At 42.4% G+C, this 60948-nt stretch overlaps 1 protein-coding gene across 1 annotated transcript; it reads left to right on the top strand.

Moving 5' to 3' along the window:
- The first annotated feature begins 22142 nt into the window (after positions 1–22142).
- On the top strand, positions 22143–40290 carry ETNPPL (ethanolamine-phosphate phospho-lyase). The gene is made up of 13 exons (XM_032333122.1): positions 22143–22460; positions 25211–25329; positions 25585–25744; positions 27773–27847; positions 30265–30355; positions 31413–31529; positions 33405–33487; positions 34093–34318; positions 35224–35378; positions 35766–35855; positions 36526–36656; positions 37793–37860; positions 38951–40290. The coding sequence occupies exons 1-13, from the start codon at positions 22405–22407 to the stop codon at positions 39080–39082; spliced, it is 1503 nt and encodes a 500-aa protein (XP_032189013.1). The 5' UTR covers positions 22143–22404; the 3' UTR covers positions 39083–40290.
- Positions 40291–60948: the final 20658 nt, after the last annotated feature.

Below are 60948 nucleotides of genomic sequence, written 5' to 3'. Positions count from 1 at the left end.
AGAAAGTAGGAATACTGAAATGGTCAGATTGTAGAAGACATAGTTATTGACCCTACCTGTGACTGAAATGTTGGTAGACGCATAAAGCATCAAATATCTTAAGCATGTTGGGCTTCAATAACCATGGAGTTTCCTGAACTATTCTGCTCCATTCAGAAAATAAAAACAAACACACCCAAAAGCAAGTGACAGTGGGAAAACTGGGTAAAGGTGTTTGACAAGAGAATTTGTCCCTGGATAAATGTTAGCCTCATATTTTGCATTATTTGCTGTTTTAAACTTACTATCCATAATTCACTATGCATAGCTTACTACCATATTAGCTGTCACTTCTCTTCTTTAATTCATCTATTTTGGTGCTGCTCTGAGAATGCCACCACAATAAAGGTAACTTCCCTACTTTCAGAGCTAAAGGATTTATTAATTTTGGAAGATTCTTTCCTCCCTAGCTCATTAACTTTCCCAAAATACAAGAAAGGGAAGAAGCCTAATTATATTATTCTCTTAACAGAAAAAGAGGGGGAGAAATATAAAACATTAAAAAGGGAAAATTAAGATATAGGACTTAATGAAATTCTCTAAGTACTCCTGATAAAAATTGAAATGGAATGAAGTTTCCTTAACCTGATACAGTAAACATCTTTTTTTTTTTTTTAAGATTTTATTTATTTATTTGACAGAGATCACAGGTGGGCAGAGAGGCAAACAGAGGGGGGAGGGGGAAGCAGGCTCTCTGCTGAGCAGAGAGCCTGATGCGGGGCTTGATTCCAGGATGCTGAGATCATGACCTGAGCCAAAGACAGCGGCTTAACCCACTGAGCCACCCAGGCGCCCAACATCTTTCTCTTTTTAAAAACCACTTAATTAAGGATATGATTGACATACAAAAAGCTGCATATAATTCATGTTTACAATCTGAGGAGTTTGGAGATACATATATACTCATGAAGCCATCACCACAATCTACAAACGTCTTTCTTAACAGCAAAAAGTTAGAAATATTCCCTTTAAAATCAAGACAGGAAATGGGTATTTAATATCACCATTTTATTAAATACTGTATTGAAAGTGTCAGCCAATGCAATTAGAAAAGAAAAAAATAATGTGAAAGGGTTGAAAAGAAAGAAACAAAACTGCCTGTATTCATTTTCTATGACCAAATGTAACAAATCACCAAAATCTGAAACAATACAAATATATTATCTTGCAGTTCCATATTTCAGAAATCCTAAGAGGATCTCACTAGGGTAAAATCAAGTTGCTGGCAGGGCAGCATTCCTCTCTGAGGACTCTAGGGGAGAATCAATATCCTTGCCTTTTCCAGCTTCTAGTGGCTGCCTGCATTCCTTGGCTCTTTCTTCTGTCTTCAAAACCAGCAACATCAAACCAGGTCCTCCTGACTTTGCCACCTCTCTGGTTCTTCCACTTCTGCCTCCCTCTCCTTCTTTGAAGAACACTTTACATTCATCTTACTTGGATAATCTGGGAGAATCTCGTTAGTCAGCTAATTGGCAAACTTAACTTTTCTGCCACTTTAATTCTTTTTCGGCATATAGCATACCATATTCATCGTTTCCAGGAACTAAGACATGAATATCCTTGCGGGGGTCATTATTCTGCCTACCATTCTGCCATTTTTCACAGGTTATTCAATTGTGCATGTAGATAAACCCAAAGAAGCTACAAATTATCAGATTTTGTAGTATTGATATCTTCTAAAAATTATAAATAGTTAACATAGCGTTGATATTTTTAGATAAAGCAAGAGTCCTATTCACATCCTGTGTTTCACATGCTATACTACTAAGAATACTTGAAATTTTTCGCATTATGCTAATACTTAAATATGCATTGACTCCTATTTATCTTCAGAATATTATGGTGTGTGGTTTTTGCTGTTTTTACTGATACAAACTCGAAAGCTCTTTCTGATTGTATTGTTTAGTTTTAAGCTATTTGAAGATTTCCTGAGAGAGCATGTACAGGATACTACGATTCCATTCTGTCACACTGACTCCTCATAACACTGAAAAACAACTAGTGCTCTCCTTCTACAAATAAAAAAAAGAGCTGAGACTCAGAGAAGTTGGATCACTGGTTATCCAGTCAATAAGTGACTGAGCAAGGACTTCTCTGCAGGACAAACGTTACAGCTGTGGAGAACTCTACCACCTTACAGCTTCACTGCTCTGCCCTCCAGGAGGCACTCGGTGCCTCTACCATTTCCTCCAACTCTGAGATGACAAGACTCCTTATGTGATGAATGACAATAATCTTCCATTAATAAGTAATTATAATTACACCAAGTCAGTTAATAATAATAAAAAATTAATTCCACTGGTAAGTACTCTTTACACCCTTAGCTATTCTTTTCTTCTCAGAACAAAAGCTCTGCCTGTCTGTTATCATAGAGGCAAGTTTGCAGATAAGAAGGTTTCAGTCTGTACCGGGAACACGAACCATTTGTTCTTAAAAACTAAATGCTCTTTCTTGAATTTTAGTGACAATTTTACTGTCCCACAAGTTTCTGTATAGCCCCTGTACATAGGCCTAAGCACTAGTCATAAAAGGAAAGGTAATGTGGGATCTATGTGGTTTTCTTCTTGTGTCCCCAGCTCTACTGAGGTATAATTGACAAATAAAAAGTGTATACATTGCACGTGCACAATATGTTCTGGTGTGTGCACAGATTGTGAAATGATCGTGACCATCAAGCTGATTAATATATCCATCACCTCACTTAGTTGCTATTTCATGTTTGTGAAAGTGGTGAAAATACTTAAGATCTACTCTCTGAGCACATTTCAAGTATACAAACCCATGGCCTTTCTGGGCCTTCCTGTACCAGTATCATTGAAATAAAATACATTTTGTTCCACCAAAAACAATTTCAAGTCTACAGTATACAATTTCAAATCTACAATATAGTACAGTATAGTATACAGTATAGTATTGGCTATAGTATAGTATATATATACTGTGTATATATACAGTATAGTATAGTGGTCACCATGCTGTACATGAGGTCTCCAGAGCTTATTCATTCTGCAGAACTGAAACTTTGTGCCCTTTGACCAACATCTCCCCATTTCTCCTAACACCCAACCCCTAGCAACCACCATTCTACTCTCACCTGTTTTAGATTCCACATAGAGTGAAATCATGTTGTATTTGTCTTTCTGTATCTGGCTTCTTTCACTTAACCTGACATCTGTGTTCAACCATGTTGTCCAAATGGCAGGGTTTCTTTCCTTTTTAAGGCTGAATAATATTCCACGATATATAATTTTTTCTTCATCTATTCATCCACTGACAACACTTAGGTTATTTCCATATCTTGGCTACTGTGAATAATACCATGGTAGTTTTCTTCTACTACCATGTATTTAAAAATAGTGAGTGTCATCACCTCCCAAGACACTCAACAAGTTTCCTTGCATAAAGATAGTGAACTACTAACAGGAGAGAGATATGAGACTCTCAAGAATGAACAATTAGTGGGAAGGGCACCAAAAGACAGCTGTATAGGGGTGCCTGGGTGGCTCAGTGGGTTAAGCCTCTGCCTTCAGCTCAGGTCATGATCTCAGGGTCCTGGGATTGAGCCCCACATTGGGCGCTTTGCTCAGCAGCCTGTTCCCCCTCTCTGCCTGCCTCTCTGTCTACTTATGATCTCTCTCTCTCTCTCTCTCTCTCAAATAAATAAATAAATAATCTAAAATAAATAAATAAATAATCTGAAAAAAAAGAAAGACAGCTGTATTAAGAGTCCTTTACATAGAGGCATTTTGTAACATTTTCACCCATGTTGTTATCAGTGTAGTTCCACCTCTGAACAATCTAGAACTCCAAGTGTCTTTCTCAGGCACCTCCACAGGTCAGAACATTTATATAACTCTGATGCTTCGTGCTCCAAGTCTGGCACAATGAGGCATATTATAATATTAACAAAGACAAAGAGATTATTAATACCTAGCTTAGGAAAATGGGCTTTTCATGACCAGTCTCTTCCTGTTCAAGTTCAACAGTGCAGAACTTGATTGACACTCAGTAAAAGTAAACTCAGAAAAATATTATCACAGATAACTGCAGCACTATTTCTTCTGTCATATGACTCCCTAGCAACTCTGCATATAGTTGTATTCTCTTAAAGATACTGACTCTTAAGATACTTGACTAAAATCTATTTAGCTCCAAATTACAGCAAGAAGTCAGTAAATAGCGATGGTAATGCTTCCTCTGCAGAGGGGATGACCCTTCCTCATATGCCCTTGAGCTGCTTTCTAATACCAGTGATAGGTTTGCAATGAACCAAGAAAATGCTCTTATTCAAGGTCCTTTGAGACCGGTGGCGTGAATTTAAGCAATCCACTAACATGTCCAAACTTAACTAGTTCCTTGGCTTTATATAAAATGGGCATGATGTGATCAAACTCTAATCAATTAGTTCTGCTCAACAAACTTGCAGAGGGCTGCAGACCAGCTCTGAAAATAAGACACAGAAAAATTCATGATCTATGCAGCTGATCCACATTCCAAAATATACAAGGATAATATTAAGATAGAAAACAATTGGGGCACCTGGGTGGCTCAGTGGGTTAAAGCCCCTGCTTTTGGCTCAGGTCATGATCCCGGAGTCCTGGAATCGAGCCCCGCATCGGGCTCTCTGCTCAGCAGGGAGCCTGCTTCCCTCTCTCTCTACCTGCCTCTCTGCCGACTTGTGATCTCTGTCGGTCAAATAAATAAATAAAATCTTAAAGAAAACAATAAAGAACAAGTTTCACTATATGATTAAGGTGATAGTTTTATACTGAGGGTTTTGGAGGGGGTTTGGGGGTTGGGTGAGCCTGATGGTGGGTATTAAGGAGGGCACGTATTGCATGAAGCACTGGGTGTGGTGCATAAACAATCTTGGAATACTGAAAAAAATTAAATTTAAAAAAGGTGCTAGTTTTGTTATATTTGCTATACTCAGAGAATATTTAGTCATTCACACTAAAATCACAAATTTGAGAAGTAAGAATCAGATAATGAAAAGGGATGCCTAGGAAGAAGCTGACAATCAGAATAAATTTAGCTAATGCTGAAAATATTCTGAGTTAAAACACATAACTGCAATCCATGTATCATGTGAGGCTGGTCATCGCAATAAGAGTTTCCATCACATAGCCTTCCCTCGTTCACAGCACTTTCCTGTAGAGTATTTCTGAAGAATAATTACTTTTGGAATTCATCTTCCACTTGCCTTCTAAGGTGCTGAGGGCGCCTTCACATATAAAATGGAAACAAGTAGAGCCTACCTGGGCAAAGAGACATAGCGTCAGTAAAATGTAAATAGGAATTGTTAGCAGTGGATTTCAGGACACTAATGAACGCAACGTTCCGACATTCAGAAATCCAAATCTGATTCTTCAATTAGGGCCCACCTTAATGCCCTCATCTTGACCTAATCATCGGCAAGGATTATTTCCAAATAAAATCACATTTACAGGCACCAGGGAATTAGGAATGCAACATCCTTTAGGGGGACAGAATTCATCCCCTAACAGAAGGATAGAACAGAAGAGATAAGTTGAATACAAGTAGAGCAGGTATCAGCCTGGGAACTTGGCTTTTCCAGCTTGAGAATCATGGTAGCCGGAAGACTACTGTGAAAGCCGGAGTAATGTTCTGGGAGTGACACGGATACCCTAAAAATAAAGGGTTTGGCATACAGCACATTGTTTCTGCCAGATAATTTTTAAAAAGAGCGGGTTTCGTAGTAAAGACACTTTAGTTTTGGTATTCTACAAGGCTGTTTATTAAGAACAGATTCTTGGGGCGCCCAGGTGGCTCAATGGGTTAAGCACCTGACTCTTGATCTTGGCTGGCGACTTGATCTCTGGTTGTGTGCTCAGGCCCTGTTATGGGCTACATGCTGGTGTGGAGCATACTTAAAACAAAAAAGAAAAAGAAGAAGAAGAACAGATTCTTAGGTAACTGACATAGGAATTTACTTTTTCAGACTTCACCAAAGTCTACAAGCTAACAACTGGAACAAAGAGATAAATAACTCAGGGGCGCCTGGGTGGCTCAGTGGGTTAAAGCCTCTGCCTTTGGCTCAGGTCATGATTCCAGGCTCCTGGGATCGAGCCCCGCATCGAGCCCCGCATCGGGCTCTCTGCTCAGCAGGGAGCCTGCTTCCTCCTCTCTCTCTCTCTGCCTGCCTCTCTGCCTACTTGTGACCTCTGTCTGTCAAATAAATAAAATCCTTAAAAAAAAAAAAAGAGATAAATAACTCATAACTTTGCATAGCAATCATGAAAGACAGTTTTTCAGCTATGAAAAGTCTGTGTGTAAACCCAGTTTGGTTTCTGAGCCCACTTATGTAGCATTTTTTCCATAAGAGTAATATATAAAAATGGATTTTTCTCTTCCAAGTTTCTCATATGTATTAAATTTTTGAATGCAAAAAAAAGGATCACATAAGAGGCAAATAAAAGGCAAAATAGTAAAAATCATGTATTATTTTAATATTTTGCACTTTTTTTTAATGAGCCTCCTAAACCTATATTTTTTAATGAAGTTATATTATAACTTTTTTCATCAATTAACTTCAGTGTAAATTACCCTTAAATTAGGGGTATTCTGCAATGAACTAAATAATTTTGTATTTCAAAATATTTAGAGTCTCATTGATAACAAGAGCACTGGGCTTACTATTATGGAATGACTGGTCTGCACAAAAGATCAAGATATATTTATATAAAGTGTAATAGTGTATTTGGTACATGGAGGCAAATGGAGTGGTCTTTACTCCTTCAGTAAACCTGTCCAACCCCTCATTTGATTTAAGATTTCAAAGCAGTTAGACTTCTAAATGTGAAACTGAAATTTTCCCAGAATTTCTCTATTTTTCTTTAGCAGTCCCCCAATCTTTCTTCCTGTATTAACAGGTCCCAGATTAAGAAAAATTAAATCCAATTTTGAGTTTTTAAATCCAATTCTACCTTATTCATACCTGACTTCCCATCAACATTATGGCTAATCAATAAAGTTTATTTCAACCTAATGCAGAATTCTAAGGGATAAAGGCATTTTTTTCCCCAGCACATCTCACCAATAGGGGGCAGACCCTGAATGCCCAGAAAAGTGAGGTGTCCTTAAGTGCCCTTGAACTAGTTTCCTCATAAACTCACAGATGAATGAAGAATTACTGCTTCCAAGTCTTTCTGATTATGTTAGTGACCCCAATCTAATTCACTTATCTGAAATATAATTCCTATATAAACACATCTTCTCTCAGATAATGTCCTCTTGTTTTAAGAAAACAGTACCAAAAAGCAAGCAAATAAGCAAACTAAATGTTTCTACAAGTCCCAAATCCAAATAACAGAAAAATTAGTACAAAACTTTAGGTACAAAACTAGCAGGTTTTCCCAGTTAATCCAAGGATAGATGTGTATTTGATGAAATCCAAAAATCTGTGTCCTAATTAAAGATTTATATTTCAATTCAAAATCAACTCTAAACAAAATATTTGCGCCCCAAAAGCCCAAGTATTTGAAAGCCAATGGAAAGAATTTGTCTGAATGTTAATGAATTCATTGGTTTTTAAAAATTAAATGAATTATGTAAGTTCTTTTAAAAATAGTAATAGTACATTTTAAAGTCATTTTTACTAGCAAACTCTAACAATTCAATTAACATAACATTATTTTCAGAAAGTGAAATTTGTTTAATATTTTTCTCTGTATTTCTGGATCTAGCTTCCCCACCCACACACTTTTTTCTAAATCAAAAACACTGTAGCAACAACATATATAAGCCTCCAGAATAAGATGAACATAACGAGTCCTGCCCTCAAGCTATTTGCAATCTATATAAACAAAATCAACCCACTGGAATGCCCTGTCAGCATAAAATAAACGCTATAACGATGGCACAAAGAAAGTGTTGTGGGGGAAACCAAGAAGAAATACTAAGTAGTTGTTGAACCCATGGGTCTTAAGCAGAAGAAAAGTGCTTTCATATTACTGTCATGGTTTTCAAGTCCTGAATCAGGCTTTTCTTAGCAAGTGTGGACATTCGCAAGAGTTTCACAGAGATTATGGTACACTTGCCAATCAGTTTGTTTCTACATATAAATTTTTATATAAAAATTATATATAAGAAAGGGATAAAGGTACAAACCTCCAGTTATAAAATAATTAAGGTACTTGGGTGCCTGGGTGTCTCAGTGGGTTAAGCCACTGCCATCAGCTCGGGTCATGATCCCAGGGTCCTGGGATCGAGCCCTACATCGGGCTCTCTGCTCCGCAGGGAGCCTGCTTACCCCTTTCTCTCTGCCTGCCTCTCTGCCTACTTGTGATCTCTCTCTGTCAAATAAATAAATAAAATATTTTTTAAAAATTAAGGTACACACTTCTAGTTATTAAAAAAAGTAAGTCATGGGGATGTAATGTACAACATGGTGAGGGTTTGGACAACCCTCATTTGCCGATTCTATGCAGCAACTTCAGGGGAATCCCAATAAAACTGGAGGCTCCTTGGAGGCCAGTTCACAACAGGAAGTGTAGTAAGAATCTTTTTTTCCCCCTCCCTTTCTTTGTTTTATTTTGTATTTTTTTATTTAAAAATCTTTTTAATTATTATGTTCAGTTAGCCAACATATAGTACATCATTAGTTTTTGATGTGGCGTTGAATGATTCATTAGTTGCATATAACACCCAGTGCTCATCACAACACGTGCCCCCCTTAATACCCATCAGCCAGTTACCCCATCCCCCCACCCTCCTTTTGTAACCCTCAGTTTGTTTCCCGGAGTTCAGAGTCTAAGAGAGTAGGTCATAAGTGTCTTTCTCATAAGAAAAAAAAAAAAATTTCGTAATGCCATATGGTGTTAGATGTTGTGTCAGATTTATTGTGGTGATCATTCTGCAGTATATACAAATATTGAATCATTATTCCATGCACTTGAAACTAACATAATGTTATATGTCAATTATACCTCAATTTTACAAATGCAGTTATTTGAATGTAATTCAAATATTAATTCATAAAGAATCATGTAATACAAAAATAACTCTGCATAGTCAGGTCAAAAAAACGAAGGGAAAAAGGAAAATGTCTTCTCTGACACAGTCCCACTACAGGGTCACTGTGTGCCTTGGGCAAGTCACTCTATCTCTCTGGGCCTCACTTTTGCCATACATAATGTCAAAGAGTTGAATAAAGATGGGGATAACTCATATGGAAGAAAATAAAATTTCTGCCTCATAGTATATAGAAAAGTAACTTCCACGCGGATTAATGACCTACATGTAAAATAGTAAAACTCCTACACTTTAAAAGAAACAAAGCTACAGAAGTAGTATAGTAATGTTAGCATGCTATGTGGTGCTAGTGTACGGTGCTACTGTAGGACAGGAGAGGAGTACAATCACACAAGGGACTCCCACACAGCAGTTAAAACTAAGTCACTAGTTCTACATGGGAAAACATGGCTAAATCTCAAAAACACAATGCTGAGGAAAAGCAGAAATTTACAGAATTATATGTATTGGAGGATGGCATTGACATATAGTTGAACACAAAGCCGTACTCCATTGTTATGGATGAGGAATAAAGCAAAGTATAAAAACTGGGCTGTAAAGACAGTCTTGGAGTTCAGGATAGGATTTCCTTCCGGGAGTGAGAGAAAGGAATTGGGGGAAGTGGGTCTGGAACAAAGGAAGCTTCAGCTATTTGTTAACATTTAATATAATAAGGAGAGAAAGAGAGGAGGAAGGAAGGATGGAAGGAAGGAAAGAAGGAAGAAAAAGACAGAAGAAGAAAGAGATGGCAATACATCACTGTCACTGTCCCACCAGAGCAGGGACCTGTCCAGCAATGGACTATACTCCTAGGGCTGGTCCATGAAACCAGGGGTGGCTCTGAGCCCTAGTGAACCCCAAGACCAGAACAATTTGAAGGAGGTTTCCCAGCAAATGGAACATCCAGTAGTTCTGCTGAAGCTGACGAACACTCCAGGACAAGGGTAGTTAGACTAAGGCGGACAGCATGTACTTTCTCCTTCAACCTCAACTAATTATTAGCTGTATTTGCTGAGTTACAAAAGAGAAAGTGGATCGAGAATTCAGAAAAAAACAGACATTTACAAATAAAGGAAAGTGCCTTTTCATTCATTTCTGAGCTTGAAACCAAGGATCTATAGTATGTTGTCATATACGAAGTCCCTTCTACACTCTCCAAAGTCATCCAGATTAAAGCACAATGGTAGTTTAACTTGACATCATAATCCCCCCCCCAAAATCTTTGTCTTTCTCCCTCAGATCACTCACTGTGGCTAATAATTAGCAAAATTTGACTAATAAGCATTTTATAGCCTTTCTTATATCTAGGACCTTGCCCAAATGTCTCAACACTAAAGGGAAAGGACGAGGTGCCTAAGATCACCTGCATTGCCCAGAAGGGAAGAAAAACAAGCTCTAGGCAAGCCTGAGTACTTATTTCTAGAAACATTCAGATCAACTTCTCACAAAATAACATATCTTTCTAATATTTCCCTTAAAAATCATTTCACATTGATTATGTCAGCTGAATTTTACAGACTCAAAAAAACAAGCTCAGGAAAGTGAATGATGGCTCTAAGTACCCCCTGGAAAGTGGGGCACGGGGACCAGACTCCAGCCTCAGGCAGAGGATTTCAAATGTCTGACGAGATCTTTCACCAAGCTGCAGCTGTGTGCCGGCGACTCAGGAGTAGGACATAGCACATAGCGCTACTATCAGAGGATTCAGAACCATTGAACTCAAGATCACGACCCTGTGCAGGGAGACGTCTTTTCATGGCTGGGGAATACAAGCAGCCACTCACGTTCAGTCCTTCCCAGTAATTCACCACTCTTGGATTGAATTATTCCCTCAGCTAGGGGTGGGAAAGAGTCTAGTTTGGAGCCTGAAATTTCACTAAAGTATCCTAGAAAGTAAGCAGTAAGAACCAGGACTTGCAGAGCACTGACCTATGTCAGGATGATATCAATAATTTACCCACTTTCCTCCCAGAATCGGCTGCTCTATTTCAACTGAGGAAACCAAAGAGAAAAATTAAACGATTTGACTGTGATCACATGCGTAAGCTCAGAGCCAGGACTTGAACCCAGATGCCCTCCTGGTCATCAAAGCCCTAACTGTCCCACCAAGCTGTGCTCAACCTTGGGAGGGTCCCTCAAAATCAGCACTAAATAGTTATTCTCCACAGAGACAAGTGGCTGGAAAGCTTACTTTTCCAGAACCTGCTTTTTCTTTCTTTTAAAGCTTGTATGTTTGTATTTATTTATTTGTTTGTTTGTTTATTTTAAAGATTTATTTATTTATTTAGGAGAGAGAGCACAGAGGGAGAATGAGGGAGAGAAGCAGACTCCCTGCTGGACAAAGATCTCAGTGTGGGGCTTGATCCCAGGACTCCAGGATGATAACCCGAGCCGAAGGCAGACGCTTAACTGACTGAGCCATCCAGGTGCCCCTTTATATATATTTATAAAGATTTATTTATTCATTTGAGAGAGAGAGAGAGAGCAGGTGAGGAGCAGTGGGGGAGAAAGAAGCAGAGAAGCAGACTCCCCACCGATCATGGACTCCCACATGGGGCTTGACCTTACAACTCTGAGATCATGACCTGAGCAGAAATCAAGAGTAGAATGCTTGACAACTGAGCCACCCAAGCACCTCTATTTTATTTTTTTATAGTAGTTTCAGGGGTAGAACGCAGTGATTCATCAGTTGCATACAACACCCAGTGCTCATTACAACAAGTGCTCTCCTTGATGCCATCACCCAGTTATCCCCTCCCACTGCCTCCTACCCCTTCAGCAACCCTCAGTTTGTTCCTAGAGTGAAGTCTCTTGTGTTTTGCCTTCCTCTCTGTTTTCCTCTTGTTTTATTTTTCCTTCCCTCCCCCTATATTCATCTGTTTTATCTCCTAAAGTCTTAATTTCACATATCAGTGAAATCATATGGTATTTGTCTTTCTCCGATTGACTTACTTCACTTAGCGTAATACCTTCTAGTTCCATCTACATTGTAAATGGCAAGACTTCATTCTTTTTGATGGTTGAATAATATTCCATTGTATAATACATACATTTTCTTTCCGCATTCATAGCAAGGTAAAGAGAAAATCCTGAAAGCAGCTCAGGACAAGAGGCCCTTACAAGGGTAGACACATAACACTGGCAGCACACCTGTGCACAGAGACCTGGCAGGCAGAAGGGACTGGCATGACATATTCAACATGCTAAATGGGGAAAGCATGCACCCAAGAATACTTAATCCAGCAAGCCTGTCATTCAGAATAGGAGAGATAAAGAGTTTCCAGGACAAACAAAAACTAAAGGAATTTGTGATCACTAAACCAGCCCTGCAGCAAATATTAAAGGGGATTCTTTGAGCAGAGAGAGCCCCAAAATAACACAGACCAGAAAGGAACAGAGACAATTTATAGGAACAGTGACTTTACAAAACCTGCTTTTTAAACCCCTTTATTTAGTATGGCATTCAAAATTCTGGCATGTAGATGTATCCCTCAAATAACAATATAAAGTCATTAACTACCAACCTAAAGCAATACTAAGAAAATGAAAGTACATGGGAGAAAACTGAGGAGCATTAAGTCAGCACATCCTCTGGCAGGGAGAGGCTGAACAGTGGCCATTCAATTTACAAGGAGATTGTTGAAATTCAAGGAAAGACAGAAGTCTTTCTGTCTTCTCCCCCTCATTCTTAAGTATATTTCTTAGAACTGATGGCATTTTTTTTTTTGCATCTAAAATGTTATATATCAACAGCATTTTAAATCCTTGTAGCCAGAAGTCTTTACATAGGACAGAGTAAGTGGAGAGAGGTTTAAGGCTTCTATGAACCATCCCTGATGTTTGCAGTCATTTGGTTCTCTTTTAATTAACTCTTCTGGGGGAAAGAGGTGTTGTAGCATAGGAATTCCTAGATGTTTATTTCTATAAAATTAACAGCAAAAAGTAGCAATTAATATTCTACTAAGACCAGACATTTTATATATGTAATAATAATAATAACAAGAGTAGTGGTTAACACTTACTAAATGGCTATAATGGCAGGCACTATACTGAATGCTTTGCTGTATTATCTCATCTGATCCTCGCAACGACCTAATATTTGCCCTATTTTCCATAAGAGGAGGTTGAATAACTCGCCCAGATCTCATAGAGCCAACAAATGGTGGAATCAAGCAATCTGACTCTGGGCCCTGAACGTGTGATAGGCCATTGAGTTTGAGCATCCCCAGGGCACCTGGGTGGCTCAGTCCATTAAGTGTCTGACTCTTGATTCCAGCTCAGGTCTTGATCTCAGGGCCATGAGTTGAAGCCCTACGGTGGGCTTCAAAGATGGAGCCTACTTATTAAAAAGAGAGATATGATCATTGGGATGCCCCCATAATCCTGTATCCTGGAAGATCCTTTTTATGGCTCACAAATTGCACCTCAAACAGGTTAAGCAGCTGAAACAGAGCTCAGCTTCAAATTCAGGTCAGTCGATCTCCAAAACCCCTGTTCCTCTACCCCAGTTTCCCTAAAAAAAAAATGAGGTGTGAGAGATGGAGAGAAGAAAAGACAGGTCTGGGGAATAAGCTCTACAGACACCTCCCAGGTGTCAGCGGGGTTTCTCCTGCTCCTCATAATCTAGACAACCATCACTACAAACCCCTCTGTGCATCTTGGGAGGGGAGCATCCGGGGTGCTGCTCTGTCCCAGCCACTTTGGTCTCCAGGGTCCTGTCTCAGCTGACTGCTGTTCCCATTCTCCACTCGAGCCAGCTCCGGGATCCAGCCCCATCCCCACGAGTTCCACAGTGGTCCCAGGAGTGTGTACCAGACAGCCCCGTACTTCTGTTCAAAAATAAAAAAGTTCTCAGACCTTTCCTTCCACCCAAGCCCCAGCTCCCATCAGGAGGCTCGTCTGTCTCTTCTTCACCCCTGCCCTCTCTCCGTGAGCCCCTGTCTCTGCGGCAAGGACTCCTTCCCCTTTTTCACACACAGTCATGCAGTCTCAGTCTCTTATTTAAGACCCTCTCCTGAGGCCTGTTATTTCATATGTAGAAACCTTCTCAAGGTGTTTTCTTGCCTTCCCAGAGGAGGCACAACTCTGGCTTTGACAGTGGCCATGCGGCTACCGAACCCACCACAGGTCTTTATCACCGGGAAAGCTGGGTTGCGGGGTAACGTCAAGGCTACAGAAACTGCCCGTCAGGAAAACGTCAGGCTACTTCACCTTTTCCAAGCTTATACCAAACATCCAACATCAACTTGACACTGCTTTATCTCCACTGCTTAAATCAAACATACATCTTACATAACCTTGGCTGTGACTGGCCTGTTTCCGTCTCCCTCAGCCTCCGAGGCAAGTCAGGAAGAAAGGAATCTTGTTGGCCAGGCACTTGGCAGCCACGTGGCTCACAGGCCTGCCAGTTCCCAGGGAGGCTAATCCTGGCAGCTGGCCTGGAAGCCTGGGTGCCCCTGGGTCCCACGCCTTTCCTTGCAGGGTCACCCCATTTGTGACTCAAGACACTTACTGATGTTTCTGGACCTTTTTTTCACATAGAACGAGCTAACACATCTGCCAAATGCTGCCGTGATGGCCTTAAGGACTGTTTCTTGGTGGGACTGCAACTAGCCCAACACAGACTTTCTCCAGGAAATGCAACTGATGCTATCAGACTCCCACGCTGGCAGGAGACATGTTAACCCTCTGTCAGCAGACTAGATTGGCAGTGTGAAAAAGCAAATAAACACAGGATCCCTAAGGAAGGAGCTCTGAGGAGAAGGTAGGTAACTATGGCATACCAGGTAGCACTCCAGGTGGCTGGACAGAATGACAGGGCCATGCGATTTAGATCTTGACCTCACTCTACCCCAAAGCAGCTCTGTGGCCTGGAGCCCAGCCTATGACCTGAGTCTCCATTCCCTTCTCTGAAAATGGAGATAGTAATTTGTTAGCTGTAACCGCCATTACACCGGTAAGACATAGGATCTTTACTTTAAAAGTATTTATTGAGTACCTACTACGTGCTGGGCCCTGGACTAGACACAAGGGATAGAGTGGGAAAAGGTCAGACCTAGGCTCCGGCCAGTGGAACTTTCATTTGAGGAGGGAAATATAGACCTTCCTTCAACACACAGTGATACAACTCATTTATTCATTAGTTATGACTGTGACAAACACACCTGAGGGAAAGTATGGGATTTCCTGAGGAAATACCTAACAGAGAGAAGCTGGCTGGAGATGATTTCCAAAGGGGGAATATAGGGGTGGAGTGGTGGCTGACAGCGAGCAACCCTCGCATGGAGGCAGAGGCCTGAGGGAAGGGGAAGAAGTGGGAGCAGCCTGGGGCCTCAGGAGGGTTTCCCACTGGAGGACCCGGATGAGGCAGCTCCAGGAAGCCAGTGCACCCAGGCTTGAAAGAGCAAGAGGCTGGAAGAGACCAGGAGGCTGGAAGACACAGGGCCTGCAGGCCTTGCTCATGATCATGGATTGTAGTCCTAAAACCAGCGGGATTATTAAGAAGTGTTTGTAGGAGAGTGGGAAGACCGAAATTTCCTAGCCAATTAGGCTGTTTTGAGGACAGGGCCCCGGAGGAGGACCCAAGCAGAAGCCTGCTGGAGTAATTAAGAGGCTGTCAGTATAATTACAATAAGAGACAGTGACACTGGGGCGCCTGGGTGACTCAGTGGGTTAAAGCCTCTGCCTCAGCTTGGGTCATGATCCCAGGGTCCTGGGATTGAGCCCTGCATCGGGCTCTCTGCTCAGTGGGGAGCCTGCTCCCCCCACCCCACCCCCGCCCGCCCCGACCCCGCCTGCTGCTCTACCTACTTATGATCTCTCTCTGTCAAATTAATAAATAAAATCTTAAAAAATATTTTCAACATTCAGATTGCCTATATCAGTGTTTTTTAAAAAGTGTTCCTTGAAATAAGAGTTTTTTGAGTACCGGTAGATATCCCACTGCCAAGAGAGGCGAGAATCCGTCACTCTCTGACTGCAAAAGCTTCCAGGGGCAGCTGGAACGGAGAGCAATGGAATGGAACATTGGTTTCCTTCTGCATTCTGGAAGCATCCCGCAGAGCAATGCACCGCCCCAGCCCAGAAGTAGCTGAACTTGGGACTTTGTTACTTACCCCCAACTACTGCCAGCTCTTTGGAGGAAAATAACAAGACTTCACATGGATTATGTCCTTGGAAAACTCTTCTTGGTCCTGGCATAGTTGCATATTACCCAGTTGGAGTAAGAAGGAACCCATGTGCAGTCCATGCAGTTACCCCTTTATCAATTTGCCCAAGAAAAATTTGTGTTTGTTTATGAGGAAGCACACAGGAAAATGTGACTCAACAAGGCAGTTAGAATCTGGAGCTTATATACCATCTTTTCTTCTTTTTAAGCTTTTGTTTATTATCTGAGAGAGAGAGAGAACAAGAGCATGAGCAGGGGAAAGGGAGAGTTGTGAGCATTGATCCCAGGACCCTGGGATCATGACCTGAGCCGAAGGCAGAGGCTTTAACCCACTGAGTCACCCAGGCGCCCCTGTCTATCAATTTCTGATTGCACTTCACAAGTACTGAAGGATATTCCAAAGATAGTAATAATGAAAAACAACAGCTAACTTAAGATGACTGATACTTATCTGGCTGAGCCACCCAGGCACCCATACCGTCTCTTTATATATATATAAAATATATATATATGATTTATTTATTTATTTGAGAGAGAGAGAGAGGTAGGGTGGAGGGGCAGAGGGAGAGGGAGAAAGTCTTAAGTGACTCTTCACTGAGCACGGAGCCCAGTCCCACAACCCTGAGACTGCAACCTGAGTCAAAACCAAGAGTCAGTCACTTAACCCACTGCGCCACCCAGCTGTCCCAGAGCTTATACATCTTCTTAATGGGATAAAGGAAAGGGGAGAAAGAGTACTTATGGGAAAACAAAAGACATTTAGGGAAGCTAAATGGGCCCCTAGGAGAATAAATGGAGAGTATGGGAGTTTTGTGACTGGGTCTGTTCAGAAGTTCTCGTATCCAGGTGGTAAGATTGTGTCCCTGGCTGTGAAGAGGAAGAGATGATTTATGACACTTGAGTTTCTGCTGTGGGGTTTGGGGGGCGGGGACTCTGCTGTTGGACAGATAAAGGAGTTCAGGGAAAGAGCCCCTTCCTGCTCCATTGATTCTCAAATGCCCACAGCTCAAAATAACTTTTATGCCACAGTGGCATATTCTGGACCCCTTCATTGCTAGAAACAAACTCACTAGAAAGAAACAGAGGCCATATTCTAGATCTCTGTCTGCATCTAGGGCATCATGAAGTCCAAGTTCCAGTACCAGCCTCTTGAGTGCTTACATGGCTTCCAGGCTGCTACAGTTCCAGTAAATGTAAGACGAGCCTCACGTGTTTAAAATATCACCATACTCCATCACTGCACACACTCTCAGAAGGCTCCTCCTGTTAGACTCAATCACAGGTCTGGAACATTCCTGTGGACTTAGTTTAGGGGGAACCTCAGGATGGAAAGAGGAGAGGAATAGGTTTGTACGAGCCCAATACACTGTCGGTGTACTGTAGGAACACACACACACGCACACACGCACACATCGTTAGATGGCTCCATTTAAGAGGTGTTCAAGTCCCAGGGATGGAAGGCCCTGTCAGGTTCTTCCTGCTGTGAACTAGGAGCTGAGTGCACAATTGTACACACATGCTGACATCAGTGGGGGCTCTCAGGGGAAGTTAAGACATGTGACCCGCGGTTCTCATGCAAGGTCTTTCGGGGCAAAAGAGACCCTCTATGGATATGGTGTGTCATGTCAGAAAAACATCACACCCAGCACTTGTCCCAGATGATGTATGACTCCAGGAAAGGGCAAGGTAGGGCAGGGCAGGGCAGGACAGAGTAACAGGAAACAGTGAGGAACCAGTCAAATGTTCACATTCCATCTTGAGTATTGTATAATAAGCTGGAGGGCCTCAACTTTTGGGGACATAGAGTTCACGCACCTTGGCTTGTTTCTGACAAGAAAATTGGAACCTGCCATTTAGACTCTTCTCATCAGACTACTGGGTGAAATTCTGATGGTCCCAAGCTCATGCATGCTGAGTCTTCTCATATCAGTCACTCAGAGTATGGTTTGGCCAGGCCTAGATGGTTGACTGATCTGTGTGTGGTCTTCAGGTCAGAACTCACTCAATAGTGTGATCCAATCGATAGGATCAAGACCAAAACTGAACAGTGTCTACTTCTGGGAGGAAAGGACCTCCAGCACCCACTCCTCCCAGACAGTCATATGACAGAGAGGTACACAAGAAAACATACCCCAAATATACCTGAGAATTTGTTTTTTGACAAAACTTTGTAGAGGGTGAACTGTTGACTTTTATCTATCTTTATTTTGGTGCTATAATATGTCTACTCTTTATTTGAAAACTGATGAGGGAGCAGGAGGCTGGCTGAAGACAAAGCAAAAGCTGGCACCTTGCACCCCCTCTCCACCTGCTCCCCTCGGTAATGTGTGTAGCATTCCTCAGGCACCCCTGACTGCCATAAACGAGAAACAAATAGTTAACTTGCAGAGATCACAATTCTGAGTCTTGCTTGGTTTGCAATTGTCCTAGAGATCTGCAGAAAAAGAAGTTACCTTATCAATAGCACAAGTTCCAGAGGCAAATAGCTCAGTTCCTCAAGCCCTAAATAAAGTTAAATTTCTTCTAAACCCAAATCTCACTAACAAAGACGCTTAATAGCAGAAATGTGAATGGCTTGCAAAAAGACAACACTGATCAAGCCACAAGACCTCCGCAAGGCCTCCGGTATCCCCGCACCTTGTAGGCCCTCTTTAGCATATGAAAACTCCATTGAAACCTCCCTTCCTCTCACCTTCCCCCAGCCGCTAGGTACAGAACCTGCCATCTCTCACAACCCGGGGCAGCAGCTCTTCCCGCCCGCGGGTCCTGTCCCCGTACTTTAAAAAACCACCATTTTGCACCAAAGATGTCTCAAGAATTCTTTCTTGGTCATCGGCTCCGGACCTCAGCCCACCAAACCTCACCCATGTTCTAGAACTTCATCAAAAACTATCCCTGGTACTTTGTTGATACTATAATTTTAATGTAATATTACAGTATTCCACATTGTGAAATAAGTAAGACAATGGGGAAATAACTTTTTTGCAACAGTAACTTGTTTTCCCATGAAAGATAGTGAATCTGAGCATCTCTCTCCTAAGGAAATGGTTAAAATATAAGTTGGCCATCAACCAGCAAATAGAGGCAACAGTTTTGAGGGCTATATTGCCAGTAAGTAATTTCATCTTCAAAACAAGGTATTAAGTCTTTAAATATCTTTCCTGTTTCAGTCAGTCAGTCCATCAGTCGACAAATATTTATCAATCTACCATAGGTCAAGCGTAGTGATAGTGCTGAGGTACAGTGATGAACAAGGCAGATAAAAACCAAAAAGGGGATTGAGACAGAGGAACAGAGATGTTTTTAATTAACTGAAAATTACATGAGGCAGTGTAGTCAAGAATGACCTCTCTGATGCATTCTTGAAGTCATAAAGGACAAGGAATATGGGGTTGGAGGGCAGGGGAGACTGAGCCTGGAGAGGAAAGCTGGAAGTCACTGCTGGGTTTTAGGAAGGGAAAGGACAGGATCTGATTGAGTCTGTACAGGGTGGGAGGGGGAAACAAGGAAATTCATCTGCATAAGCGTTGGAGGAAATGCAGAAGGCTTCCAAAGGGTGGTCGCAGATAGATTTAGCATGTATTTTGAAGTGGAGTCAACAGGGCTTAAAAATAATTTAACTTAACTCTAGAAGAATCCCATTCAATAGAAAAGTAATGCAAGCCATATATGAAATTTTAAATTTGCTAGAAGATACATTTAAAAAAGAGGTGAAATTAATTTTAATGATATATTTTGCTTAATTCAATGTATCTAGAATATTTTTCCAACAAGTAAGCAATATAACACTTAATGAGAAATGTTAAAGGGTTTTTTTTTTTTTTGTATAAGGTCATCAAAATACAGTGTATATTTTACGCTGAGAGCACATTTCATTCAGACTAGCACATTTTAAGTCCTCAAAAATCACTGGTGGCTAGTGGCCCTATGCTGGCCAGTGCACAAGCCACCGAGGGTGTGTCCATTCAGTCTAGTTCACTATTCTCTCCTGCAACTGAAACATTCAGGGACATAGAGTGAGCATTTGATATATTTTGAATGAGCCCATGAATGCCTGGTTGCGGGGGAGGGCCCTATTGAAGGCAGTCTCTTGGGGGTGGGGATCAAAGCTTCCATTTTGGACTCATTCAGGCTGAGGTATCTATGAAACATCGAAGTAGAGAAGTCAAGAAACGAAGTAGATATGAGAGTCTGGGACCAAGAAGATCTGGGTGGAGATGTAAATGTGGCACTTTGATGGGTCCTCAGTCCAAAGGAGTCATGGTGGATTACCCTGGGAAAGAGCACAGAGAAAAGAAATTGCCCAAGACCTTACCCTCATAGATACGAACATGTCAATGTTGAGTGACAGAAGAAAATGAGGGAAGTGTGGTGGTGCCAAGAAATCAAAAGAGTAAATGCTTTGAGGAGAAAGGAGAGGTCAACTGCTGAGAGGTCAGGTATTTAAAAAAAAAAAAAAAAAAGAATAGGATCATTGAGACCTTAACAATGATCCTGCCACATTGTTTGTGGACTTTATAATACTTTAAAGCCTTCTTTATAATACTTTGGTGGAAGAGAAATTTTTATTTATTTGTTTGTTTGTTTATTTTAGTACAAAGAAATTTGGCCGCTAAAAGGTCAAGAAACCCAACCAATTTATGGAAGAACCAGATCTAGGCCCTAAGACTCTTGGTCCAGCATTATTTACAGAACATATTTTAAAGTACTGGGAATAATAAGAAACCATGGAGATTTATAGAAAAAGCATGGCTTATCTGTGATTTCACCAGGTCTAGGTGTTTTGAGAATAAATGTACATTTGGCATCATCTTTCAAGTATGGAAGTTGACCAAGATTATGTGATTGGGATTTCTTGCAAGTTTCCTAAGTGCCTTCTGCCCTTCATTTAAATCACCCAGGATTCTTACCACACTGTTCCTCACAAAACTCGGTTTGTCAACTTACCTTAGGCAATGCAGTAATACTGCTTCTGCATTGCCTTAATGTAAATTTATAACTTCATTCAGGTTTGTCTGCAAACATTTTTCAAGTGTGTTGTTATAGTTAAATTTCTTCGCTTCCTTTCAAAACACAGAAAGAATGAAATGATCTAGTTTAAACTCTATGGCTAAGTAGTTGCAGGACCTTGAATAGGACTACCTTTTCTGTGCCTCACTGCTCTTATCTACGGAACAGGGGAGTTCAATCAGAGGATGTTTAGTTCTTAAAATAACACGACTTAATGGTATAGTGAATTAGGATTAACTCTGCCGAGATATTGAACCTCCAATTTAATCCGTATATGAAGATCATCCCGAAGGAAGTCAAGAAACCTAGGAATGAATTCCAAGGGCACCACCAGGTAGACATGTAATCACGGGACAAGGAATAACCTCACTTTCCCTATATGTTAATGGCATGATAAATCTGATCATCTCTCAGGGTTGTCTCAAGGACTGAACCAGGTAAGGTATATGTTTATATTCTCTATAGTAGTAGAGAAATTAGAAGTGCAATTAAAGTGGATCTTTGGAAACACATTGAAATACATTATCACTCCCAGCAAGTACTGAGCTGAGTCCCCTGTTACTTTTCTTCAGGGCATGTGACTTGTTACTTTTGCTGAGTTACAGGTTATGGTAGTGAAATACGCTCAAAGTGAGAAAGGAGACGACTGTCGAGTCTGGGTTAACTCAGACCTTTACAAGAACATAATGGGATACACCAAAAAGAAACGAGAAAGGAGGAGGTAAGGAAGGAATTCGCGGGCAGAGGCGAAAGGCGAAGGCAAGGCCAAATTAAGGAAATTGAAAGCGAGTCCGAAGCAGCAGCAAGGATTAGGAGGGCAAATGGGAAGCGCAGGGCAAGGACGGGAGCCAGTTAGACCAGGGTCAGGGGTGGTGGCGATTGAGTGGCTAGTCCGGCGACTTGCCAAAGCAGGCACCGGGCGGAGGAGGGGAACGGGAGGGTGGGGCTTGGCGAAGGGCGAAGGCAGGGCAAGACTTAAAAGGGGGGTGACCCCAGCTAGTTGATGCCACCGGTGACTTCCGACGCCCAGGGCAAAGGGACCCCCAGGAGGGATCAGGCGGAAAAGGCCCGCCGCGGAGGCAGCCCGCGGGCTTGCGAGGGAGGCGCACACACGCGACCGGGAGCCACGGGGAGCGCCCGGAGGCCGCGCCACCATGTGCGAGCTGTACAGCAAGCAGGACACCCTGGAGCTGAGGAGGAAGCACATCGGGTGAGGGCTCCAAAGCCGCGAGGAGAGGCGCAGAGCGGGGAAAGAACTAGCGCAAGGGGCGCGGAGCCGCAGCCGGGGAGGTAGCCGGGAGCCGGACGGCGACAGGGCTGAGGCCGGCGGGGTGCGCCCGAGAGGCCACCGCCCAGCCGTGCCGCACCTGCGCACGCGCGCCGCCGCCCTCCCACCCCCACCCCAACCCCCGCGCCCGCCCCGGGTGCCTGCAGCCCCTCCGCCTGCGCGGTCCCCGCGCTCCGCAGCCGGCGGGCGCGTGGGGGCTGCGGGCGGCCGGAAGAGTTGACCCGCGAGAGTTAATGCCCCCAGGAGGGGCACTCCAGTCCAGGGATGGGCGCTGCGAGGGAAGCTGGGTAGCTCTCCGCCAAATCCCAGCAACTCGAACGTTCCCCCAAATTCGGAACTGAAAAAATAATTTCGATACTGGCTATGAACAGAAACGAATTCTGACAGCTTTTGCTAAAAGTGAACTTTTTCTTCTTGCATGTTTGGTTAGATAAAGGGTTAATCCGGGCAGTTTAAAAACAAACAAACAAACAAAAACCCTTACAACCTCCTTCTGAAGGGTAAAATGCCACTTACCCACCTTGGTCTCCCAAGCAGTGCCCTCAGTACAATGAAAAGGTGCAGTGATCTCTCCAGTCTGCTTTTCCTTCGCCGGTGTTCTAAACGCGGTATAAACTCCGTAGAAGACTGGTGAGTGCACGGTACTGAACGCGGAGTCTGGCCTGGGCTCTGGCCCTAGTAGTGGGTCTCCTTACCTGCGTGACCTCTGTCAGATTACTTCACGGGAGCCAGCAAGGGAGATTAATAAGCGTTAATAATAACAATCTGGTTTTTAAAAAGGCACCTGTAAATATCAGTGATGACTGTGGCCACTGTCAAGTCAAAGGCCGGCAGTAGTCCCACGTAATTAACAAGCAGTTAATTACGGGTGAACGGGAGAGGACTGGGACATAAGAAAGAAAAGAACTGGTATCCTCTTCTGAGAAACACTAGGCGGCTGCTCCTACTCCTCTCCTGGTCTCAACCCGGGAAGTTTCTAGATGGCCTTTTAGGAGACTGGCTGAACGCTCTCACCTCCGTGCAGGGAAAGCCAAAATGGTCCAATTCCTCCCTCCCCACCCAGTCACCCTTTGTCCTTTTCTAATCACCACTCCATTCTGTTAGTTTTCAATCCTGCAATGTAGTTAGAGTCCAGTGCAAACCCAGTGATTTCCACTGTGAACTGAAGAAATTCTGTGAAGGGAGGAATGTAAGCAGGGACAGCCTGAAAGAATTTTACCTGAAGTCTGAGTGGAGAGGTGGAAAATACTCTTAGCAAGAGAAGGTGAAGTCTGCAGTTCACAGCCCACATTCATGACACAGGTTTGCTTTGGCTTTTAACTCAGGTATAAGCTAACAGCTGAGATTGAACCAATAAGAAATTCTCATTAAATATTGTTTCCCATTTTAACTGATGATGCTTAATCTGAGGCAATTTTAAGTTAAGATTACCTATACACAATAATTAAAATACCTCCTAAACACTTGCGTATCAATTTAATATATAAACATCTAGTTACCCTCCAAAATACCTGCAACGCATGTCGCATATTTTTGTTTGTGCATGCAAAAGAAAAATAATATATTCCAGGGAAGCCTGGGTGGCTTACTGGGTTAAGCACCTGCTTTGGCTCAGGTCATGATCCCAGGGTCCTGGCACAGATTCCCTCACGGAGCTCCTTGCTCAGCAGGGAGCTTGATTCTCCCCCTGCTTGTGCTCTTTCTCTCTCTGTCAAATAAATAAATAAAATCTTTAAGTATAGTAATAATAAGAATCTATTACATTTTAGTTTCTACATGTCCGTAGGGCCAACATCAGAAAACTTTGTAATGGTTCTATGTTGCTAAGATTTATACTCCAGACATTCATCCAAATAACCAAAAATATGGATGACCTTTTATTTTGCTCAAAATAATGGATTAAGAGGTTAAAAGAATAATTGGATTTCATTATTTAAGAATTGAAAATCTCTTTGGTACAGGACAAATACTCCTCAAAAGACTTGGAAATGGTGTCCTATGAAAATCTTTTTTATAGTATTTATTACCAATTTATTTATAGCTCTCGGTACTATTCATTTCTTTATCGATTTGATTACAAAGGAAGCAAGAGAAAGCAAGCAAACACTGTTTTGGGCTGTGGTATAGAATGGTCTACTTTCAAATTCTGTTTTTTCCATTTCCTGGCTGTAATCTTGAACAAGTTTTTTGATTTTTCTGTGCCTCAGTTTCCTCACCTATAAAAATGAAAATGATAATAACCCCTGTTTCATAAGATTATTGGGAGGATTAAATGAAATGATATTTGTAATATTTGTCAGGTCCTGACACATCATAAACCTCAAAATAATGTTTGTTTGTTTGTTTCATTTTCTGGTAGAACAAAACTTCCCAGAGGAATATTAGTTATTGGTTTGTGTAATTAGAGTTGTCAGAGTGAACCCAGGTGCCTCTAAACAGTTGTCAAATCATGGCAAATTTAATATAACAAACACACGAAATGTGATCAGGGTCACCAATGGGGGATTAAGGTGAAAGTTTCCAGGCTAATATGAAATTTAAAAATAATAATAATAATAATGTATGTCACCCAGGTTGTGTTTTCCCTTTCCTTTATGTAGCTATAAATTTCCACTGATCATGACCTTCATTGAGTCCTTCCAGATCAAAGTGTTTCCTTTCCTTATTTCTAGACCCTCATGCAAAGTTTTCTTTGCTGCGGATCCCATCAAAATAGTGCGAGCCCAACGACAGTACATGTTTGATGAGAGAGGAGAACGGTACCTGGACTGCATCAACAATGTGGCCCACGGTAAGCATCCTGTCTCCGTTGTGCTTGGAAGGGTACATTTGTGGACTGGGGCAGACATGGCACCACTAATATCTGTCTCGGGAGGTACAGGGGCTGCTCTGGACGGGCCCAGAGTCCTAGCCCAGAACAGGTTAGCAGCAGAGTATGGGGAGGAAGAAGCTCATCTTTTTTCCCCCCTTGCTTCAGAATCCCACCAACTTCCCGGGAATTTAGAATCCTCATTCCTTTTCTGGGTTTTTGTCTTCTGCATTTTAGTGGGACACTGTCATCCAGAAGTGGTCAAGGCTGCCGTGAAGCAAATGGAGCTGCTAAACACCAATTCTCGATTCCTTCACGACAATATCGTGGAGTACGCCAGGCGCCTTGTAGCAACCCTGCCAGAGAAACTCTCTGTTTGCTATTTTACCAACTCAGGGTATGTTTCCAGCTTCCCCCCGCCACACCCCATTCCCCCCAATCTGTTTTTATACGCCCCCACACATACCTTTCTTGATTTCCTGGGGGAGCCCAGACATCTCAGGTTTCTGGAGATTCTTGCCATTTACTAAGTGACCACACGATGGGGCCCTGATGATTCTGTTTTTTGGCTTTACTTCCTGAGCTTGTGGTCGATAGGCTCCCCAACATCATGTCCTAGGGGATTGACCCAGCCTCTGATGATTAACGTGAGCGTGCCACTCAACTCCTTATGACTGTGGCTTCCTAGGAGAGAGATGGGGAAGATTACCTAGCATGCTTTACTATCTCTGAAGGTTAGATACTTGGGTGGTAACTATGGCAAAAATATCCAAGCCTGGGATTCCTAAGATAAAACCTAACCTGTCAGATGTCTCTCACCTCCTCAGGAAGTAGAGTAAGTAGCTAAAGAATCAGTGGGCCTCCGTAGTTTCTTTAAGACATGAAATGAGGGGTTTTAGCAAAAGAAGAATTCTACTGAACAAGCTGTAACTTCTGTAAGACTTTTGATTGACTTGTTTCTTGGGCAGTTTCCTCAACACAAATACAAAAAAGGAAGGAGTAAGTTCAAAAGAATGGATATGTTCCAACTTTTAAATTCTGTAAATTCAAGTTATATATCCATTTTGTGGAATATTATGCAGACCTTAAAAATGTGTTTTTGGAAATATACGTCTACTGACGTGAAAAGCTTGCAACGCAACTTTATATTGGGATTTCCTCTGTGCATACAGTGTACACTTGTATTTTTGAAATTAAGTATAAGTGGATTAAAACTATTGGAAATTCTGTAAATGTTTGATTCTGTGATTCTGTGATTCACTTCTGTCTTTGCAATGAGGTTTTAAAACCAAGTTTAAAGCAGAAGATCGTCCCTTTTTCTTAGTAAAGAGTTAAGGTATTTTAGGATCTAATTTATTGTTGTAAAGCATTTTTGCCTTCAATAAATTAAATACCATCATATTTGACTTTCACTTCTAAAGAATCCTGTACTGTCAAAGGGGGATTGTCCCAAAGACTGTCCCCAGAGACTGGAGATGATAGAACCTGGGCAAGTACGGAGAATAATCTTGAAGTTAAACAGACTTTGGTCTGAATGCTGGCTCTATCTCTTAGTAGCTGTGAGAACTTACTCTGCCTCCTTAACGTCTCTGAGGCTCTTTCTTCATCCACAAAAATGAGAGGGCAGCACTTGCCTTGCAAAGGAGTTTTACGAGAATAAATGCAAGCAAACACTGAGCATGATGTTGGGCGGATAATAAACATCCCACTTGTGATTATTTTCTTCTGTGTCTGACTCATGTCTTAAGGCTGTGTAAACCAGATAGAAAAATTATAAGCCTTATTATGTCCATAAGGAGCTCATCTGTATTGGGTCAATGCAACATAGTTCAGAGGTCTGTTAATGGGCTCTCTCGTTCTCCCGTTCCTCCCTTCGAGATCAGGCTTAATGTGGGCTTCCTAACATCCTTGAAGTCAGTCCCCTACTCACGCGGCTGAGTTGGGTGGAAGTCTGAAATGAGCAGCGTATCCTTTGCATCGGGTTTCTTCTGTGTGTTTCATTCTTTTTTTTTTTTTTTTTTTTAGATTTTATTTATTTATTTGACAGGCAGAGATCACAAGTAGGCAGAGAGGCAGGCAGAGAGAGAGGGAGGAGGAAGCAGGCTCCCTGCCAAGCAGAGCGCACGATGTGGGGCTGATCCCAGGACCCTGGGATCACGACCCGAGCTGAAGGCAGAGGCTTTAACCCACTGAGCCTCCCAGGCGCCCCTGTGTGTTTCATTCTTTACTGAAGACATCTGGGGAACTTGTATGAGAAGGATGAAGTGAGACTGCGGGGGGTGGGGGCAGACTAGAGGGCAAAGAGAGGACTTGAACTTATTTCCCCCCTACATTTCTGAAAAACTGGGATCTTACAACTTTTGTAATTAACATTTTGAAATATTTTGAAAATATTTTGACCTCTCTCTCTCTGTTCTCTTAATAGATCTGAAGCCAATGACTTGGCCTTACGCTTGGCTCGGCAGTTCAGGGGCCACCAAGATGTGATCACTCTTGACCAGTAAGTTTGGGATGTAAGACTTCTAAGCAAGAAGCTCTTTCAAGAGACAAAATTGTATCAGTTTTGCAACCACAAGCACTCAGGGAGGAGGGCGGATATACGGCACCATGATTTTATTGTGTACCAAGGTATCAAGGCCAGCCAAACTCTGAAGAATACTTAATTCCATCAAATTCCTGCAAGTGGGGGAGTCTCTCTTGAGTGCTATGGCCATGGCCTCATAGACTTTGCCTGAATCACTAACCGTTTATGGAGCCTCATAATGAATAACTCAGTATTTTCCAAATAAAAATATAATTAATTTCTTCAGACTCTATATGTTCACATCACCATTGTGATGACCCACTGTAATCAATTCGAAAGATAACAAGGTAGAGCAAATTTTGAAGAAAATAAGAAACCAAGTAAAAGATAGTCCTTTCTTGTTCGATTGTGACCATTACCAGCCATTATTTAATTTCATCTCCTTAACGTGACTTCATTCCATTTTAAACAAGAAAGCTAACAACCCCCATCTTTAAGACTTTTTCTTTTAATTTTCTATCTACCTCTCCACCCAACTCCTGTCAGTCACAGAGGGTTAAATTGAGCACATACCTCATTTCTTGCCCTTAAATAGGCTTCTCTTGTTTTATGTGTTGGGTCATGTATTCACTTTCTTTCCTGTCTTAACAAATTACCACAAATGTAGTGGCTTAAGCAATACAAATTTATTTCCTCACAGTTCTGTACAACAGAAACCCAAAATGGGTCTTCACTGGGCCAAAATAAAGATGTCAACAGGACCGTGCTCCTTCTGCTGACTTCTGTTTCCTTGCCTTGCCCAGCTTGCAGAGGCTGCCTGCATTTTTTGCGCTGGAGTCCCCCCTTCATCTTCGGAGCAACCATTCCACCAGTCCTAACATGGCCACCATCCTCACCTCGCTTCCCCTACCTCTGACCACCGTCCTGCTGCCTCTTCTTTCACCTGTAAAGACTCCTGTGATTCCACTGAACCACCCCCACCCCAGGATTATCTCGCTATCTCAAGATTCTTAATTTAATCAAACCTGCAAGGACCCCTTTGCCATGTGACATATTCCTAGGTTCTTAGGACCAGAATGTATATTCTTTGCCCATTTTTCTGTTGGGATTCCCTTCTGTTTCTTGATGGTTTGGGTTTGCTTATACAGTCTAGGTCAAAAGATCTCAACCTTGACTGTGTCTTAAAATTATCTAGGAAAAAAAATTCTTTGAATTCCAGGGCCCAGGCCCCACCCTAGACCAATTAAAGAAAATCAGGGGTGGATCCCAGGAAACCGTATGTATTTTTAAGTTTCCCAAGTGATTCCCAAGTTTCCCAAGTGATGCAGGCCCAGTTGAGAATGGCCATTGTAAGCATTAATCTAAGTTTGAAACATTTCAAATATCTTTTCCCACTGTATCTTCTGTCTTTTAGCTTTGTCCATGGTATCCTTCAACTGAAATCTTTAATTTTAATCAAATCAAAAAGATAACATTTTCATTGTATAGTTTATGTATTCTATGTTTTGTTAATATCGCTCCCCCTACACGGACCACACACGGACCACACCCCCCCAGATCACAAAGATGTTTTCTTCATTTTCTTCTCCTGCCTCTCTGAAATCCACCAGGGGTCCACTGCATTAACATTTATGTGTGGAGGTGTCTCTGAGCTGGTGTCTGTCCCAGTCTTCTCTTTGTTCTCATTCTGATATATACTTACTGTCACATACATATCATTCTCATACTTACTATGGTTCTGTAGCATCTTTAATTTTGTTAAGGGAAGTCCTCTCTGTTTTATCTATTTGTGGACTTTTAAAAATTTCTTTTCCAGATCTCCCACTTATGCCTCTGAGCAAAAAACAGAAAACTGTATTTTAAGCAAGAGAAAGAAACCTCACAGTCACTTGGTCACCTCTCAATCTTAGTTCTTCCTGAAGAGATCTTTTGCTCTTACCAAGTTGTATTTGTCCAGCATATGCAATCCAACATCCCACAGGAATGATTCCTGACAGAAACACAGCCCGTTCTGTGATAAAAAGTTGTTTTTAAAATTCACCTGAATATAACTCTCAAATACATTTAAAGAATACACACTTAGCAAGTTTTCCGTGAATCTGTAGAAAATAATTTTTGAATTTAGACACTCTAATTTAGCACATCTAATATCCTAAGAAATTAAGTTTTCTTTTCTGTGAGGATCCATACTTGATTTCCTCTGTGTTTTATTACATGGATAAGGAGAACTGGACAAATGAAGTGGCCAGTCTTGCCACAAAGAATTAGATCCTATACAGTTGAATCTGGCACTAAGGTTAAGATTCTTCTAGATAATACACATTATTGTTTTTCATATACTACAAAAACTTCTTTCTCTGAATGATTTTGGTTACTGTCCTTTTTCTTTTCAGCGCTTATCATGGTCACCTGTCATCTTTAATTGAGATCAGTCCATATAAATTCCGGAAGGGCAAAGATGTCAAGAAAGCATTTGTGCATGTGGTGAGTATCTTAGAGTATAAGAATCAGAAAGCTGGTTCTGGAAGAATGCCTAATGATATAATCCAGCTCAATCCGTTCATCAAAATGAAATTGTGAAAAAGAAACTAAGATCTAGAGCAGTTATGTGACTTAGCAAAGTCGAAAAGCTAGTCAATGACAGAATGTTGTTTAAAATCCACTGATGAGTTTTCACAATCAACCTAGTGTGGTGGTAGCGAAGGCTGTTATTCACAGCTATCATTTTGTTTTGGTCTTCAGTTTCTTTTCCTGTCTACTGATGCCAGCTTGAAATTTGGAGTTGAATCTAGTGTGTATGAATATCTCAAAAATTAAACTGCTCTATAGTAAAGTATTATGTAGAGTTATGAAGTAAAGTAAATAAGAAACCAGTCAAGTTGTTTTTGAAACATTAAAACTCTGGCAGTTTAATTAACAATCAGTAGACTTTAAGAGAATCGTCAATTCCTTCTTTCAAAATGGTAAGACCTGGCATCAGTACTAAGGCATTCTAGTTTTTGTAATGATTACAGTTTGCTATAGAGTTGGTAAGTGTTGTATTATTTTCGGTGTAGAATAGTTAATACAATGTTCATCCCTTGAAATTGTCAAATACGATAATCACACTTATGGATGTGAATTTGCTCTTGATTCGAATAGGGATGCAGTCTTGACTTAACAAAGGTCTAGGAACAAATCCAAGTTCCTGTTCACGATACCAAGGTCTTGGTTTTCACAGAATTCAGAAATGTTAAGGGAACAGAATGAAAAAACCTATGGTCACTTAAACTCACATAATCACCTTTCTAATATGCTCTTGTGGGAAAATGCCTTTTTTTTAGAGTTTATTTGTCCCAGAAGTAGATATTTTCACAGTACTTTTTAAAAAGGTTTTATTTATTTGTCAGAGAGATAGAGAAAGAGCGAAAGCACAAGCAGAAGGAGAGGCAGACAGAGGTAGAAGCAGCTGAGCAAGAAGCCCAATGTGGGGCTCGATCCCAAGACCCTGGGATCATCCTTCTTTGCCATAGATCTTAAACTACCATTTGGTTGTTTCCAGGCACCAACTCCAGATACTTACAGAGGCAAATATAGAGAAGATCATGCAGACCCAGCCAGCGCTTATGCAGATGAAGTAAAGGAAATTATTAAAGAAGCTCATAACAATGGAAGGAAGGTTTGTATTTATAGCTTTGGAAACAGCTTACCATCTTTTGTAAAGAGGATCGAAATCACTGTGACACATTGGCGAGGTGGAAAAGGATTAGATCTCAATTCCTTTCTATTTATCTCTGCTTACATTTCACTTGGTTTGTATTTCAAAAAGTGCATTATTATGATCAAGTCGCTAAGACTATCTATTTTTATTTATTCTGGAAACGCAATCACTATGCCTGTTTTAGAACTGGTGGCCTAATTTCTCACTTTCCCGGTGGGATGCAAACTCTGGCCCAAAGAGGTAGGGGGAGAGGCCCATGGACAGACTCTTCCAAATGAAAATACCATGGGGTAGAAGAGTGATATAAGAGGAAGGGAAGGGAAGAGGCCCAGTGGCCCTGGGGCCTTTGAACCAATGCAGGCTCCCAGGACCAGGAAGCCTTGCTGCTTCCCTCGAACTGGTATAACTTTCCTAAAAGCTGCAGAGGCAGGGTTAGCCGAGGAAGAGCAAATGTTTCCCCAACCTGAGCCTGGGCTTCAAAGACAGAACCAGAATCCTCCACAGTAAGAAGAAGAGTTTCCATTTTTTCAGTCTTCACCCTACTCTCTTCAGCTTAACATAAATTCCCAGCCTGTTTGTGGGTTACTCATGTGGAGTTTTAAAGTGACTGGACATATGCTTTGCCTTTAAACTGGCTTATGGCATAAACAGGACAATTAAAAAAATTGTTAATGAGATAAAAATGAAGACTTGACTTTTTCCAATGTAAATATTTTTATCCTAGTGACTGGAGAGCCATTTGCATATCTCCAGACGGGACATCTGTGTAGCTGGCCCTCAGTGCTCCCTGTTACGGGGACCTTCATATGCCTTTCTTCTTCAAGGGCAGCCCATCCCTCCTTACACGAACGGTAGAGAGTGCTTCCAGGAAAAACAAAACAAAACAAAACAAAAAACTTTACATTACCAAGATCACATGGGGTTTTTTGCTGGTAAAAGGGTCTGAATAAATTTTTGGAGAACATTAACATTCAGTAGTTATGGACCTGATGCTGTCCTGTTAACAATGCTGAAAGCAATGAGCAAATAAAAGATGGGTGCTTCAGAATAGTAGATGTGCTTACAAAGCAATCTCATAAGTCCAGTGGCTTCGTTTTATAGGTACTAAATGAAATATTTAAAAGTGAAGAACTTAAGCCAAGGTAATACAGTTACTGAGATGTAGTCTGGACGAAAACCTCGGTTCTCTTGACTTCCTGTCTCATCTTGTCTGTGCTTTCTCTTCTTGATTCGTTGTCGCCTATTTTCTGCTCCTCCTTTCTTCCCCTCTAGAGCATTTCGTTCGCAATTCCTCTTGTGAATTGCCTGATTCCGTTAAGTCTGGTTCAGGGTAAGAACTAGGAATACAGCTCAGTAACTAATGCGTGTGGCCCTCAGTCACCCTCCTCTTTCCTGAGAGCAAATTCCAGGCTTAGGCTGTCCTCATCACCCATCTAGGGAAACAGGCACCATGGTAATGGATTTAGAACCTGGGTAATTTTTTTAGAAGTTTGTGTCAAAGACAGATCAAAACATCATTCTTGTTCAGTTGATCCTAATGAAAACACTGCATTTGAATTAATAATGGGGAACCGGAGGTTGCCCTCTCCTCCATTTCGCACACAGTGGTTTCACCGGTACTCTAGAATTTCAGAAACGGATGAATTGCAGATCAGTTGCTTTTATAGCACGGACATCTATCTCTTCTTGTCTTTGTCATCACGTGGCCTGTTTGCCTCTTGCCACGGGGCCATTCCCAGCCATCTCGCAAATAACCTGCTCTGTAAGAAGTCCTCTTTTTTAGGGGGTTCAAGGGGGACCTAATGGACTTTGACCCCATGTTCTCTTGTATAGATTGCTGCCTTTATTGCTGAATCCATGCAGAGTTGTGGCGGACAAATAATCCCTCCAGCAGGCTACTTCCAGAAAGTGGCAGAGTATGTACCTGACTTGGGCTCTCTGGGTCGAACTGAAGTCTTGGTGACCGTTCTGCAAGGCCGTCCTGGTTAAAATATCGAAGTACTTCCGGACTAGCTGGCAAATAGGCACTTCAGCATGCCTGCCACGCCAGGACTCCCCAGAACCTCTCCACCTTCCCAAGATCCAGCAAATAAAGGGTGTATATGTGGTCCAGCAGGAGGGGCCTCCGGGGCTCTGCTCTGGTCCCCAGCCTGGCATCCTCTCTGGCTAGTGCCCATGCTTTACCAATAAGTAAACATTTGAAGACTAAGCCTGCTAAACACTACTTCTTGTTCACGTCTTTCTCTTCCCACTTAAAATGCCATAGTAGGGCTTACTCAAAGCAGCACAAAACTGAATAATGAGAACATGTCTACTCTGGAAAGTATGTGATTATATTTCAAAGTCAGTGACATCATGCAGATGTCACTGGGGATTTGAGCACAGAAATGGTTTTGACAACTATTCCAAACCTCAAGTTAACAACAATTTTTTTTTATATCCTCCATAATCTGTATCTTTGTGGGTGGGTTTGGGGACTCTTGGTGACCTGAAGACCCAAGATTTCCCTTTTGCTTTTCAGATATGTCCACAGAGCAGGAGGTGTGTTTATAGCTGATGAAGTTCAGGTGGGCTTTGGTCGAGTTGGGAAACATTTCTGGAGCTTCCAAATGCATGGAGAAGATTTTGTTCCAGACATTGTCACAATGGGAAAACCAATGGGCAATGGTCACCCAATGGCATGCGTGGTAACAACCAAAGAAATCGCAGAAGCCTTCAGCAGTTCTGGGATGGAATATTTCAATACGGTAAATTTTGGCCTCCCGACTTATGCTAAGAAGGAAAAATACTGTGTGTTCTTACACTTCTTGCCATTGTAGTAAAGAATAAAGAATAAGGTTCAGTATTGCCAGCTAACCACCCCAGCTCCTCAGCCAGACTTCGATCTAACCGTATTTCATCCTATCTGGCATAATTCTCCTTGTATTTTTCCTTGTGTTTCTTTCCCCTTTCTAGAATGATTAATTGTTCCAGTGATAAATGGTTGCCTTGCTCAGCTCTAGAAGTTATGATGTTTCACCCACAGATGATATGATCTTCTTTATTTTATATCACATTTAAATTCCCCAAACATTTCCAAAGTGTTTAGATGATACAGTACTATAATTGTCATATGGCTGTCACAGGAGATAGTAAATTTTTTATCTTTAGGAAGTTTTATTTCCTTGGTTTTACCTCCCAAAAGTCGTGAACTTTGAGCTTGGAAAAAATTATTATAGTTTGTGCCGTATGTGTCATAGGACTTGTGACAACTAAAAGTAAGAATCAAATCTAAGATAAATTATTTGGAGAAAATGTCCTTGTTTAGCTGTTTTCACATAACTGTTCAGGGACAGAAGCCCGTATCCCCCTCACTGAACCATACTCTGAAATCTTAGCTCCCAATGCAGTGTCTGGTTTTTGTTTGGTTGAACTAATAAATTCCCTGATAGTCCTCCATACCAGTCATGCAGCATGGAAAATATAATTTGGAATGAATTTTTACTCAGTCATAAACAAATAAAATCACATTATATTCTATAAAAAGTTTACAGCACAAGGGAAAAATTTATTGAAATTTTATCTCTACCTGCTTATGTATGAGCCAAATTGCTCATGGATGAAGCAATAACACTAATTCAACCATTATGGTTTTTTAACCTTTTTTCTTCAGTATGGAGGAAATCCAGTATCTTCTGCTGTTGGTTTGGCTGTCCTGAATATAATTGAAAATGAAGACCTTCAAGGAAATGCCATTAGAGTAGGGGATTATCTTACCGAGTTACTCAATAAACAGAAGGCTAAACATACTTTGATAGGAGAGATCAGGTATGTTTATCATGAATGTGTCATGTGGTTATTCATTTTTCCAATGAAAATAGCTTAAATTTTGTCTTATAAATTTAAAATAAATTACATGAAACTAAATCTAGAAAACATTGAAAAACATTTAAAAAAAAAACAACAACTCGTTCTTAATCCAGAACACTGATATCACTGCTTTTAACTTTTGGGTGTATATCTTTCTCAATTTTATACTTAAAAAAAAAAAAATACTTAAAAAATACTTAAAAAAAAATAAAGTAAAGAAAAAAAAAACTGGATGAAAAATCAAATCCAGCTTCAAATTAAACTGAAGTTGGGGGACAGTGTTGGTATTTTATGACAACGCAGTGTCTCAGAGAGCATCTGTCAAGTTTTCTTTATCTTCCTCAGAGGCATTGGCCTGTTTATCGGAATTGATCTGGTGAAGGACCGTCAGAAAAGGACCCCTGCCACAGAGGAAGCTCAACACATCATCTACAAGTAAGTGCACCCCCACACCTGCCTGGTGTCCCCATTTGAAACATGCCTCTCCCCCCACTTGAAAGCTTCCTGTACTTCCTCCCACCTCTCCAAATAAGGGAAGTTAGAGATGCATTCAATTTATAAATGTGGGCTGCTTGCATGAGAATACTGAACTGCTCTATGTTCACACTATTCCTTTTTCTTTAAAAAAAAAAAAATTTATCCATTTATTTATTTATTTGAGAGAGAAAGAGAGCACAAGAGGGAAGAAGGGCAGAGGGAGAGGGAAAAGCAGAATCCTTCTTGAGCAGGGAGCCCATGTCCCAGGACCCGCGGAGCATGACCTGAGCGAAAGGCAGATGCCTAACCGACTGAGCCATCCAGGTGCCCCTGTTCACACCATTCTTTTTTTTTTTTTTTAAGATTTTATCTATTTATTTGACAGACAGAGATCACAAGTAGGCAGAGAGGCAGGCAGAGAGAGAGAGAGAGAGAGAGAGGAGGAAGCAAGCTCCCTGCAGAGCAGAGAGCCAATGTGGGGCTCGATCCCAGGACCCTGGGATCATGACCTGAGCTGAAGGCAGAAGCTTTAACCCACTGAGCCACCCAGGTGCCCCTGTTCACACCATTCTTAAATAATCTTGGTTACCACTTATATACACTCACGAATATTTCCTGCTCTAATTAGGATGAAAGAAAAGCGAGTACTTCTCAGTGCAGATGGACCTCACCGAAATGTGCTGAAAATAAAACCACCTATGTGCTTCACGGAAGAAGATGCTAAGTTTATGGTGGACCAACTTGATGAGATTCTAACAGGTCTGTTTGCAGACGTTTCAGATGCCTCCCCATCCCGTACCCGGTCATACATGACGTGACGGTGTGGTGTGTGTTCTTCTGACAGAAGGGAAGGCGCTTGGAAATGGATGGGTAACTTTATGTAGCACCAGGAAAAAATAGCTGAAAAGTAATAACTCTGTAGACTCTTAGCTAACTCTAAAGTGTCTGCATGCATTCCCACAGCTCCAGATCTGGGTTTTTAAGGAACGGACACAGTCTTATTTTTTCCCTATAATTCACTTTTTAAAAAAGAAAACTGGGGCGCCTGGGTGGCTCAGTGGGTTAAGCCGCTGCCTTTGGCTCAGGTTATGATCTCAGAGTCCTGGGATCGAGTCCCGCATCGGGTTCTCTGCTCCGCGGGGAGCCTGCTTCCTCCTCTCTCTCTCTCTGCCTGCCTCTCTGCCTACTTGTGATCTCTCTGTGTCAAATGAATAAATAAAATCTTTAAAAAAAAAAAAAAAGAAAAAGAAAGAAAGAAAGAAAACTGCATGTCTGCCTTGCCCGGTGCATCGCAGATGCAATGACATATAGAGTTTTAGCATTCTTCCCCGGGAAATGGGAGAAACATGATTAATAAAAATTATGGGTTACAGGTTAACAATTATTCACTATATGATGAATCTTTCAACTTGCATGTGTATTTCACTTATTACATTTTGAGGCTTTTTGTTTGCCATTCAGAACTACCCCTGTCATAGGAATTTATCTTTTGATTACCTGTATTATATAATAAGGTTCATTTGGTTTTTTGTTAGGAGCATAAATTGAACTTGAAGAGTAAACTAGTGGCAAAAACCCTGTTGGAAAACATTACGTACTGTCAAATGTTAGAACACTTTCTTTGAATAAATTTGAATATTTCCGTTGAATAAAGTGAACCAGGCATACCCAGCCCAGGTTCAGCGGCCCTTGTAAATGATAATGATGAAATGTGCCAATATAAGTCTAAGAGCAGCCATTCTAATAGGGACATGTTTTAAACGCATTACATTTACTTCTCAATTCTTCATTAAAGGTATATGTATAGACACCAAGGTTTTTGTTTTTTTGTTTTTTTGTTTTTTTTAAGATTTTTATGTTATTCTGTCTTCTCCATTGTATCTTCCTTGATGTAGTTTTAGAAGAAGGCATCGGAGCCCAAAGTGAGAGTGTGATCTCTGAGAATGCTCCGTGCAGAGCAAAGGTAAGAGTCTGCTGTTCCATTTTGGGGGGAAAAGTTTAAAACTTTGGAACATTGATTAAAAGGAAGGCAAATTTTAAAAAGTTGTACAATATAACCTTTAGAATAAAATCCACCTTTGCTGGGATTGGCTTAGTGTTGCGATTTTGAGTGCACGATTACATTTCAAAGCAAGTGTCATACTGTTTGAAAGAAAGCAAGCCAGAGAGCCATTCTTACAGAATCGTTCCCATACCCACGAAAAAACCCCTCAGGCCAGCAGAGGGAATCGGCAAAATATTGAGAGAAATGATAACTGATGTCCTAAACTCCTTCCTGCTTGTTGGCAGGCCACCTGACACTGGGTTGGATTCCCACACATCACCCTTTAAAATCAGCGGAAGCATTAGCCGCGTGGCTCTGAAAGGCCAGTGTTCCGTCATGGATGGTGGCAGGGGCCTGGGAAATCTCTGGCACCGAGTGGCCTAGTTTCTGCATTTGATGTGCTTCCAGCAGAGGGCCTTTCCATTCTCTCCCTGAGCTGCCCAGGGTGTGAGAAAGCACTCCCCGGAAACAGAAAGGCGAACCCTGGAGAGGCTTTGTTACATAATTTGCTGTTTGTTTATGACTTCGATGCATAAAGGAACACTCAGTGCCTCGAGCCCGCCTGCACGTACTGAGCAGTCAGCAAAGCCCTTTTCCTGGTGCAGAAACATTCGGCTCTTTGAATGAGAGCAAATGATTTGCTAACAGGACAGCTTCTATCTCTTGGTGGAATGCAGACCAGGTCAGGAAAGCCATACTTCTCTGCAGTTTGACGCTCGATTATCAAGTCCAGGACAGGACCGTAGCTGAGAACTGAGCATGCACTGACAAGGAGAAGGGAGTTCATGGGAAATCGCGCATTGGAGTTAGCGCCCATGTTCCTGAAATTTTGGCTCAGGATCTTGGATTTTATGCTGACCTTGCATTTCAGATGTCTATAGGAGAGTCTAGGCAGAATTCGGGAGGATGGCGGGGCACTGTGATGTTGTGTGGGGCTGAGCCCTGCAGAGGCCGGGTAGGGTGGAGCGTGGAGGGACCACCCACTGGAGTCTGCGCACCTGTCTTGCAGATGCTGAAGGAAGCACACTCACGGGAATGGCTTGATGACGGCACCTTGGACCCCAGGGAAAATCCCAGCCAAAAGAGAAATGGATTGTGCACTGATAAACATTCCCTGCTCAGTAAGAGGCTCAAGACATGAGAGATGAACACCATAAAGTAGGATAAATGTCCAGGGTTATAGAGAATCATTGGAAGTGTCTCTCTCTCCTCCTAGCCGCTCTATCGTACCCTCTACCGGTAGAATTTGCATTCCATTTCGACGTGTAAATAAAAAGGTAAAGGAGTGAAAAGAGTAAGCCAAGTGATAATCAAACCATGTCAGGATGATTAGTTCAGCCTCTAGCCTGTTAATTCCTTACTGGAGATTTCTGAAAGTGCTTTATTTATTCTACTAAATTCATGCTTCAAATTGAAAATGAAGTTGGCGGCTTTACTCCGTTTCAGAGTTTGAAATGAGAGAGCAAAGCACTATAGGTTCCTTAACTTTGCAGACTTATGCCTTAAAATACGAAGGAATCATTCTTTATTGATTTAATGTATATATATTTTGGGGGCTCTAATAAAAGATGATGTAAACCGAAACATTTTTACTAGAAAAGTGTCCCCTTGTTTTGCAGAGAATATTAGGGCTGGTGAAATCAAAACCATTTGGAAAAAAATCGCTTACAGCCAAGTGTTAAGAAGTAAGTGGATAAATCAGACCTCTGGCTGAGGACCAGGTTAGTCAAGGTCCTGTGGAGTCGTGGTGGGCTCCTGGCGTCAGCAAGAAGGACAAGGAGTAAACTCAGAAATACTCACACTGACGCAGCTGGAACAGCAGCAGTAGCCAAAGTGCTGTGTTCTGTCAGGAGACCTCAGCTCTGTGTATGTCAGGTTGTGTCCCCTTGGCAAGTCACTTACCTGTCGGGTAGGAAAGTTACCTTTCAACCAGCCATCTTCCTTTCTCATCAAGTTTATCGGTACCACGCACAGCCCCGCACACATAAGAACGGGAGTGCGCACACATACACACACACACATTTATAACCAGACACTGGACAAGGGAAGTGAGGAAGTCTGGAACCTCAAGGGTCTCTCTGTAACATGCTGGTACCGTGAGACATTCACCTGGAGGCCGATGTACTGAACTGGAGGAAATCTGAATTTCCGTATTCACTTCCCATTCTCTCTCCGTGGCCTTCCAAAGACTTATTAAACTTTGTATTTTGGTTTTTGTTCCATGCAGGAGAGAGAATAATCTTGCTATGGCTGTTTCATGACAACTGAGCGGGATGTCAGGAGGAAAATTAATTGTAAAATCTTCCTTTCTGAGTTTGTGATTAATTAAAATGCTATTTTAAAAAGCAAGGTCTCATTATAAAATACTTTTTCCACCTGAAAGTTTCACTGACTCTGTGGGTTCTGGCCGATAATACAGAAATTGGTTCCCAGGAGCTGATGAAAAGGAGGGAGTGTAAAGGTCTTTGTGGCTGGCTTCTGGGCTGATTAGGTCCTCACCAAACAGATCCACATCCCATGAGCACCCCATGTGGGCAAGCTCAGACAGTACTTAAACTCTTTTTTCTTTTTGGAGAGTGTATGTGTGTTCAAGAGAGCAAGGCAAAAACAGCCCATACCTTTGTTACAAGTTTTCTAAGTATAAAATAATAGAAAATTAAGACTTTCTTCTTTGATATACTGCACTCTTCTTCGTTGCCTGTAAGTTAGGTTTCCATAATAAGAAGGAGAGATCTAGAAACAAGTGACACCTTCCCAAATGCTGCGGAGACTACCTGTGTGTGAGGTTCCAGGTAACTGCTCGTTTTGGGGGTGTCACAATTGAGGTTGTATCAGCTCGGGTCCCCTGGATCTCTAGATCGAGTCCCAAGATAGATCTAACACCAAGATCGTTGGGTGAACAATGGACTAGAGGTGGGGCCTGTGAAAGATAAAGGAGCAGCAGTTGTCAGGAAAAGCGTTCAGGTCTGGCACGTAAGAAAAGAGAAGAGCCAGAGAGGAGATCTGAGAGGGAAGAGGCTCACACTGAGGTCCAGCTCTCTGGAAAGTCTCTGCCAGTACGCTGGGAACTCGGGGTCGTGGACTGTGCAGACAGCTGCAGGCGGAGATGACCAGCCCTGGATGGCCCCATTGGCTTCCCTCACTGACTGGGAGCCCCCAGGGAACACTTACTCAGCCTGAATGTTGCTGCTGGTCTTGAATGTGCTGTAGCTGGAGGCAGTCAGAGGACTGTACTTTTCACCACAGGCTCCCTCTTAAAGGAGAGCTGAGGAGCACACAGCCGTGGCTGCCATGGCTGGTCCCTTGTGCCACACAGATCCACTTCCATGCAGGTTTGGGAAGTAGCTCTTGAGTGGTTCTTGTGTATCTCTCTTCCTCAGGGAAGAGTTAGAGGAGTGAGCTTAGCGGAGCCAACTACAACTCCTGTCACTGTAAATAGTCTGGGGGTCACAACTGATACTCATTACCTCCCTTCTCTATAACTGAAAGGCCATTCACCCTGGGCAATCACTTCTGGATGTCCTGGTGGTGGTGTATCTCAAGCCCTCATTCCTAAGACACATGATCCCCTAGAAACCATGACTTTCTCAGGCCAGGGCTGATCCACTGTCTATTCAGTTACAATTAGGCAAGGAGTACCAAGAGACATCAAAGCATACCATCTGAGTTTCACATGTATCCTGTCTCCCCCATGGTGGAACAGCAGCCCCCACCCTTCTGCAGATCAAAGTCAATGAACCCTGCCAACATGGAACTCCAACTGATGCTTTCTAGATGCAGGGAGGCCAAGGTGCTTAGGTACCAGTTGTAGCTTATAGGGTAGCAGGACTCTTGCTTTATCCCTTAGCAAAATACACCCCTCTGGGAGCCAGAGCCTTCAACCCTACATTTCCCAAAGTTGTAGTGATAGGAAGAACAAAATTCTCCATTGAGTCATTGATGGTTTGACCTCTTATATCAAGGACTCTCCTGGGGACACAGTGCTTCATGGAGGTCCCTGAGTGGGTGCAGATACTACCATCTGAAGGACTACCATCCTTGCAAAGTATTACCTCTGAGCCAGTTCCAATACTCTAGCAGAATGGTAGCTTCTGGGTAATGTGAGTATAATACAACCAGTCGATTTATTGGTCATGGGCCTACCATATACATCTTCACTGTGAAGTGAGTTCCCCCATTTGATGTTTTGTGGGAGCCCAGGCTTGTGGATCAGGCATTCCATAATAATCCCTAGATTGTGGTTCTAGCTCAGGCTCTGTAAGTAAACCTACACCCTAAATAGATGTTATTCTTGTGCAAATAAACTACTGGCTCTTCCAGGAGAGAAGGGACCCTATGTAGTCAACATGTCACCAAGAGGCCAGTTGATTTCAAGGGTTAGTGTCATGTCAGGGACTCACTGTTGGTCTCTGTTGCAAGCAGATTAGGCATTCACAAGGGGCAAGAGTTAGATCTGCCTGGCAATTGGGGGTCCCTCCTGTGGACTATCACATTGCCTCCCTCACACTGACATTTTTTTTTTTTAAAGATTTTATTTATTTATTTGACAGAGAGATCACAAGTAGACGGAGAGGCAGGCAGAGAGAGAGAGAGAGAGGGAAGCAGGCTCCCTGCCGAGTAGAGAGCCCGATGCGGGACTCGATCCCAGGACCCTGAGATCATGACCTGAGCCGAAGGCAGCGGCTTAACCCACTGAGCCACCCAGGCGCCCTCACACTGACATTTTTGAAGAATCTAAGCCAGTTGGACATTTTGAAGAACGTCTTTCAATTTGAATTTGTATAATTTTGCTCATGATTAAATTCAGGTTAAACATTTTGGCAGAAAAATTACATAGGTCATACACCCAGATTCATTTTCAAATGTAAAACTAACCTGAAATAAACTCAGCTTCATCATGATGCATTGCTTTATATATACAGACTATATGTAGAATTATACGTGTATATATATACATATATATATACACACACACATATTTATACATGTGTCATATATTTTGTATATTATTTTATATTTATATATATTCTATATATAGGCATATAGAATTTGAGAGTAATATATATCATATATATATGTATATATATTTTAATAAGTACAGGTTTGGTTCGCCAGAATTTAATTTAGGATTTTTGCATATATACACACACACACACACACACACACACACATATATGTATCCTAAAATCCTAAACTAAGTTCTGGTGAACCAAACCTGTACTTATTAAAATCCAACAGTGAGAGACACCTGGATGACTCAGTTAAGCATCTGCCTTCAGTTCATGTCATGATTCCAGGGTCTTGGAATCAAGTCCCACATGGGGCTCCTTGCTCGACAGGGGTCCTGCTTCTCCCTCTCCCTCTGCTCCTCCCCATGCTTGTGTTCTGTCTCTGTCTCTGTCTCTGTCTCTCTGACAAATAAATAAATAAACTCTCTTTTTAAAAAATCCAGCAATGCAGTAATGACTAGAATTTTTATCCCTTCATGTTCATTGTGAAGACTTTAGGATATTTTTATTTCATTTCTCTCTCTGAATGTTACTGTTTAATATTTTAAATCTGTAATTTAAGACATATATATGTATTGACATTTTATATATATATACTTTTTGTTGTTCTTCATTTCTTCCTTCTCTCTGCAATTATTTTCCTTTTTTTCTTGTAGAACACCCTTCTAGTATTTCCTTTGGAATGGGTCCTTTGTTCAGCTCCTTTGTTAGATCAAGGGTAAAATGAAGGCCATAGATGTTAAGTGACTGAATGAAGTACAGTCTTTTCAGGTCAAGCTGGGACTGGCACCAAGATCTCTCTGACTCCTGTGCTTTTTCCTCTACATCATTTGTAAATTTGGGGGTGAGGGGCACCTGGGTGGGCTTAGTTAGTTAAGCGTCTGCCTTTGGCTCAGGTCATGATCTCAGGGTCCTGGGATCCAGCCCAACACCTGGCTCCTTGCTCATCAGGGAGTCTGCTTCTCCCTCTATCTCTGCCTGCCTCTCTGCCTACTGTGATCTCTCTCTGTCAAATAAATAAATAAAATCTTGAAAAATAATAATAATAAAAATAATCAAATGTTGGGATCAGAGACATAAAACTGACAATTTTGACATAGATGGTTGACTCTCCTAATGAAATGTAAAACCAGTTATTTTGATGAATTGGCTTTGAAGTACTAAAAGCAAAAGAAAAACACAGTTTATCAGTCAGTGACAGTCACAAAATATTAATTAGGGGAACTCACTCAAGTGGTACAGTAACAAATACACTATAATTTTACTAGGTAATATGGACCTGAACATAACATTGGCGACCAAATGCTGGCTTTTGCATCCTTGCTATTTTTATACCAATAACAATATCATCTGTGAGCGGAAATATACAGGTACCCCCAAGGAAAATAGAAATCCAGGATGCATTTTCCACAGGCAGGAGAAAAAAATTACAGTCATAATAAAGGATTTGGAGGAGAAACAGGACTCTGGGAGCAGATAATGCAGATTCAGAAAGCAAAATGATTTGCAGCGAGCCAGGGTCCCCTAACATCTCTTCCTTCAGAACACGCTGAGGACTCACTGAGTATAATCATATCCCCCCCCTGCCTCACACATAGTTTCTGGTCTTCTTGGTGTAAGAATTATAAAAGAAGAACAAGAGAAGATGGAGAGAGAATATTCCTTTCAAATATTCAATAATTTGCTTTTCTTCTTCACTGATAATATTGCCGTGTGATATTCTTGAGATTCCTAACCTATGGTATCTATCTAGAACATAAGTCTGTTTCTTTTCCCTTTTTCTTCTAGAACTGCATCTTTATTTAATCCCTCTTTTCTAAAGGGTTTCAGTTATATAGGTTGGTTTTATAGAAACACCAGTTTCCTTGTGATGGTCTGATTCGGTCACTACTGTCATTGCCCAGTGGGGTCATGACAAAAATGGCCATGGCAACAGGGATGGGGATTAGGCATGTACTCTGCAACAGGGACTTCTGTTTATCAGGGTCAGTCTGGATACAGCCGCTCCTGATTGCCCAATCTGCCAACAGCAGAAGTCAACGCTGAACCTCCAGGATGGCACCATTCCCCCAGAGAATCCGCCAAATACCTACTGGCAGGTTGATTAAATTATCCTGCTTCAACCATGGAAAGGGTAGTGCTTTGTTTATCCTGGAGGAGATAGCTAACTCTGGATGCGGATTTTCTTTCCCTGCCTGCAGTAGTCCTACTGAAATTATCACCCATAGACTTCCAGAATAAGTCCACTGTCATGGTCCTACATGCTACATTACTTCTTTTTTTTTTTTTTTTTTTTTAAAGATTTTTTTTTTTTTTTTTTTTTGACAGAGAGAGATCACAAGTAGGCAGAGGGGCAGGCAGAGAGAGAGGAGGAAGCAGGCTCCCTGCTGAGCAGAGAGCCAGATGCGGGACTCAATCCCAAGACCCTGAGATCATGACCTGAGCCGAAGGCAGCGGCTTAACCCACTGAGCCACCCAGGCGCCCCTGCTAATGACTTCTGACACAAGAACTCATTTCACAGAAAATGAAATGTGGAAAAGGGTCTGTGATCATAGAGTTCACTGGTCTTCCCATGTTTTCCATCATCCTGAAACAATTAGTGTACAAGAATAGGGGAATGGCCTTTTAATGACCCAATTATGGTGCCAACATCTTAAGAGGCTGGAGAGTGGAGTAAATGATCTATATTATTGACTGATATATGGTGTTCTTTTTCCTACAGCCAGGACTCACAGGACTAGGAAATGAAAAGGTGGAAATGAAAGGGAATCCTCTCATTATTAACCGCAGAGATTCACTAGAACAATTTTTCTTCCTATCCTCACAACTTTAGGCTTTCCTGGTCTGGAAGTCTTGGTTCCAAAGGAAATATTCCTTCCCCTAGAGGATACAACAATGATTCCTCCTAAAAACTGAGACTGCTACTGGCTGCTCTGGGTTTGTCATGCCATTGAGTCAACAGGCAGAGAGGATGGTTGCTTTAATTCAATTGGGTGATTGGTAGGGATTGTTAAGGGGAACTAGTATTGCTGGGATACAATAGGGGTAAGGAAGAGTATTTCTGGAATGCAAGAGAAAAATAAACACCACCCAAAGAATTTTTTAGGAGGGGAGGTGGAGATGGAGAGGGAAAGAAAGAATATTAAGCAGATTCCGATGTGGGGCTCGATCTCACAACCCTGAGATCATGACTTGAGCTGAAATCTAGAGTCAGGCACTCAACCAACTGAGCCACTCAGGCACCCCTCACCCAGAGATTTTTAAAAGCGTGTGTTGGAGTGGATTTTGTATCCTTTTCTGGGGAAAGGGATGTGTGTTTGGGGTTGCAGTGTGGTATCGGTGTGTCATGGTGGGTGGAAACATGAAGTTGCTATTGTCTTTATTCAGAGATTAAATATAGTTTAAGGAGATGTGCATAGGTTCCAAGCCAAGGAAGGAAGGACTGTGGTGGCTTTGTAATGTGTCAGTTTGCCTGGAATGAACTGTATTTCCAAGAATTCCTTTTCTTGTGTGTTTTTGGTGAGAACAGGCCCTAAGATAGATTCAGGTTTGAGACTTCAAAGGAGGCGGCAAAGCAGAAATCCCTTTGTAGCTAACACCCATTATTGCCGATGTGCTGACTTATCTCCTTGATGTGAGGCAGGGACTGGGCTGCAACTGCCCCCCTTCCCCTGGGTCCCCCTTAGTTCCTCCAACTCCTGGACTTAAGGTACGTGTTGAGTTCCATGATTAAGGACCCAGCTAATTTATGACACTCACACTGCTGGGGTCAGAGGCAACAAAAACTGACATGGATTTCAGCTTGTCCTCATGGGTTTATGCTTTGGATTCTAGATTTTGCTCTTCCCATATTACATCCGCCTTCCCTTTCCAAATAAATGCTTGTCCTGCCTTACAGAGATTGTTCCACGATTGCATAAGGTCAAATCCCTGTAACAAATCCTTATAAACATAAATGCAATATAAGCATAAACATATGTGTATGTATATGAAAAGCAGACTCACTAGGATATATATGTGTGTGAATGTGTGTGTGTGTGTATACATATATAGTATATATATAAAATACTATATATACTATATGGATATATATCCTAGTGTTTCCACTTTTATAATTGGACCAGGACTGATAACATGATATAAAATATGTTCTCTTATCATAAGGGAATTAATCTAAAAATCCTTAAAGAAATGCTTACAGGAAAATTTCCTAACACTAGGAAATTAAACAACACAATTTTATTTACTTAGTTTTAGAGAGAGCAATAAAAAGAGCAGAAGTAGGGGCAGGGAAGGGCAGAGGGAGAGGGAGAGAAAATTCTTAAGCAGGCTCCATGGTCAGTGTGAAGCTGAACCTGGGGCTCATTCTCATGACCACGATCAGATCACGATCTGAGCCAAAATCAGAATTTGGACATTTAACCAACTGAGTCACCCAGGTGCCCCCAAACAGCACACCTTTAAATCATGGATCAAAGAAGTGAAGAAGTCTCAAATGACATTAGAAATGGTAAATGTTGAACCAAATTCAACGTTGAATCAAATATACCAAATTTTTAATGCTACTCTATAGCATCTAGACTGCATTAATACATTCTCTAATAATTGAAGGGTATTTTAGATGGAATTCCCCAGAAGCAGAGCCTGAGACAGGGATTCTTATACAAGTAATTTATTGGGGGTGCTTTCAGGAGGAAGGCATTAAGGAAATGAGGGGAGAGGAGAAGTCAAGGAAAGAGGCAGCAGAGCCATCCTTAGCAGGAGCCTATCAGTACCCTTGCAACATGAGTGACACCATGCAGCTAATCCCCCTTCAGACAAGAGGCTGAGACCTTTTCACTAACAGGAAGTCATCAGCTGCAAGCTGAGGAGGGTGCTGTTTGTAGACATCTCTGGGAGAGCCAGCTGCCTTGGGCAGAGGTCAATTCTCCAGAGAAAAGGAAGCCCTGAGTCATCAGCAGTCATCACTTCAGAGTAGTTGAGGGCTGGGTATGCTAGCCTGATGAAAGGGTCTGTCTGGGCAGGGCATCCTTGGCCTCCATTAAGAAGGGTTTCAGAAGAGATTTATTTATGGTGAGACCTCCAACACATTTTATTTTGAGACACAGCGAAATGATCCTTCACTATGATGTCTGAGCATATAAACAGCATTTTAAAATATGGCTTCCTTCTCCTGTCACAAACAACACGTCTTTTTTTTTCTTTTTAAAAGATTTTATTTATTTATTTGACAGAGAGACACAGCAAGAGAAGGAACACAAGCAGGAGGAGCTGGAGAGGGAGAAGCAGGCTTCCTGCAGAAAGTCGCTCAATCCCAATCCCAGGATCAGGATCAGACTCCAAGGCAGATGCTTAACCGACTGAGTCACCCAGGCGGGCCACAAAACACAAATCTTCAAAAAAAAAAAAAAAAAAAAAAAAAATCTAAGGAAAAAGCAGCCGTGGACTGGCCCCCATAAGAAAGCTGTCTATGCAGCTGGAGACTCATCTACGGAGAGACAGTGAGGTGCGCTCAGCGGCCATACGTTGGCCATGCTGGGGGAGATTAGTGTGGGAGGCAGCAGCCCCATGCTCAGGCTCCCCGCTCCCAGAGGCCCCAGCAGCGCTCCCCCAGCCACATGCGAGCCAGAGCGTCCTGCCCAGCTCTGCCATTTCATCACCGTGTGACCTCGGTGACCCGTTTCTTTTGCCGAGTCTGGGTCTCCCGTGTGGAAGATGAGAACAATCACACCAGGACTCGCTGCAGCCTCAGGCCGTGTGAGGACAGGAGCCTGAATACAGGCCGGGTGCCTGGAAGGCCCAGGTTTTAACCCCAGTCTGCTGCTAGGAGCTAGTTTGCAAACACCCACACAGCAGGCAGGGGTTGCTGAGCGATTGTTGATCCTTCCCCCAGACACCAGGGTTGAAGGAACCACGAGAGGAAACTGAAACTTGCGTGGGTGGGGGTGCTTTGACCTTGGCGTCTGACGGTGGGGGCAGGGTGCTGGAGAAGGACGCTGGCCCTTTCAGCTCGGTGGAGAAAAGAGGTAACAGGAGGGGAGATCCTTGGGCTCACCCTCGCCCCGTTGCCTTGGGGCGAGGGTGAGTGCCTTCAGACCTCAGTTTGGGGGAGGGGTCTCTGGCAGGAGGGTCACAGTAGGTCAGGACTCACCGACCTCAGACAGTTGTTTTTCTGCCCCTCTTCCTCTTCCAAACCCTTGAGCTGGGAATTATAATGTAAGCGGTTCTCCCTTTCAGATCTGCTCCTCCCCCGCAAACAAAAGCCAGGGGGAGTCCTTGGGAGGCGTGGCAGTGGGGGCCTGGATTTCTGAACCCCACTGCCGCTGGACGTCAGGCTCCCTAACCCCCAACCTTACCCCAGCCTCATTCCCTGAGCTTGAGGCATCTGAACTTGTCCCAAATAACACTACTCCCCTGTTCTGGATATTCCTCTATCCATCTGTGATTGCACATTGCCATAGTTTCTGTGGAGTGTGTACTTAGGGATGGAATTGCTGAGTCCCTAGGGTATGTGAATGCTCAGCTGGGGTAAATAATGCCAAACTATTCCCACCAAAGTCATTACCTCAGTTTCCATTCTTCCCCCTAACTTGGAAGAGATCCTGCAGACCTACATCCTCTCATGTATTTCGTATTGTTCCTGGTGCTGTCCATTAGAGCAAAAACCTGGAAACACAAACGCCCTCTCGGCGGTTGAGTGGATTAATAAGCTATGAAATAGGTACACAATGGAATATAATACAGCATTCAAAAATGATCAGTTGCAATGCCACACAGTACAAATAAACCTCATCAATATAATCATAGGTGAAAATATGCCTGAAAGATTCCATACAACATGAGACCCCTTCCTATGAACACTATACACACACACAACGTATTTAATAATACATTTAGATACAAAACAGAAGTATAGAGAAATCAAAGCTGGTAGTGACGAGCACAGGAAGAGGGGGAGGGTTGACAAAGGATAGTTTGACAGAAGGTGTCATGTCATTTAACTGTAAGTTATTGTCAAAGTCCTAGCTTTCAATTTAGGTGTTACGTTCTCCGGTATTTATTGCATTATTTAAAATAATGACTAATTAAATGACTGAGTAAAGACCATGTATGAACCAATGATGAGGCTATTTACAAACCAAGGATTATGTTCTTTCAGTTCTACGCACATATACATATAAGTGTTTTATTGGAAGAAAGGAAGGTAGGAAGAAAGGACAGTTGGATAGGAGGAAGAAACCACTAACCTTAGAGAACTAATCAGAAATCATTCCAGGCAGCGCCTTAGCCAAATGCACTACACACATGAGTTGGTTGGGTGTTTGTGCCCCATCTCTCTCTTTGGCTCCCTTCCTGCGTGGCCCCAAAGATGGGCATCCACCTCCATAAGGTATCTTTTGAATACACGAGCTACTCCGTTTTGCCAAGTCATTCCTAGGACCACGCAATTGCCAAATAAAAAGAGAGCGTTTTCTCTTGTTTCATGTCTAGTAGAAAGAGAAAGAAATTAATCCTTTCCTAATAGCAGTTTAAAAATGGGTGTTCTCAAGTGCTGGTAGTATAATAATCACTGGGACTTTTTTTTTTTTTAAAGGGAAGGAATGGCGAGGGTTGAAGGAGAGGGAAGGAGAGAGGATCTTAAGCAGGCTTCATGCCCAGCACAGAGCCCACCCGGCACCCCCTGGGGATTTTTTAACATACAGATTCCTTAGAAATTCACTTTCAGGTATCCATTATTAGCCACCATTCCAGATAATTCTGATGCAGGTAGTCTGAGGACCATATTTTGAGAAACACCTGGTTAAAGAATTGAAAACAAGTAGAGTTTGTATAACTAAGGAAGTTGCCATTAAAGGTCAGTAATGGAGCAATTAAGGCCAATTGTCTTGTGAACATACAAAGCCTTTTAAATTATGAATCAATTATGACTTCCTTGTTATGTGCTTAGTACACATTATTTCTGAGAATTTGTATTGGTCCTTGGGAGGGGTGTGTGTGTGTGTGTTTATTTTCCAACAGGTACCTCAAGGACACTGAAAAGTACACCAGTGTGTCTGCAAAACTTGTCCTGGCACGAGTCCTTCAAAAAGATTAAATTTAAAGGGATCAACAGCCCCCCATGCAGGTCTTCTGGAACGGCATGCCAAGTCCACTGCACACCATCTGAGCCAATAAACTACTCATGGCTCTATATCATTTCCCCCCCTTTTTTACAACATAATGGTGCAGAATGATCTTTAAAGTGGATGGGAAAACTGGCATTTGGATTTCCAATATTATTAAATTGCTCCTAAATTTGTCTTTTTTTTAAAATGAAATAAGCCCAGTTATTCCGAGCCTTTTTAAGGACACCTGTTTAAGCATTGACTTTTTAAAATTCAGGGTTAATTATATGTGAAATATAATTTATGCACAGTAAAATTCACCCATTTTAGGTATATCGATTAACAGTACACTTCACGTTTGACAAACATATATGAAGAGTATAGAAGCAGCCAAAACCCCTTCCTTTCGGCCTGTGGTCAGTGTGTTTGATTCTAAGAGCCATGGTTGTCAGGATAACTATATGTTCTACGAAAAGTCTCAGAGAGAGAAATAAGACTACTTGAATTCTCTACAATATCTCAGTGGTGCTTCTGGAATTTATATTCTGTGTTATCCAGCTCAGGCTGCCACAAAAAATTACCATAGACTAGATGGCTTAAATAACAAAAATGTGTTTTCTAGAGGCACCTGGGTAGCTCAGACGGCTGGGTGAATGCCTTCAGCTCAGGTCATGATCCCAGGGTTCTGGGATCGAGTCCCACATTGGGCTCCCTGCTCAATAGGAAGTCCGCTTCTCTCTCTCTCTCTCTCTCTCAGCCCCTCATGCTGACTCTCTCCCTCCCCTCCTCCTCAAATAAATAGATAAAATCTTAAAAAAAAAAAAAAAGTTAGGGCGCCTGGGTGGCTCAGTGGGTTAAGCTGCTGCCTTTGGCTCAGGTCATGATCTCAGGGTCCTGGGATCGAGTCCCGCATAGGGCTCTCTGCTCAGCAGGGAGCCTGCTTCCCTCTCTCTCTCTCTCTCTGCCTGCCTCTCTGTCTACTTGTGATTTCTCTCTGTCAAATAAATAAATAAAATCTTTAAAAAAAAATTTTTTTTTAAAGTTAAAAAAAATTTTTTCTCAGAAATTTGGAAGCTGGAAGTCCAAGATGAGGGTAGAAGCATGATTGGTTTCTAGGGAGACCCTCTTCCTGTCTTACAGATAGCTGCTTTTTCACTCTGTCTTCACATGACAGCGAGAGAGAGACAGCAATCTCTCTGCTATCTCTTCTTATAAGGGCGCTCATCCCACCAGGAAAGCCCCACTGTATTGATCTCCTCCAAATGTAACTATCTCCCAAAGACCCCATCATCAAATACCATTACACTGAGGGTTAGGGCTTTCACATAGGAATTTGTCGGTGGTGGGGAGAGTTCAGTTCGGTCGATGGCATACCCACGGAGTGTATTTCTGGCTCAAATCTTCAGACCTAGACTGAGTTTGGGAGGGGAGGGGTAAAGAAACTTCTGCTTCAACAGAAGTACTCAGAGACATTCTTTGTCTGTAATCAAGTCTTCACGGGGAAGAGTGAGGATCAACTCTTTCTGTGGGCAACACAAGAGCTGGGTGTTTCCTGACCCCCTTCCAGGTCAAAACGTGTCACATTGAGACTTCATGTAACTCCTCATAGTTCTGTCCCTCAGAAAGTCAGGACCTTCCCTGCCCTTGAAGTCCACAGTCAGATGCCCAACAACCTGAGGTTAATTTTAGCATCTTTCCCATAACCACTGAGGTCTTGATGCATCTGCTTAAAAGGAGCAGTGTGATGGATTTTTCCTGGTATTAAAAGTTATAAAAGTAAAACTCAGGAAAATCAAGATGACTCTGATGTATTAGAATAAAGGATAAAGCCTTGATAGCAGGTACTTTACAGGTAGATGGGCTTTCCGTGAAAATGTGAGAAGTTGTCACTGTTACCAAGAACTGCTTTGGTTCCTCAGACAAAATTGTTGACTTATATATTCAATAGGAACCATCTCTAGTGAGTCAGACAAAATTCCAACTGAACCCTCAAACGAAGTCACTTTATCTCTACCAAATAATAATAATGATGATGCTAATAATGATAATAAATTATTAAATAAGAAATCTGTAGCTCTGAAAAGAAAATCTAGGAGTTTCTCTATATGCTTCTAATGTGATGGGATCCAAATATAAAGATAATTTGAATAAATAAGCTTTGCTCCAAAAATGCATGAAATTCTTTCATTGTGATTGTTTCCATGTGTCTTTCTGAAAGCTTCACAGGTCGAGTCCAAGAATGATAGAAAACAGTCTTTTTTTTTTTTCTTTTAATGGCATGTTTGCATTAGATAGTCCTACATTAGTTTTATATCTGATCTGGCTTGATTCTGGGTGTTATAACTTGGGAGTGCGGACTGACAGGACCCCAAGAGGGGGAGTTGCTGCCCGTCAGGGGGAAGAGAAGCAGAGCAATGTCTGACTTACCAGATGCTTCAGATAAGCAGTGAAACTTCAAAATGAAAGAGCAGTAACATTTTCTTATTTCCACCCCGTAATTAAGTCATAAAAGTCTTGACTTTCCCTGATGGGTAGCCTTGTGGTTTTAAATAGTGCCTTAGTTTGGATTTTCCTAAAAAGCAGACACTGAGACAAGGACCTGGGGACGGAGAGTTTGCTTTGGAGATCATCCCAGGAAGCCAAAGTGGGGAAATGGGGAACATGAATCTGGGAAGTGAGAAAAAAACAATAATAAAGGAATCACCACACTCATGTGGGTTTTTTTGTTTTTCAAATTACTTTCCAATCACTAGTTAAAGTCCAAATATTAACTCTACCAAACTTCCCATGATTTGTCATTTTTGTCCATCTTTTCTTCTAAAAATACTTCCATGCTGGGCCTGCTGTCCCTGTATTTGTGCCCATACGTCTGATAGCTGCGTTCTAACTAAGAGTATCCATTGGTCTGGTTGCCCACTCTAGCCTCTCCTTTCCCCCTCTAGCGTGCTGAAAGCCTGTGACTGAGGTGTAGGTCTGTTTGGTAAATGCCAACCCCGAGGAACCATTTAACGTCCATCTGCGGCACGCTAGAGGGGGAAAGGAGAGGCAGCCTGTCTCCCCCGAGACCCGGAGGCAGGCTGGGCTGATCCAGGCATGAGGATCCATGCCTTTGGCAAAAGTTTCTTGGATTCTTCCCATCTTCCTGCTTACACTCAGTCCCTGCCAGGAGAAGATGGAAACGGCACAGTGACAACACAGGGTGCTATGAGCTACATTTCATCTGGATGCACAGAGAGAGTGCTGGGCTCCCTGATAAGGGATGTGGAAAGAAAGACATCTCCCAGGTGGAGGAGGGTAGATACCCCCTTCCAGAGATAGAGTGCAAAAGCCCAGGGTCTAGAGTGTGAACCAATGAACGAGCAAGGGAAGAAAGAAGACCAGAGGATGAGGAGAACAGAAGGGTGGTGGAAGGCGAGGAAGGAACTGGAAAGGAATTTGGACGTTACCTCTTAAACCGTGAGCGGCCTTAGGAGAGCTTTAAGCAAACAGATTGGCCTTCGACAAAGATCTCTGAGGCAGCGCCAGGGCAGAACGCCAAGAGGTGAGTCCAGAAATAGGGAAGAGAGGCTATTTCTTTCTTATTTCTTTTGCTGGTGTAACAAACGGCCACAAACATAGGGGCTTAAAACACAAATGTATTCCCTTAGGGTTCTGGAGGTCAGAAGCCCACAGTGAATCCTGCAGGGTTAAAAGGCGACATATTGCCGAGGTGGTTGCTTCTGCAGGCTCGGGGGAGGAATCGGTTTCCTTGTCTCCTCGGCTCTTGGAGACCCCCTGCACTGCCTGACTCCTGGTCCACTTCCTCCGCCTTCGATGTGCATCACCCCAACTTCTGGATCTCATCTTGTCTCCCCCTCCTCTGACCTGCTGGCTGCCCATGGCTGAGGAACCTTGTGTGATTACATCAGATTCAGGTGGATCATCTAGGATAATCTTCCCCATCGCAAAATCCCTAATTTAGTCACATCTGCAAAGTTGCCTTGGATAGAAGTTCCTATTCACAGTTTCAGGCATTGGGACAGAACGACTCTGGGGGACCATCACTCAGTCTGCCGCAGTGATAGTGTTTCCAAATGAGAGGCAAGTCCAGTGAACCCGTAGGATACATGGGACTATCATAAAGTAAGGGGGCTCCAGGGAGGAAGAATATCATGTTGTATTTTATTTTTACCAACACACAATGTGTGTGTGTGTGCACGCGCGCACGTGTGCGAGTGTGTTCCTGATATAAGTGCTGTGATTCTGGGGTGACAGTGCCTATGAATCTTGCAAAATCTAAGAATGTTCTCTCTCATGAGATTTTGATGACAGCATTCAAGTTTGGTCATGTGAGGAAAGCACAGAAGTGTGTAGGTACTCGGGGAATATGTCTAATCTCCACTATTTCCCTTTGAGGTCCTTGAAAGCACTAGTCACTCTGATTCACATTTTTCTCTCCCACAGAGTGGAGCACACACTCTACACTAGATATTGAGATGCCTAAATTATAACCATTACTGCTAGTTCTGCTTCTGTACCTTCGCTTGCTAACCCATGAGGAGATGGAAAAATATCAGCAGACTTTCTATAGGCACTCTGTAACCACACAACCCCCGCCCAGAATTGAACCTGGCAGAGTGGCCGCTCCTGGACCCCCACCCGGCTCTGAGCCGAGAGGTAACAGTCATCTGGCGCCAGAGAAACTCCCACCCAGAATTGGACGTGACAAAATGACTGCTCCTGGACCCCCCACCCAGCTCTGGGTGCAAGAGATAATAACCATCTGGCACCCCGTGGCTTGACAGGGAGACCCCGGCCAATCCTGAGGTGACACATACCCTAGCAGCGCCAACTAAGCAGTTTGAAGAATGACAGCCCTTTGACCTAACCAATAACCTGTTCCCAGCCTTTTCCCGCTCTGTAGCGCGCCAGTCATATTGTAGAGTTCCTTTTTTATTTTCCCGCGGTATGTGGCGATTTGTTACAAGATACTATGATGTATGCTAAGTCCCTGCCTCCCCAAAAATAGTGTATAAAAAGTGTTGTGATCCTGAGCTCGGGACCTGTTAGCATCACCGGCAACGAGAGCGTGGAGGTCCAGGTTCGAACTCGTAATAAACGACCCTTGCTGTTTGGCTTTGACTCTGGACTCTGTTGGTCGTCTTTGGGGGGTCTCGGAATTTGGGCACAACAATATCTGTTGTCTGCTGACCCAGGCTGCCTCCCTCCTTCCTTCATTTTGGCAATGTTTGATTTTCACATAGATATCTAACACACACACGTTTGTGTAGTCAGTTTTCTGTTCCTTGGCCCATGGTCCATGGCTCATTAGCCTAAGCTGTTCCCAGTAGAGTGCATGCTGGAAGAGAAGAGCTCTCATGGTATAAAGTTATGAGTCTGGAACTCCAATAGACACTTAATCAGCAAGAGGATAAAAGTAATACCTCTACGGAGAGAAGCACATTGCCGAACCACTGGAAAAAAAGCAACCCTAAAACCTGCTCTTCCTCTGGATATTCCAGTTAAATGAGCCAATAAATCCTTCTTGCCATTCAGCTAGTTTGAATTGGGTTTTCTACTTTGCAAGCTAACATTACCTAACAGGTACATATGTATTCCTGGCTGAATGAGTGTGAATATATAAATGAATAAATAGCAAGAAAAACCACTTCATTAGAACGTTCTCTTTAATGCTATTCAGAACATTTTTCATGTTGATATCATAAAAATATCTGCCTTTTTTCTTTCTGGGCTTGTCCTAACTAAGAAAATATGGTTACAGAATTTTAGAACTATATACCTCGAATCGAGATCAATAGCCATGGTCTTCTAGACGGAGGCTTCCGGGGCAGCAATCCCAATTAGATTGCTGAGAATTGGGGTCCTGGTCTTAGAGGGGCTTTTGCAAGGAAAGTACCTTGTTTTCCCTCAGCTCAGCTGAGTTTGGGGGATGTCTTTGTAGGGAGCTGGTGGAGATGATGAAGGTGTCAAGCAAGGTCACTCCTTGATGCCTTTGCAGGCTCCAAGATTGCTCCTCACTCCTTTCTGAACATCATTTAGCGTAATGTAATATTACATAAGGAAACAGTAAAATCAATTGTGGAACTGAAAAGGAATCCCTTCCCTTGCTTACTTATGATTATGCTGAAAAGGCAGCTAAGGGAAACTATCTGAAAGAAGGGAGAATAAACAGGGTAGAGTCCCACGCTCTCACCCCAAGTCCTTCTCCCATCACTAAGTCAGTGTCATCCCCTCCGTTTCTATGAACATCCAAATGGAGCAGAGAATTCAGCAATTTTGTCTCCTCTGAAACAACAAAATTGGCTTAAGGCAGCTGCATGATGATCTGAGAAAGCCTTCCAGCATTTAAGCTTTTTCTCTGGACTCTTATCCGTCCCTCTACTCTGCTTGATTGGTCAGTTTCGCTCACTCTACAGACTCTCAGCAGAAAGGGCAAAAACAGTTCACCCCACCCTGGCTGATCTTCGACTCTTCGTCTTTCTGTCTACATTGTAATGTCAGCCTATCTACGTAACTGTTGGAATTTCTATTGGGATTGCTGAATCTATACATCACTTTGAGGAGAACTGACATACATATAGTACAATTCCAATTATACGAAATTGAAAACTAAGAAAAACTAATCTATAGGGTTTAGATACTGACACGTTTAAAATATAGCAAAGAGTTAATTCCCGTAAAAGTCAGTGGAGTGGTTACCTCTAAGAGGGAAATAATGAGGGATGGTTCCTAAGGGATATATAAGGAGACTTTGTTTTGTTTCTTTTTTTTAAAAAAAGATTTTATTTATTTATTTGACAGACAGAGATCACAAGTAGGCACAGAAGCAGGCAGAGAGAGAGGTAGAAGCAGGCTCCCCACTGAGCAAGAGAGCCAGATGCGGGGCTCGATCCCAGGACCCTGGGATCATGACCTGAGCTGAAGGCAGAGGCTTTAACCTACTGAGCCATCCAGGCGCCCCATGTTTCTTGATTGTAGTTATATACATCTCTGCCTTATAATTACTTATTAAGATATATATTTCTGATTTACCTAATTTTTGTATGCATATTTCATAATAAAATACTTTAACATTTCTAATTCTGCCTCTTGCTAGTTGTTGCATTTGTCTCAATTACATTGGTCTCTCTCTCTCTCTCTCTCTTTCCCTCTCTCTCTCTTTCTCTCCCTCCCTCCCTACTGGCCCGTTTTTCCCATTTGCAAAATAGAGTTCATACCTGCATCACAGATTTGTCTCTTCTTACAACATAGCAAACAGTACACAGTACAGTGCTTAGCACATGCTAGAGAATCAAAAAATGTTGATTTCCTTCCCCCTCCACAACAAGCTCAAATAGAATCAGCCAGAGAGGAGAGGACACCCTCTACGAGGGTTGTGTATTCAGGAGTCCCTGGCATGCAGCCTTGGACTTACACCCTGTCCTGTCCTGGACAGTGACGTTATCTCCTGCTCTTTCTGGAAATCATGACATCTGTCCATTTCATCACCTCAGGTGTAGGGCAAAGTGAAACTTGCTCAATAATGTTTATCTGTAAACCAGTTCTCTGCCAGAGTCACTCACTGGCAATGGGCTTTCTCCCCAACCCCTTTGACTCTGTCCTTGGCTCTAGAGAAAGTAGACCTGTAGCCTCTGACCCTCATCTCCAACCCTCTAAGCCCTGCCTAATTGTATCAAATAGTGGGAGAGCTTTTTAAGATATCACTTTAAAATCATGCTGTCAAGTGCCTGTATGTTCTTCAATTCTTCTAGGAGTTAGGCACCAAAGTTAGTATCTTAATAATAAAAATTAAAATAAGAATATCTAAGATATTTGGAGTGATTGCTATATATGCTAAGCCTTTTGCTCAGCACTTCAGGTGTATTATTTTGTTTATTTATTTATTTAATATTCATTTGTTTGTTTATTATTACTCCTCACGGGATAGTTAAGTTATTTTTATCCTCCATTTCATAGGTCCCCATTTCATAGATCGGTAAGCCAGATCTATGAGATCTTCTCTAGATCTGATAGATCTTAACCAATGTCTCATAACTAGCAAATTGGGGAGATCTTTACCGTATATCTAAATTTGTGTACGGACAAGTTTCAGACTGAAATAGTGGAGATACATACACATTCATGCCTACAAACCGGCTCATGTCGTATCTACCATTTCTGCCATGAATGACTGTCACAACAGGGGCATGTTCTGCAGCATGTGTGATTTTTATGACTAATGACCGCATATAGGAGCGCTAATGGACCTGCCATGGGCGGGGGGGGGGGGGGGGGGGGGGGGGGCGCCCTGCTCTGCCTGGCTCAGTAAGTATTAACTTCTGGTAAAAACGAAATGAGAGAAAAAGGGCACGTATCTTACAACCCTAGTCATCACAGGTGCATTTTACAGTCAAATTGCTCCAGAGCCGAAGGAAATGAATTTACCAACTGCGCACAAAAGTAGTTGCTCGTTGCAGTTAGAGAAAGTAATAGTCTGTGGTCACTAGAAATACCGGCCCGGAAACCAATCAGACCCTCTGCTGCAAAATTTGGAATTGGAACAAAGAGCAGTTTGAGTCTCTTTGTTTAGCCATGAACATTTTTTTTTTAATTTTATTTATTTATTTATTTGAGAGAGAGAGAGCATGAGAGAGCGTGAGCACAAGTGGGGAAAGGAACAAAGGAAGAGGGACAGAGAATCCCAAGGCGACTCTGTGGAGCCCCCTACTCGGGGCTTGATCTCCCCACCCTGAGATCCTAATCTGAACCGAAATCAAGAGTCTGGGGCTTAACTGACTGAGCAACCCAGGAAGCCCTATTTGACCAGAAATTTAACACACAAACTTGGGAGCTGTGAAGGAGCGATGTACCCTGTGCCCAGAAGAACAGTGAAACCTGCTCACCAGAGGAAGAGCAGTCAGACAGTGTGCAAAGAGGAGAAAAATGGGATTAAGGGGCACCTGGGTGGCTCCATCCGTTGAGAGTCGGACCTCTGATTTCAGCTCGGCCATGATCTCAGGGTCATGAGTTTGAGTTTCCTGTGGGGCTCCAAGCTCAGGACGGCGTCTGCTTGGGATTCTCTCTCCCTCTCCCCCCCTCCCCTACCACTTGCACGCTCGTTCGAGCATGCTGTCTCAAAAAAACAAAAACAAAAACAAAAATGAAAACACAAGGTTAAGAGAAAGAGCTCTGAGGCCTTGGTAGTTCCTCATTCCAGCCCTTCCTGGAAGTCACCACACACCTGTTCTGGGTCCCTCAACCATCCCATTCTCCTTTTCATTCGTATCCGTAGTTGCTGGCTGGTTGGCTTTCATCTCAAAGTGTTTTAAGTGTGGAAGAGGGGTTTAAGAGGAAGTCCCCCCTTTCCCCCTAAAGCTTAGAACTGTCATTTGTTAATCCTTCAGGCACAGCCTCTGAGCTTCCCTCAGTGTCTGTCCTTGTTACCAGTCCTTGTGCTCTACTCATAGCCTCCCCTTCTGGTTCCACGCACTCTTCAGAGGTTGCTCGTAACATTTCTTGCCAGTGCTGTCCCGTGACCCTAATCCCAGATTTACCATATGGTTCCCATCTTACCCCTCGCAGTAACAGGATAGGTCCCAGAACCTGCCCCTTAAAAACAACCAAAAAGTACATTCCTCTAGATCACGGCAAGTGGCATGACATAGCCATGGGCTATTTTCCCAAAAAGAACTTGAGGCCTCGAGTGTATGATTAGTCACGGACGAAGGGAATGGGACAGAATGAGAAAATGTAGACCAGATGCACACTGGAATCACCTGGGGAATTTTCAAAATCATAAAGCATGGTCCCACCTCCAGGGACTCTGATGGAATCAGTAGGGGGCCCTGGCATCAGGATTTTAGACATTGTTTGGCCTCCCATGTGATTCTAATGAGCAGCCCCGGCAGAGAAC

The sequence above is a fragment of the Mustela erminea genome, chromosome 2 (assembly GCF_009829155.1).
Source record: "Mustela erminea isolate mMusErm1 chromosome 2, mMusErm1.Pri, whole genome shotgun sequence".
In the NCBI taxonomy this organism is placed as follows: domain Eukaryota; kingdom Metazoa; phylum Chordata; class Mammalia; order Carnivora; family Mustelidae; genus Mustela; species Mustela erminea.
This window is presented reverse-complemented; position numbering and strand designations above follow the sequence as displayed.

Excerpts from the sequence above, each read along its gene's own strand:
- ETNPPL (XM_032333122.1), top strand. The coding sequence starts at position 22,405 with ATGTGCGAGCTGTACAGCAAGCAGGACACCCTGGAGCTGAGGAGGAAG. Across the intron at positions 33,488-34,092 it reads TACTTCCAGAAAGTGGCAGA|ATATGTCCACAGAGCAGGAG; the intron begins GTATGTACCTGA and ends TTTGCTTTTCAG. Across the intron at positions 35,856-36,525 it reads GCTCAACACATCATCTACAA|GATGAAAGAAAAGCGAGTAC; the intron begins GTAAGTGCACCC and ends TGCTCTAATTAG.